This window comes from Garra rufa, chromosome 6 (genome assembly GCF_049309525.1).
Source record: "Garra rufa chromosome 6, GarRuf1.0, whole genome shotgun sequence".
NCBI classification, from domain to species: Eukaryota; Metazoa; Chordata; class Actinopteri; order Cypriniformes; family Cyprinidae; genus Garra; species Garra rufa.
In genome coordinates this window covers 55,956,880-56,020,068 of record NC_133366.1, presented here as the reverse complement: position 1 = coordinate 56,020,068, position 63,189 = coordinate 55,956,880, and the positions used below count along the sequence as shown (strand labels likewise).

At 35.5% G+C, this 63,189-nt stretch overlaps 2 protein-coding genes across 11 annotated transcripts; one reads left to right on the top strand and one right to left on the bottom strand.

The window, feature by feature from the left end:
- Window positions 1-9,562: 9,562 nt before the first annotated feature.
- myl1 (myosin, light chain 1, alkali; skeletal, fast) lies at window positions 9,563-16,402 on the top strand. Its single transcript, XM_073841952.1, has 6 exons — window positions 9,563-9,762; window positions 11,172-11,199; window positions 13,515-13,658; window positions 13,838-14,011; window positions 15,700-15,777; window positions 15,895-16,402. Exons 1-6 carry the CDS (start codon window positions 9,634-9,636, stop codon window positions 15,921-15,923), a joined length of 582 nt encoding a protein of 193 aa, XP_073698053.1. The 5' UTR covers window positions 9,563-9,633; the 3' UTR covers window positions 15,924-16,402.
- A 2,324-nt stretch (window positions 16,403-18,726) lies between these two features.
- On the bottom strand, window positions 18,727-58,642 carry LOC141337488 (microtubule-associated protein 2-like). 10 transcript variants are annotated; one of them, XM_073843318.1, is made up of 13 exons: window positions 58,570-58,642; window positions 48,713-51,439; window positions 48,300-48,500; window positions 47,696-47,833; window positions 46,355-46,413; window positions 41,859-42,044; window positions 40,648-40,792; window positions 38,507-38,563; window positions 35,404-35,723; window positions 24,743-24,835; window positions 22,220-22,301; window positions 20,390-20,501; window positions 18,727-20,293 (listed from the first exon to the last, which is right to left on the bottom strand). In XM_073843318.1, exons 2-13 carry the CDS (start codon window positions 51,429-51,431, stop codon window positions 20,068-20,070), a joined length of 4,338 nt encoding a protein of 1,445 aa, XP_073699419.1. In that variant the 5' UTR covers window positions 51,432-51,439; window positions 58,570-58,642; the 3' UTR covers window positions 18,727-20,067. The 10 variants fall into 10 exon arrangements, with proteins under 10 accessions (XP_073699419.1, XP_073699420.1, XP_073699421.1 ...); XM_073843319.1 differs by lacking the exon at window positions 58,570-58,642 and adding an exon at window positions 56,232-56,364; XM_073843320.1 differs by lacking the exon at window positions 58,570-58,642 and adding an exon at window positions 52,516-52,646 and having other exon boundaries at window positions 18,727-20,283; window positions 20,389-20,501.
- Between the last annotated feature and the right edge of the window lie 4,547 nt (window positions 58,643-63,189).

The window sequence follows — 63,189 nt, the reverse complement described above, 5'->3', positions numbered from 1 at the left end:
AGTGAACCTGACTGCAAACTAGACCACGGTACACTATGTGTGTGTAGCACAATCCATATGCATATAAGTGTAACTGATCCTACCAGATTCATTTGTTTTATATTAGTTTATGTATGTAATTTATGCACATTTTTTAACTCTTTAAAATTAGCCTAGAAAACAACAATTTCATATAAAGAGTAAGCAATATGTATGTAGTACCTGGTATTTAGAGCCTATCATTTACCTGTTCACAGGTTTTTGCAATAATACTGTAATTTATGTATGAGTTTGTGTATACATTTGTGTAATTATTGTGATCAATATTTAGAGGTATGTGCCTGTTGATAGTTTTATTTGTGGAATGCTTTTATATAGAACTTGCCTTTACAGATATTTTAGGCTGTAAACAGAAAATGGCATAGCATCTATTATAATGTATGGAAATATTATACACTTATGCAGTCAAAGGTTTTTGAACAGTAAGATTTTTTAAAGAAGTCTCTTCTGCTCACCAAGCCTGCATTTATTTGATCCAAAGTGCAGCAAAAATAGTAAAATTTTAATAGTACATTTAAAAATATTTTACCATTTACAATAACTGTGATTTCAATTATTAATTTTTAGCATCATTACTCCAGTCACATGATCCTTCAGAAATCATTCTAATATTGCTGCTCAAAAACATTTATGATGAAAACAGCTGAGTAGAATTTTTTTCAGATTTCTTTGATTTGTAACATTTTTTAATTGTATGTATCATCACTGTTGATCAATTTAAAGCATCCTTACTAAATAAAAGTATTAATTTCAATAATTTCTTCTTAAAAAATAATACTGACTCCAAGCTTTTGAATGGTATAGTGTATAATATGTTACAAAAGCTTTTTATTTCAGATAAATGCTCATCTTTGGATCTTTCTATTCGTCAAAGAATCCTGAAAAAATACTCAACTGTTTTAAATATTGACAATAATAATAATACATTTTTCTTGAACAGCAAATCAGCATATTAGAATAATTTCTAAAGGATCATGTGACACTGACGACTGGAGTAATGATGCTTAAATTTTTGTCTTTAATCACAGGAATAAATTACATTTTAAAATGTATTTAAATAGAAAACAGTTATTCTAAATGGTAAAAAATATATTTCAAATGTTACTGTTTTTGCTTTAAAACTGAAATAAAAAATAAAATAAATACATATTAATTAAAATTAATTAAATATTAGTAAAAAACTATAACTTTTTTTAAAACTTTAACTAAAATTAGAAGGAAAACGGAAAATAAAAAAAAATAAAAATATTTATTAAAACATATATATTTAAAAAAAAATAGTATTTTAAATATGCTAAAATAACACTGGTCTTTGCCACCATAATGTTGTAGTTACAGCCTTTACCAGCAGGGACATTGCAGTAGAAAACATCAAGCCAAACCCTGATCTATTGTTTCATATAGTCCACTGCCCTCTAGTTGTAATCCTACGAAAACTCATCTTTTTTTGAGATTGCTTGAGACAAATATAATGTGATGATTAAACTCAATCAGTATTTTTATTTTACTATTATTATAATGAGGAAACCCCCACAAGATAATTTAATTCAGCACTGTGCTTAAGTGTTATGTATCTTAAATGGCCATAAATTATGGGATCAAATCATCATGTTTACATTAACTAATTCTCCTGCAATATGATTCCTATGTCTACAGTATGTGAGAACCCTTAATGCAGAGAACATCCCTATCTTAACATAGCCCACAATACTTCTGTGCTCCTTTTCTATTCTAAGAGCCTGTTGTCATAATAAGACGGAAAATTGCCAAGTGATGCATAGCTTTCTATTACAGCTCAGCTCTAGATCCTCACACTCTGTGCCTGTCTTAACAAATATGGAGAGTTTCTCCTTCTGGATTTTGGCCGGGATCCCATTTGCTGTTTTCAAAGATCCCCAGCCATATACAAGGGTCTGAAAATAACCAAGGCCATGTTGGTCTCAATCTAAACGCTCATTAGGCGTGTCACTCCTTCTTAGATGACAACACAATAAAATGAATGACCATTTTTTTCAATAGCAAACAGCAACTTATTTGATGCATGGTAAGTTTATATTCATATTCACATAAAAAATAGTCATTTCAGAAGATTCAATTTCAGAAAATCTAATTAAATAATAAATACTAAATAAATACTATTTATTTATATAGATTTTTAGATATATAGGTGAGATTTGGGGCCTGACCATTGTAGTTTTATTTTCTTTCATGCTGAAGAGTTTATCCAAATCTCTGGATATCTAAAACAGCACAAGAACATTCTAGCAGCCTCCATGATATGCAAATGATTACTTTGTATTTAATTCCATCTCAGCACTTGAACCAGGAGTGATGGAGGAGCCTCTTTAATGACGTGTTTGTGACTTTAGCAATTCCAAGGAACTATAATAAGCATTATTTTACACTAAGGGCTGCTCAGGGACCCTCGCTGGTAGTTACAGCCACTTTCCAAGGCTGTGTGCTGCTTTGTTTAGCTTTACCCTTTATAATCTGTCTGAGACGGCTTTAAGGGATAGGCAGGTGACGCTGAATCTACCCCCTTAAGGAGTTTTGGCCCCCCCTCAGAGAGATCCCAAGAAAACTTCGCACCTCTTCAGGAAGGGCTATAAATAGGGCCCATCTGTCCAGGGGCTAAGTTACAATCCCATTCCTTATGGAATTAGTAAGGAGTCCAGGAGGGTGAATGGCACTGGTAGTTATGGGGGCTCACATCAGAACCATTGAGGTCTGAACTATGCAGAATCTGTGACCTCTAAATCAGAATGCTTCTGTTGCTCTGCCTTAAGGTTATCTGAAAATAACGTTGTTCAATTCCTGCTCTATTCTTAAGACAGCAGCACCACATTATGTTCACCAGAATGCAGTTTGTCCTTCAAGATCTGTTTAATTCTTGATTTATGAGGTATAAACACACTATTTCATACGTAGGATTTGAGAAAACGTCTATAAATGCATACTTGTATCTATGAATGGTCTTTAAAATATATTTAGTCATACATTATGAAGTATAGATATGTATAGCTAGATGCCCTATTAGCAGCTGTTTCTATAGGCCGCTATGCATAAGCCACCCGCCATATTAAAATGTCCGCAAACACTCGAGAGCAAGTTGACGGTGAATCTGCACTGCGACTTTAGTTATAGCCTATGCATGCGTGAATATCTATATCTACATCTTCAGTAGACTTCAAAAGATGAATTTGCTAAACTAACACAATGCAACAAGAAAGTTGTTAGCTAACGAGGCATTTAAAAGGTACTTTAGTTTAAAAACCTGTAATATTGAGTTAATACTTATTAAAAACACAAACCAACAAACCAAGCTCCCAAGCTCAGCTGTACTTCCTGTTCTAGACAGGAAACCGATTAATCGCGATTAATCGCATTCAAAATAAAAAATTTTATTCGGAAAGGCACAAATAGCGTGTTTTTTACAAATACTTATTTCGAACAAATACTTTAAAAAAATATTTGTATTCGGGAACAAGAAAAACCTTATATCAAAAAGCTGCGTTTCCTCATGAGACCGCAGTGCGTGCCCTCATGAGTGAGTGAGTGAGTGACATTCAAGAGTCGGGGGGTGGGGGGTAAAAGAGGTGACTGACACAGGCTGCTCCACACAGCAACAGAGAAGACTAGGCTGAGCGAAAAAAGACTTCACTGCATCACTATTTTTGCTGAATAGATTTTTGTACCTTAACTGGGTTCCGGAGGCAGTTTGTAACTTTCGGGAAGCGGCGTTTGATCGGGAGATTATTCTATTAGGGGCCGTTCATATGTAGGGTCTTTTGCGCGCTCAAGTTCGTTATTTCAAATGTAGACGCGTGGTATGCGCGCTCATAATGGAAGCGACGCACTAGTTTTTTCCAGGCGCATCCGCGCCGCATCGAAATAAAAACATTTCAGCTTTCCAGAATTCTGCGAGCGCACCGCGGGTCATGTGACAAGAACCAACGAATCAGCTTCAGCCATAGAGATGGCTGTGGCTCTGGGCTTTCCACGCGGTTTTAGGCGCGGCATGTGAACGGCCCGTTATATGGTACGTTTAAGTTACTCTGTCTTTTGCAGACAGCAAGATGTAGGCTATAGGATAGTTAACCTTAGCATAGATTCTAGTCACTCATTATGTTTATGCCTATTTTGAATTTTACTCGAACACAAATACAAATACTTTTCCCCCCTCAACAAATACAAATACAGATACAAATACCGGCTGCTTTGCACACCCCTAATACACACACACACACACACACACACACACACACACACACACACACACATGTTGGGTTTACATGTTTTATGGGGACATTCCATAGGCGTAATGGTTTTTATACTGTACAAACCGTACTTTCTATCGCCCTACACCTACCCTACACCTAAATCTAGCCCTCACAGGAGATTGTGCATACTTTTACTTCATCCAAAAAACTCATTGTGCATGATTTATAAGCCTGTTTCCTCATGGGGACCTGAGAAATGTCCCCACAAGGTCAAAATCTACTGGTATTCCTATCCTTGTGGGGACATTTGGTCCCCACAACGTGATGAATACCAGGTACACACACACATATTCATACAGTTGAAGTCAAAAGTTTACATACACCTTGCAGAATCTGCAAAATGTTAATTATTTTACCAAAATAAGAGGGATCATACTAAATGCATGTTTTTTTATATAGTACTGACCTGAATAAGATATTTCACATAAAAGTCATTTACATATAGTCCATAGGAGAAAATGATAGTTGAATTTATAAAAATGATCCCATTCAAAAGTTTACATATGCTTATTATTAATACTGTAATGTTACCTGAATGATCCACAAAGCACAAATTTTTTTTGTTTAGTAATAGTTGTTCATGAGTTCCTTGTTTGTCCTAAACTGCCCACTGTTCTTCAGAAAAATCCTTCAGGTTCCACAAATTCTTTGAATTTTCAGCATTTTTGTGTATTTGAACCCTTTCCAACAATGACTGTATGATTTTGAGATCCATCTTTTCAAACTGAGGACAACTAAGGAACTCTGATGCAACTATTACAGAAGGTTCAAACACTCATTGATGCTTCAGAAGAAAACACAATGCATTAAGAGCTGAGGGGTAAAAACTTTTGTAATTTAAAGATCAGGTTAAATGTAACTTATTTTGTCTTCTGGGGAACATGTATCTTCTGTAAGCTTCTGAAGGGCAGTACTAAATGAAAAATATGATATTTATGCAAAATAAGAAAAATGTACACATTTTCATTCTGTTCAAAAGTTCACACTCCTGGGTCTTAATGCATTGTTTTTCCTTCTGAAGCATCAGTGATCATTTGAACCTTCTGTAATAGTTGCATATGAGTCTCTCAGTTGTCCATATTGTGAAAAGTTGGATTTCAAAATCATACAGTCATTTTTGGAAAGGGTTCAAATACACAAAAATTCTTAAAAAACAAAGAAAATGTACACACTTATATTACGTAAACAAACTTTTGTATGTGATTAATCATTACACAGCACTATATACTGACAGCTGTTTGCCAGTACTTCAAGAGTCGCTTAGACAAAGAAAAAAAAATAGAATAAAAACCTAGGTAAAGAGAGACAATTAAAAAGGAGCATACATTCATAATGTAGTTTTTTACAGATGAGTTGCAGTTATATAGATACACAGATTATACATTCTTCTTTCTCTCTTGGCTTGCTCCCTTCAATCAGGGGTCGCCGCAGCTGAGTAATCCGCACCGCCAATTTACACAGATAACACATTAATATGTTTGTTTTTACATATTTATTTATTTATAATTATTTACTGCATTTAGATATTGCACATAAATTCCCATAAATTACATGTCTCTGAAATATTGTCATGTGAAGAGTTTATGAGTCCGTCTCTCAAACAGTGGCAGCCTATGGGAAGAAGCATATTAGTTAAAAACAACTAGAGGAGCTCTTCTTGAAAACTGACCCATATCTGTGTCTCTTAATGTTATAAGACACCTATGACTAATGCCTCAAATAGTTTTCAATATATTTAGACACAGGAAAGATACTCCGTACTAATCAGTTTCACTTTAAGTGTCATATATGACTTAAACTTAAGCTAGGATCAAAAATGACCCCATAAAGTGTTAACTTTAACCAAAAATCTTACCCAGCATGTCATTTAGCAGCTACAAATCGTGCACTATTGAAAAAAAAAAAAACACAGTACTTTCCTCAGCCACACATGGAGAAGTGTTTCACAGAAGACCTTTTCACCTCTCCTTGGAGTGTCTCACGGCTGGCACGTCTTCACTGTTGCATTCTTGAAAAGATGCTAAATTAATCCGGAGATGTGCGTCACTTTGACATGACACCCTGCAGGCTTTTAAGTGTATGATGGGCGTAAGCTCGCTTACCTCATTAGCATAGCTTGTGAAGTTTGAGGAGAGTCTGATGGGGATGTTTTCATACCTGAGGTGGAGTAGCATGTTTATGATGCAAGAGTTTTATATTGATGCTTCACCGATGTTTGGTAAGCTCTATCTCGTGATGCTTTGGAAAGCAGGATATTCTTGTGCAAATCACATGATACACCTTCACTGAAAAAATATGATTGCATGATGTAAATGGGCACAGGTGTTCATACTATTGATTTTCCACAATCTGATTTCTTCTTACTATGATTCAGTTCATGTTTGAACCACATGAATGGCTTTTGTTATACATTGAAACATTTACACATTAAAGTGACAGTCCACCCAAAAAGAACATTGTTTCCCACTGACTTCCATTATATTTCTGACTATACAATAGATTTTTGTCAAAACAAACAGTTTCAGTTCCCATTGTATTTTCTGACCATACAGTGGAAGTCAATGGGAATTGAAAGTGTTCATTCTTCAAAATATCTTCTTTAGTGTTTCACAGAAGAAAGTCATACAGGTTTGGAATGAAGGCCAAAAATCTTTGGTACACCAAATCTGACACACTAGAGAAGTATGTGTCAGGAAAACTTAATGACTCCCCCCATCCCATCAACCATACCAAATAACTAAGTATGCTAAAAGTAAATTAGCTGCTAAAATCATTAAGAGCTGGAGAGGGGGTTGTTGGTTCTGGTGGGCAGGTGGATGGGGGCAGGTTTTCAGAGAAGGTGCTTCTAGATGGCAGGGGTGAGCCCTGGTGACAGCTGGGGCACTACAACTGAAAAGGGGTCAGAGAAAGCAGGTCCAAGGGGAAAGCAGGGGGGTTGAGAAGGGTGAATGAATATCTCCAGTCTCTACGTCACTGGCCCACCTCTGGGGTGGGGAAAGGTCCTGCAAGACATATTTAGATGCGAGAGAGAGGGGAAAACTTACTCTATGTGCTCCGTGGAGTAACAGGCATCAACAGCTGAGGCCTCCTTAAGACTTTCAGGCTCTATTAACTCCCTTGATGTCAAGGCTGAGATGAACAAAGATGTTTACTCACTCATTGTCACTATCAGCTTTCATTCACTTCACAGTTTGATTTCTCTCTGCCTCTCTGTATCATTTCTCAAACTGTCTGCACTTCGCTCATACACTTCCATATTTATAATGATGACAAGCACTGATGAATTTGGATGCTGGAAGAGTTCCCCTCTTCGAGAAACATCTCTCTCTCTGCTCGGATGACCCATAACTGAAAACCCCTGGGCATCGAGTCTGATGAAGTTTGCATTCAGGGCATGGGAATTTTTTTTTAAACTTCCATTTTATTTTATTTTTACCTTTTATTTAAAAAATCTAATAAATAAAAATTACATTTTAAAATATATTAAAATAGAAAACTATTGAATATTTCAAAATGTACTTTGTGTCAATAAAAGCAGGCTTGATGAGCAGAAGAGACTTCTTTAAAAAACATTTAAAATCTTACTGTTCAAAAACTTTTGACTGGCAGTGTATTTCCTATATTTTTGCTTCAACAAAGTAGCCACCTTTCATTCACACTCATCTTAGTTGAGCACTGATGTTTTGCAGACAACGTCCTTGTTTGGTTTTTGCCATGTCACCGTAACTGAAGTGACAACATACCGCTTACTTTCATTTATTTTGGAGAAAGTGGTCACATTCTAGCCACCTGTCCTGGTATTTATAGCCATCAGCTGGTGCCATTCCCCATTCTTTAAAACATTATTGTTAGGATGTCAGCATTTAGTCTGTAAAAATGTAATGTTGCCATTATTATTTTTAGTGTAGACCAAGTATTACTCAAGCTACATGACAAATGATTATACCATTCAAAAGCTTGGAGTCTATATTAATAAGTTTATTTAACAATTATGTTTTAAATTGATCAAAAGTGATGATAAACAAATTTACAGTGTTACAAAAGATTTCTATTTCAGATAAATGCTGTTCTTCTGAACTTTATATTCATCAAAGAAACCTGAAAAAACTACTCAGCTGTTTTCAACATAATAATAATAAATCAGAATATAAGAATAATTTCTAAAGGATCATGTAACTGGAGTAATGATGTTAGAAATTCAGCTTTTAAATCACAGGAATAAATGACATTTTTAAATATATTCAAGTAGAGAACTGGTCTTTTAAATAGTAAAAATATTTCAAAATTATTTTGTTTTTGCTGTATCAAATAAATGCAGGCTTTAAAACATTAATACCTTTGACTGGTAGTGTAGGCTAAAAAGATACTGTACTGTATATATTGGAAGTGGAGCTGTGCTTCATACATCTATACACCCCTGGCAGCAGACAATGAACCTTTTTTCATAGCATAATTCTGCATCTTAATGAATGTGTTGGCTTTGCAAAATTTCAGTCAGATGATGATTATAAAGAAAACTTGCTTTTATGGTAGGTTTTATGTGAACGCAATTTTATCTACCTCAATTGGTAGATTACAGTCTTATCTGTAAACTATATACACATAATAAATGTGACCCTGGACCACAAAACCACTCAAAAGGGTCATTTTTTTAAATTGTGATTTATACATTATCTGAAAGCTGAATAAATGAGCTTTCCACTGATGTATGGTTTGTTATATTTGAATATATGAAAATCATATGCATATTACATACAATCAATGCATATTACTAATCAAAAATTAAGTTTTGATATATTTACGGTATGAAATTTACAAAATATATTCATGGAATTTTTACTTTACTTAATATTCTAATGATTTTAGGCATAAGAGATCATTTTGACCCATACAATGTATTTTTTGCTATTGGTAAATATACCCGTGCTACTTAAGTGTACTTTTGTGGTCTAGGGTTGCAAAATTTCACAAATTTTCACAATAGTCTCTAAGGAAACGGCGTATGCGTCACTCCGCACGTGAATTACAAATATTACAGTCAATACCTTGAAGAAAGGTCTCCTCCTCTAGCTGAAATGAAATCTACGACTCTTGACTCGCCCCGCGCTTCGCCCCCTTCTCCATTTGGGGCGCGCAAGCCCTCCCTCCAGTGACCAACGACCCAATCCGCTTGTGTATCAGTCTGACATCAACTCTGAAGTAAATTATACGAGTATATAAACATCTACACTTACCTTGAGAATGCTGAGTATCCTCCAAGCTGTGGTCCACTCCCTGTGTTGACATCCTTCCCGGCGAACAAATAGACTAAAAAATGGCACCCAAGAAGGACGCTAAGAAGCCCGAGCCTCCCAAGAAAGCAGAGCCCGCACCTGCACCTGCTCCCGCGCCTGCACCCGAGGCCCCACCTAAACCCGCCGCAGTAGATCTGTCCGGTGTGAAGGTAAAGACCAATCCTTTTTCCTCAGACTTTAAAGTTAACTTAATTTTTTTTCGTTTAGCTGAAATGAAAGTTTTTGCAGTGTTTAACTAAATTACTAATTAGATTTTATTTATTTATTTATTATTATTATTAAATGGGTAGTTCAGTCCTGAATGCTGATTGGTTAATAGCATGATTCCAACTTTGCACCAGAATAATGCTCTGTTATTATTTACATGTCAGGTATTACATGAATTGGCTTTTAATTAAGCAAAAAGTCAATTATATTTGTATTTTATTTATGAAAATACCTGCATTAAGATACACTTTATAATTGCTTTCATAAATGCATGTAATTTAGATTGAAATGGAGCTATCATAAAAGTTTGAGCCATATATGGACCACAAAACCAGTCTTAAGTAGCATGGGTATATTTTGGCAATTGCAAAAAATACATTGTATTTTTACAAAATTATTGATTTATCATTTATGCCAAAAATCATTAGGATATTAAGTAAAGACCGTGTTCCATGACAATATTCTGTAAATTTCCTACCATAAATATATAAAAACTAATTTTTGATTAGTAATATGCATTGCTAAGAAGTTCATTTTAACAACTTTAAAGGCGATTTTTTTCAATATTTAGATTTTTTTGCACCCTCCAGATTTTCAAATAGTTGTATCTCAACCAAATATTGTCCTGTCCTAACAAGCTTATTTATTCAGCTTTCAGATGATGTGTACATCTCAATTTAAAAAAATGACCCTTATAACTGGTTTTGTGGTCCAGGGTCACATATTAGTACATAACCTACTTATCTGTGAAGCATATTTGTTATTTATACATTATACGCAGTAGCCTAAGGTTTTTCTGTGCCTGATGACTGCAGAAAATATCTATTATTGGCGGATGATTCAGTACCACGGATAGTTCAGTTCAGTTTTTTTCCGCGTAACTACAATCAAACGTAACACCCCCTTTCTGATTGGCCCAGATAGCCAAAAGTGAAGTAGGTTCACATGGCCAAACATGGAGCTCCTTACTGTTCTGTAAGCAGCTGAGGGACTAAATTAAGCATGCCAAGATGTGGGGCTCTTACTCTTTGGTTTTCTATTAAAGCAGCTGTTTGTGAATGACTCACCTGTCATAACACTGTGATGGATTTTCTCAGGTCTTAAAAATCATTCAGCCCATGCACTGGTCTGCCTGATATATGTAGTGGAAAATGAATTTGCATCACTGATTTTTATTTTACAAAAGTGATATTTGCCATTTTCAATATATTATTTGTCTTACATAACTACACTATATATAAAGCAGATTCAAATGGAGCTGTCGTGATCCATATATTTGAATTTACGTAACATACTGATCTGTATGTATGACTTATGAGATAGAATAAACAGTACCTCTGTTTTCCCGCAGGTCGATTTCAGCCAGGACCAGCTGGAAGGTGAGATTATTTTTTATAGATCCTGTGACCCTTGATTATAAATATGTGTGAGTTTAAAAGGGGAATAGAATAGAGAAAATTAGTGCTAATTATAATCTACCTTTAGGCAGGAATTTAATGACACCTTCCTTTTTGAATATTAATTCAAAAGTTTAAAACATTTGAAGTTTGTCACCTGTGTTAAATTCCCAAAGTGTTCTGGGATTTACTTCCATTGTGAAATAAAGGTCAAGCAATTTCAATGCGACTTGACAGCTAATTTGCACCATTGTCCAGGCCTGCGTCTTACGTGGAAGAATGTGGAGGTTGCTCAGTGAGGGGCAGCTTTCAGCAGCCTGGGTGTGAGTTACACTGCAGTCAGCATTCTGCCCTCACATGGTACTGCCTTTATATGGAGGGAGTTATATTCTTGGGAGAGCGTATCAATTCCAAGACGACTCTTTGAATGTCTCCCCTCGCTCCTGTCACGTCTTTGGTGGCAGCTGGCTTTGTGCAGAAATCAGATGAAGCCATTAATCTTTTAGCAGATCATCTTCCAGTGAGCCAATAGACACATGACTTCCATAGAAATAGTGAGCGCTGATTAGTATTCAGTCTGCTCATTTTTGGTTTCAATTTCGAAAACGTAATGGCCTTGATAGGTAGTAACTAACAAGGGAACCTGGTATTTTGTAAACATGTTAGTTTGAGACATCCAAATAAAATGGTATACAAATTGAAAACACAATAAATATACATTTTGTTTTTTAAATGATTATAAACACTGAGCCCATAGTCTGACTTAAGTCAGACAGCTTTATCTTAATATGTGACCCTGGAACACAAAACCCTTTGTAAGTTGCACAGGTGTATTTGTAGCAATAGCCAACAATACATTGTATGAGAGATACAATACATTGTATAAAGATGTTCCATGAAAATATTGTAAATTTCCTACCATAAATATATCAAAACTTAATTTTTGATTAGTAATATGCATTGCTAAGAACTTCATTTGGATACATACATAAATTTATTTTAGCTAGGTTCCAAGATGTAACAATAAACTGAAAATAATACATTTATACCTAAAATAATAAATAACATTAAAAACTGAAATGAAAACGAATAGAACTATATAGACACAACAAAAGCTATTAAACACACAACAACATTACTAAAACTTTAGAAAACAGCAGAAAATAATTTAAAATATTAACAAAAACTATTCTATTTAATATTCAAATTCAATTCATATTGCTTCATTAAAAGTAATTTGTCAAAAAAGCTTAACTATACTGTAAGCCATTCAGTAGTTGATCCCCAACAGGGTTAACTAAAACTAAAACCATAAAAAAATATTTTAAATAAAATTAATTAACTGAAATGACTTAAACAACTGCCAACTGAAACAGTTAAATTATTTTAGCTAGGTTCCAAGAAAACAAATTTAAATATAATAATAGAAAATATAAAAATATATTTCCATGTACTTTAACTTGATTCGATAATAAACTGAAAAAATACATCTATAATGCAAATAATAAATATGAAAATAAACTGAAATAAAAATGTAAACTATATAGATATTTAAAAACAACAACATTACTAAAACTATCTAAAATTAAAAGCAGAAAATATAAGAATTAAATCTATTTCAAAATATTGAATATACTACAATGATACTACAATAACACTACATGTGTAAAACTGTGCAGAGAAGAATGTGCTAAAACTTTAGAATTATTAATACTATTTCAAACTAGAAAAACAATAAGTGCAGTAAACAGACAAATAAAAATATAATACGTAATAGCACTTTGCACTTTACTGTTTTTGTCCACACTGTAAAAAATCAAAAAACACAATTTGTTAATTAAACTTAAAATGTATTCGTTACCCTGCTGCCTTAACATTTTAAGTTGAATCAACTCAAATATCTGAAAATCTGAAAATATCTATAAAGTTGTCACTTAGTACAACTTAACATTTTAAGTTGACTAAACTTTTTTGAGTTGACTGAACTTAAAATTATAAGGCAGCCAGGTAACAAATTATTTTGAGTTGATTCAACAAATAGTTTTTTACAGGGCAGCTAAAACAACTGCATTATTAAAAGCCTTAGTTAAAAATGGGCAAATCCAATCTTAAAAAGTTGTAGAGCACAGTGCAATACAGTATAATTCCATCAACTAATGGTAGTGAGTTGTGGGCGGGATTATCGGTTTGCTCAACCAATGGCAGATAGGGATGTGTTCAGGAAACCTGTTTGAAACTAATATGCACGAAAATGACACATTTCATCTTTACCTAAAATAATCTCTCCACAATTCCAGATTACAGGGAGGCCTTCGGACTTTTCGACAGAGTCGGAGACAGCAAAGTAGCCTTCAACCAGATTGCAGATATCATGCGTGCTCTGGGACAGAACCCAACCAACAAAGAGGTTACAAAGATCCTGGGCAACCCTACCGCTGATGGTAAGTGGATTTTAATTAGCTACTCCCAAAGTAGTCAGCATTAGCTTTCACCATGACATATTTCAGATGCCTGTAATTGGTGGAAGATGGATTTGGTGACAGGTGCTTGCAGTGAATTGTTTCATCACTACATCTGCCCTCTATGACCCCTCCATTCACTTTTGACCCCGTGCTTACAGACATGGCAAACAAGAGAGTCGACTTTGAGGGTTTCCTGCCCATGCTGCAGTTTGTGGTCAACAGCCCAAACAAGGCAACATACGAGGACTACGTTGAGGGTCTGCGTGTATTCGACAAGGAGGGCAACGGAACAGTAATGGGTGCTGAGCTGCGTATCGTCTTGTCAACACTGGGTAAGTGGCCAAAATGAACAGGCTGATTGCATTAATACTGCACTTCCATATTAGTTTCTTTGTTGGAAGTGGATTCATTGGAAACAACACGCAACCTGCTCCATCTTTTTTTTTTCTCCAGTGGTTCTTTTTTACCCTTATTTGAATGTATATACACTGCCACTTAAAAGTTTGGGATCAGTAAAATGTTTTATGCTTTTAAAGGAGACTTTTCATTAAGGCTGTGTTTATTTGATTAAGAATACAGAAAAAACTGTAATATTGTAAAATGTTAATGCAATTTAAAAAAGTGGTTTTCTGTTTTAATATACTTTAAAATGTAATTCATTCCTGTGATGCAAAGCTGCATTTTCAGCATAATTTCTCCAGTCTTCAGTGCCACGTGATCCTTCAGAAATCATTCTAATATGCTGAAACCTCGTTCAAAGTTCGGGGTCGGTAATTTTTTTTTCTTTCTCTCTTTGAAAAAAGTAATACTTTTATTCAGCAAGGTGGTGTTGAATTTATAAAAAAAAGTGATAGTAAAGATTTCTATTTTGAATAAATGCTGTTCTTTTTAACTTTTTATTCATCAAAGAATCCTGAAAAAAGTATCACAGGTTCCAAAAAAAATGTTCCAACATTGAAAATAAAAATAATAAATCAGTATATTAGAATTTCTGATTTCTGAAGGATCATGTGACACTGAAGACTGGCTGTTGAAATTTAACTTTGCATCACAGAAATAAATTATATTTTCAAGTATATAAAAAAAACTGTTATTTTGAATTGTAATATTATTTCATAATATTACTGTTTTTTAACAAATACATGGAATTTGATGAGCATAAGAGACTTTAAAAAAAATCTTACTGATCCTAAACTTTTAAGCGGCAGTGAAAAAATGTTTTTGTCAAAAAAAAAAAACGTTTTTATGATATTAATGTTTCTACTCTGAAAAAAATGGTAGCATCTAAATTCCAAAATATGTAACATCACTGAACCTAGGTTGGTTAAATATTTTGGAATTTAGATACTACAATTTTTTCAGAGTGGTTGAGAAACATTAATATCATAAAAACATTTTGGGAAGATTACCTCTATAGATTTCAAACAGTTGTCACATTTTTTGACAGAATTAGGAGATTTATTCACAATTCGATCTGTATCTTTTAACATAGCTAATGTTTTCATGCTACAACTTTATTATTACTAAATTTGAAAGTAAAGACTTTGTTTATTCAAAAATATCATGGTCAAAAAAGTGAAAATTTTAGTTTTTTTATCATCTCGTTTCCCCACAAACAGCTCACTGATACTTTAAAATAAATCATAGATTTGGTCAAATAACCAATGCATTTTATGACATGCATCAGTCTGTTTAATGATTTCAAGTTAAAAACGGCCACATCCACTCTTTAATTTTTAAGATTTATTTTTGGTGTTTTGCCTTTGTTGTGATCGGGAAAGGTCCCCAATTCGGGACTCGAACCCGGGACACCCATAAACCCAATATCGTTATATGTCGACGCACTTGCCCACTAGGCTATTTGCGCTGACACATCCACTCTTTAAAAATTAGGTCTAGAGCGCAGTGTAATTGTATCAACCAATGGTGTGAGTTGTGGGCGGGATTATCTGTTTGATCAACCAATGGGAGAGAGGGACGTGTTCAAGAAACCAACTGATTTTCCCCTTTTTTCTTACAGGTGAGAAAATGAATGAAGCTGAGATCGATGCACTCATGCAAGGACAGGAGGATGAAAATGGCTGTGTGAACTATGAGGGTCAGTTGAAATCCTTTCTTTATCTCACTGAACATTGACGTGATTGAGCGATTTTGTTTGTTGTACTCTAAATCTAATCCTACTTGGACTTCTTTTCAATTTCTCCATTCTAAACAGCTTTCGTCAAACACATCATGTCTGTGTAAGAAGTCGGAGTTGTGAGGAAACTGAAGTGTTTCTCCAGATTCCATGATGTCAGGACATCCACACAATGTTTCCAAAAACCAACTCAGAAACGGATGAAAGGGACACGGGATGTTAGTCATAAACAATTGTTTAGTTATTTGTGTTTCCTATTTTTTTTTTCCACTTGACTCCTATTTCTTTTGTCAATTCTTGGAAGCCATTCATATTTTTTTTCCAGCCAATTTTCTTGGTGTTGTTCGAGCCGGGACAAGCCTCTCCGTAGTGGAACGGTTGTAAGGGGTGGGGGTGTGGGGGGCATCGTAGTTACACAAAATACAAAACACCCCCTTGACCCCTCACTGCCTGGATCGCAAAGTCAAAGGTGCTAAATATACTGCCATTAATGGACTGGCTGCAAAACCTCCTTCCCCTTTCCCCAGAGTCTTAATTTATTTTTTGCCTCTGTCAATTCTCAGAATAAACTTTTCACAAACTATCAGCCTTGTTGTGATTAATGTTCTCATACTCAGCACACAAGGCAGAAAAGGTAGGTAAGTGAAGTAGGTAGGTAAACACTACTGATCATTTAAGTAACTTAGCAGTAGAGGACTTTACTAGGGATATAAAGTTAACATGAAACTTTATTCACAACCCAGTTAACTTCCATTGCCTGTTTTGATTCAGAATGAAAGAGGATATTCAACAAGAAAATGTGACCCTGGACCACAAAACCAGTCATAAGGGTCAATTTTTTGAAATTGAGATTTATACATCATCTAATAGCTGAATAAATAAGCTTTATCGTTGATGTATTGTTTGTTAGGATAGGTCAATATTTGGCCAAGATACAACTAATTGAAATTCTGGAATCTGAGGGTGCAAAAAATCAACATATTGAGAAAATTGCTTTTAATGTTGTCCAAATGAAGTTCTTAGCAATGCATATTACTAATCAAAAATTAAGTTTTGATAGATTTACGGTAAGAAATCTACAAAATATCTATCATGGAACATGCTCTTTACTTGATATCCTAATGATTTTTGGCATAAAAGAAAAAAAATTGCCTCGACCTGCAATAAAAATGTAATATAAGCCAAAAAATTAAAAAAAAATTAAATGGTTTAAGGTTGATAAAAGCAAAGGCATTAAGACAGCTATAAATATTATTAAATATTAGATATTAGATATCATTTTTAATGTTATTTATTATTACTTTATTATTACTATTATAAGCATTATTTGTCTTATTATTATTACTGTAGTCATATTGGATGGGTTCCATAAAAACAAATGTAAATGTGACCTAAGACAACTGAAGTGGAGAGATTTTTTGACAATTAAAAAAAAAAATGCTTCCTTTTGTTTTAAAGAAACAGCTGACGAAAAGCTAAAATTAAGGTAACATTTTATAAACTTGACTAATAGATAGGGTTCCAAACGTTATTTCTAAGTAGGAGGTGGGAAAAGTTTTCACAAGTTTCAATTAAAAAACTTAAGTTTAGCAGCTGCCTTAAAATTTTAAGTTAAATCAACTTAAGTCATTTCAACTCACAAGTTAAATCTCATTTTTAGTGTAATAAGTTAAAATGACTTGTAGTTTTAAGCTAATTTAACTTAACATTTTAAGGCAGCTGCTAAACTACTGTATAGGTTTTTAAGTTTTAAGTTTTATGTGAAAACATTTTACAGTGTAATTCCGAGTTGTCTGGAACGCAGCATTAGGGTTTCTCACCACATCCTGATGCTAAAATTGACTGTAATTTTACCAAATACTAAGAAAAAGTCAGAATCCATCAATTACACAACTGAGTTCAAAACATGAGGCCTGCAAAAAATGCTTTAACAAATTATTAATAATGAAAAGCTGAAAAATGACAATTAAGTTTCTATGGTTAAAGGATTAGTTCACTTCCATTTATCCAAATGATCAAATTTCTGATTAATTACTCACCCCTGTGTCCTCCAAGATGTTGATGTCTTTCTTTCTTCAGTCCAAAAGAAATTAAGGTTTTTGAGGAAAACATTCCAGTATTTTTCTCCATATAGTGGACTTCAACAGTGGCCAACAGGTTGAATGTCCAAATTGCGGTTTCAATGCAGCTTCAAAGGGCTCTACATGATCCCAGCTGAGGAATAAGGGTCTTATCTAGCGAAACGATTGGTCATTTTCTAAAAAACTGCACCAGCTCTAAAATGCGCATCCGCAACTTCACATATTTCATAATCACGTTGAAAAAATCATGCTCGGTTAGTTCTGTGTACTTTGGTTCAAAAAACTCTCCTCCAACTTCAAAATTGTCCAAAATCATTGTTTTTTGTAAAGGGCATTTGACTTTCTTTGCACGTTCACTTTGTAAACACTGGGTCAGTACTTCCAGCTATGTCACGCATACATGTGTTTATAGTGCAAGACAAGCTTTTGTGGTTAAAAAGTATATAAATGTACATTTTCTTTAGAAAATGACAGATCGTTTAGCTAGATGAGACTCTTATTCCTCAGCTGAGATCGTGTAGAGCCCTTTGAAGCTGCACTGAAACTGCAATTTGGACCTTTGGCTCTCATTGAAGTCCACCATAAGGAGAAAAATCCTGGAATGTTTTCTTCAAAAACCTCAATTTCATTTTGACTGAAGAAAGCAGTACATGAACATCTTGGATGAAATGGGGGTGAGTTTTATACTTACCTTTTCTAAAATCACTAGCTTAGAATGTCCTATAATGTGGCTTACAAGTTTTTTAAACCTGTAAGGAGACAAAAATAGCACAATCATAAGTCATTAAACATTTCACAACACAAAGTTTAAAAAAAACAATAGATCCACTAAAGTTTTGTTGATTTTCTGTATTTTTATTGTCATAACTGTTAAGGGCATTTATAATCCGTATCATACCAACAGGAAAAAACTGCGTACATCTATGTGACCTTTTAAATACATTTACAGCAGCTGAGGGAATCGAGGGAAGGGTGGGTAAGGCTTAGAGGGGCCGAGAAAACACAGAAGCCTACGAATGACAGCTGATCTAGAGGAAAAGGGGCAGGGGAGAACCACAAATGACGAGAAAAAATATACTGGAGTACTGTGTTCAAACAGATGCAAGCGGAGTGAGTATCCTTCTTAATGTTTTGATTTGTTTCTTTTCCCACATCCTAAGAAAGAAAACTAAGCATCCAAGCAGGAATCAGCAAACAAACACAGGGCCTAACACACCAGATCTGCTCCCATCTCGACTCGTACTTTAAGACCTAAAGCGAATTCGAGCAGATCTTACATGATTCATGTATACCTGTAAGCCCTTGAATGTCTTTTAACCGTCATCGTTTAGTGTAAATCAAAGCACGAATCTGCTTAAACTGTGTTTAACCGACAAAGATCCACGGAAGCAACGGTTTCTTAACGACAGCGATAGCCGGGGTGCGGTCATCCGAAATAATGTACAAGCTAAACATCGTCGCTAGTATCTACAAAACATGATGTGTTCGTTTTATTCAATGTTTCAGCAAATAACTTACTAAAATCCCTCGAAATAGAAAATAGCCTCTTTTGTCTACTAGAATACATGCTCGTCATACTATCTAGGGTTGTTTTTTTTTAAATGCAATTTTACAGGTATAAGTTACCGAAGGAGTAATCATTTCTTTCTTTTTTTCTTTTATCGATTGAGCATGAGATGTTAAGACAAAGAGCTGGCATATTTATAAATATATTCCCTTATAGCGTATATCGTGTTTGATCGTACGTGACTCGCAGTTGAGATGTTTTAGAGTCCATGCACTGAATGGGCAACATAACACGTGCAGCATGAGATCGTCGCGCCACATTCCCCTTTATAAAACCAACTTTTACGCAACACAGCTGACGCTGACCCTAAACCAGCATTTGAGGCCACTGTCTGTACACAACCATAAAAAGTCACATGTAACATGGGTAATAAAAAGCACTGGTACCTCTCTAGCTAATTCATTATTCATTAAATTAAAAAAAAAACAAAAAAAAAAAACAGGTCAAATTTTTTTCCATTTCAGATAGTCACAACAGGGTTCTGCAAGATGAGGGAAGTGTGAATATGGAAAGTGAATCTGTAGTCTTCCATAAATACCAGAGGGAGGAAAGGTGAACCGTGACACCGCTGAAGGGGACTACTGGAGATACGTTTTGGAGGATTCACAAGCCTTGTTTGGCCAGGGCGGCGGTCACATCCTCGGCCAGCGTGGCCAGCTGTGGCGACTCGAGCATGTTGATGCTTCCGGACGAGGACATGTGGCTGTGCCGGTGAGGGGAGGTCCCGCCTGACAGCCTGAGTGCCTCGATCACAATCTCCGCTCCGTGATCCACGCGTGCTTTAGCCCCATCGCGGAACATCAGCTTATGGCTTTCGATCTTGGGAACCAGGAAACAGAAAGTTGCGATGGTCGATTAAGTCATCTTCGTGTTAGATGTTGAATGGGTAAGTAAGAAGATGCTTTAGTGCTTTTGTGCACTTACCTGTACATGTCCTCCTCCAGGCATATGGTGGGCATTATCCAGGGAGCCCACCTTTGCATGGGCTTTTTCTCTGAAGTCCAGCTTCACACTTTCTATGCGCACATTACCACCGCCTGAGACACAGAGAGAGTCATAAAACATTCACATTCAAATCAAATCAAAACATATGAACGGGACTTTTTAAGAATCTAAAGATTTACAGTAGTAAAACTTTTTTATTTTACAAAAAAGTATTTGAAAGATATTTTTATGCTCATTAAGGCGGCATTTATTTGATAAAAAATACTGTAAAAACAGTACAATTGTAAAATTCACTACCAGTCAAAAGTTTTTGGACAGTAAGTCTTTTAATTTTCTTTTCTGCTCACCAAGCCTGCATTTATTTGATCCAAAGTACAGCAAAAACAGTGAAATTTTAAAATATTTTTACTATTTAAAATAACTGTTTTCTATTTGAATATATTTTAAAATGAAATTTATTTCTCTGATTTGAAGCTGAATTTTTAGCATCATTACTCCAGTCACACGATCCTTCAGAAATCATTCTAATATTCCAATTTGCTGCTTAAAAAAACATTTATTATTATTATTATTATTATTATGTTCAAAAAAGTTGAGTAGAATTTTTTTTCAGGTTTCTTTGATGAATAGAAAGTTTAGAAGAACAGCATTTATCTGAAATAAAAATATTTTGTAACATTACACGTCTTTATTATCACTTTTCATTGTTTTAAAGCATCCTTGCTAAATAAAAATGTTAATTTTTATCATTTCTTTTTCCAAAAAGCTTTTGAATTGTATAGTGTATAATGTTACAAATGCTTTTTATTTTAGATAAATCAAAAAATCCTGAAAAAAAGTACTCAACTGTTTTAAATATTGATAATATTAATAATATTAAAAAATGTTTATTGAACAGCAAATCAGCATATTAAAATAATTTCCGAAGGATCATGTGACACTGAAGAGTAATAATAATTTATAATAATAATTTAAATTTGATCACAGGAATAAATTACATTTTAAAATATATTCAAATAGAAAGCAGATATTTTAAATAGTAAAAATATTTCACAATATTACTGCATTTGCTGTATTTTGGATCAAATAAAAGCAGGCTTGGTGAGCAGAAGAGACTTTTTTAAAAAACATTAAAAATCTTACTCTTCAAAAACTTTTGACTAGTTGTTAATTTACAGTAATTGTTTTCTGTTTTAATATTTTAAAACGCAATTTGTTCCTGAGCAAAGATGATTTTTAGCAGTGTTTAGTGTCACAGGATCCTTCAGTAATCATTTTAATATTATGATTTTGCGCTTAACATGATACTATTTTCAGAATAATCTGATGAATAGAAAGTTCCAAATAACAGCATTTATTTAAAATAGAAATCTATTATGGACCATTTTTATAAATGTAAAAGGCATCAATATAATGCTTTCAATCAATTTATTTCTTATAAAACAAAATCTATATGTTCTTCAAAATACAATGGCAAAGAAATTGCATTTAAAAATTTTACATTTGCATTTTAATTTAAAAATTTAAATCATGAAGCTATTTTGAATCATGTTCATTACTGAAAAGAGCTTGCCAGATTTTTATAGCAGAAAATTTTACCTTTTGTTGATGTACATAAAAGACTTTTCAAATGACTAAATCACTTGAAATGGGTTTGGCAAAGGATGACATTAAAAACTTAACCACAAGATGGCACTGTTGTATCATCCAATAGTCTAGCTCAGGCATCCATGCTTTAAAAGCAATCTGCATGACACTGCAAATTTCCAATCTGTGGTTAAAACTTCTAAAAACTGATTAGCATGCTCACCTGGCCTGTGGCGGATGTTGTCCAATGATCCGCACTTGGAGGTCACATGACTAAGATCAATCTTCTTAGTCTGAATATGAACCTGTGAGAAACACCAGAGGTTGAGAACAAAACATTAGCCTAAACATCAGCTGGATATTAAACGCAAGGTGTCGCCCAGTTTTTCTTCACATATAATGCTGCAATGTAAAAAAACAAAAGAACAGTTAAAAAGGCACAGAGACAGCTAAATGCATAAAATGGTTAACTGAGCTGCAAATCAAGCAGAAGTGATCCATATGCTGAAGATGCCACAACATTAAGAAACCGACCAACTGCAAAGAATATCACAAACACAGCATCAGATCACTGAATCAAATGGCAGACATTCAGCTGTTTAGAATTTCATGGCAAAGTTAACATTGCAGTGGGTAGATTCTGGTGTGCTCAAACTTCAGTTATTTCGGAATACTAAATAACTGCTCTTACTGAGGAGCTTGGTGAATATTGATCTTTCATTTCCAACGAATAAAAGTGATTTAGGCCACAACCTAAACTAAACAGGCAGCATAAATAATATTTTCTGCAAATCCAACCCATGACCTTGACCTTGCTGGCGTTCTGCTCTACACAGTGTGGTCATTATAGCTTTGCTGTTATGGTCACTCACAGTGACTGACTGACTGCTGCGAGGGGAAGAAAAAGCAAATGTGATTGAAGCACAGACATGATTCAGCACGTACCAGCTCTGACATTTCGAAAACACCAGTCAAGACATTTCTGTTGGCAATATGCACAGTCAGAAACAACGGAGAGACTACAACCCTGTCCCAAAACCTATTGAGCTGACTATGTAGCATCACAGCCCTTTGGGATTTTAAGGCATAATTATACTGCTGCCTTGGTCAAATTGTGAAGCAGTGTTGTATTTATCTTTTGCTGCGAAAGCAATCCCATAAATGCACTAGAACAAGCTTAGTGAAAAAAAAATCAGGATTATTAATATACATCATACAGTATTGAAAATTATTACTGAAGACTCAAATCTAATTTAAAATTGAATATTGTGACACTGAAGACCGGAGTAATTTCCATTGCAGGAATAAATTACATTTGAAAATACACTACCAGTCAAAAGTTTTTGAACAGTAAGATTTTGAATGTTTTTTAAAAAGTCTCTTCTGCTCACCAAGCCTGCATTTATTTGATCCAAAGTACAAAAACAGTTGAATTTTGAAATATTTTTACTATTTAAAATAATAGTTTTCTATTTGAATATATTTTAAAATGTAATTTATTTCTATGATTTCAAAACAGAATTTTTAGCATTATTACTCCAGTCACATGATCCTTCAAAAATCATTCTAATATTCTGAAAACAAAATTTACTCAACTGTTTCAAATATTGATAATAATACTAATAACAAAAATGTTTCTTGAACAGCATATTAGAATGATTTCTGAAGGATCATGTGACACTGAAGACTGGAGTAATTATGCTGAAAATGTTGCTTTGATCGCAGGAATAAATTACATTTTTTAAATATATTCAAATAGAAAACAGTTATTTTAAATAGTAAAAATATTTTACAATTTTACTGTTTTTGCTGTAATTTCTTTTATAAAATAAATGCAGGCTTGGTGAGCAGAAGAGACTTCTTACTGATCAAAATCAAAGGCCTTTGACTGGTATTGTATATTTAAATAGAGAACAGCTATTTTAAATTGTAGTAACATTTTACAATATTACTTTTAAACTGCTGTTTGTGCAGACAGCTCACTAGGATTTGGAAAAAAACTAAAAAGTATGTATAATAGTACAAATATTTCACAATATTACTGCTTTTGCTGTATTTTGGATCAAATAAATGCAGGCTTGGTGAGCAGATGAGACGTCTTTAAAAAACATTAAAAATCGTATTGTCCCAAAACTTTTGACTAGTTGTTAATTATTAAGACAGCAAAGCAGCTCACTAGGTTTTGGAACAAAACCTAAAAAGTATGTATAATAGGGAAGAACTTGAAACCTAAAGAAAACAAGAACGAGAAGCCATGAAGGTTGCTGCAACTACTCCATGATACAGTCTGTCAAGCAAAACTGTAAGTGCATAAAGTAAATACATAAATTAACACATTTATTTCTCAAAGAGAGAAATATTGAAAAGAAAGATTGATGATGCATCTTATTTGATATGACTTCTATACAACTGACACACAAGTGTTGATAGGTCAACATCAAACACCTGCATTACAATCTACAAATATATACATATGGGGTGTATATATTTTCACGAGATGAACAACAAGAAGGGACTTCAGTTTTGTATATTATACAGGTTTTCCATATTAAATCTGAAGTATGTGTGTCCTATCTGTAGCATTGAGCATCCAGTGCAGCAGAAATGAGTCTGGAACATTTCTAGGTTGGAAGTCTAGGACTCTCAGATCCAGGAAGGACAGACTAAAGGGTCAAAAACCGTGGAGGTCTACTGGCTTTGGGAAAGAAGGACAGATAGACATAGGGAGATAGGGAGCAGTACATACATTGCCTCCACGGGGCGAATGCTTCAGATTATCCTTGGATCCGCACTTTGACTGTACGTGACTGAAGTCCAGCTTCTTGTTTAAAATTTGAATCTAGAAAAATACAAAGATATGTGGCTCTTTTAATGAAGATGGAAACGCACGCACATACATGCACACGCACATACAGACAGCTGGTAGCCGTGCATTGGTGAGACAGATCAGTATTCAGAGGCGGTTAGATGACAACCTATAACACCACCAAAGATGGACCTGAGCCCTGTGTTGATGTGCTCAGCCAAAAAATGAACCAGGCAAAACCTAGTCGAATACCCGGACGAAGCAGCCAAGTTGAGCATAGGTAAACTTTATGCAAAAGTGCACTATAAGACAATATGCAGACTACCAATTTGCAGTGGAGAGGAAAGTCTGCCCGCCAGCAACCAACAGCGCAGAGACATTGTAATTTAATCACTGTCAGCATGAACACCCCTTAAGGGTTAAATTGCAACTGTATTCATTGTTGACACTGTTTCCAACAGTTAGACCCCCATATGCTACATCAACACAAATAAGAAAAGCTTTCACTTACTTTATGCTAATTAATGCTGAAAGTTTTTCCATTTAGTGGAAGCATCACTGAAGGGCTGAACACTGAGGTAATTTTAGCTAAGCATTACAAATTTAATTAACTGTAACATGTAAAACTCTCCCTCGTCCTAACGCCTGCAAATGTCAGCTTCACTTCTTGATGGGGTCCTGATTAGCAACATTTTCAAGAGTCCTCAAGAGATCACCCTATTAAGTGTGGATTTTGCGAGTCAATCTGCGAGGACTCACTAATTGGTGACAAAATAGTATAATAAAAGCAGCAATTTATTTATTTATATTTGAACATAACACTTTATGTAAATCAATACTAGTTAAATAAAATAATATATATATGTTGATATATGCTGAAAATGTATATATGCTGATATACAAAACTTGCAACATCATACCCAAAAATACTTCAGTTAAATACTCAGTTAAGGGTATGAATACTTATGCAATGTAGTTATTTCAGGTTTTTTATTTCTAATAAATTTAATAAATATGACAATTCTGTTTTTGCTTTGACATTAGGCTGTATGGGGAGTAAAGCAGTTTAACATAAGGCAGCAACAACAAAATGTGAAAAAAAATTAAGGGGTATGAATACTTTCGCACGGCACTGTGTAGATATGTGTGTTTGAATGTATATAAATTCATGACCACAAAAAATAAATAAATAAAAAATAGATCATTTTAAACAAGACAATATAATATGTACATTTAAGTAATTATTTAAATATGTAATATAACTTCATAATTGTGTAAATTCATGACCAGTATTATAGTATTAAAAGGAAAAAATAATATAATGTGTAAACACAAAATATAAAACATAATTTGTAATACGTATGTAAACATAAGTAAATATGTCAAATATTATATCAAATAATATGTAAATTCATGACTAGTCGATAAATAAAATAAAATTCTAATTATAGCAAATTTTTTTGTTCACAGAAAATCTGATATTAATTAAGAATGATGAAAATATACACTGCTGTTCAAAAATTCACTCATCTTCTGATCATCAAGGTTACAATTTTTTAAATCAAAAATACAGGGAAAAATAGTGAAAACGTGATACTTTTTTAGCATTGTTTGATAATTAAAAGGTTAAAAAGAACAGCATTTATTCAAAATAGAAATATTTTGTAACAACAGAAGTCTTTGCTATCACTTTTAATAAATTTAACACATTCTTACTGAATAAAAGTATTAAATTATTTGAAAAAAATAAATAAATAAATAAAAAACATTACTGACTCCAAACTTTTGAACAGTAGTGTATTACAAAAGATGTCTATTTTAAATTTTACTCAAACATTAAAAATCTTACTGGTCCTAAACATTTGAACAGCAGCGTACACAGCAGTCACCAGACGTCAACGTAACATCAGGTTGACATTGGATTTTGGTTACACAACCTAAAAACAACAAAATATCAACATCAGCTGATGTCAGTATTAGACATCAAATTAATGTTGACAAAAGACATTGAATTGACATTGAATTTTGGTCACCCAAAGTCGCAACTTAAATTTAACCAAATATTAACATCTTATGACATTGTGTGCCTGCTGGGTAGGTAAAATAATGGCATTCTTCAATTTAGCTGCATAGTGCAACAAAATACTGTAAATTGGGCCTTTTAATAGAAGAAGCCCCTCTTCAATAGAACAAGAAATACCTGAGAGGCCAAGAAAAATCATTTTTATGAATCAGCTGGTATGATTTATAGTCTATAAAGGCTAACTGTACTGCAGTCCATCACCCGGCCGAGTCAAACAATGACATCTGACTGCTGTAATCAATGTACAGTGACAGTTTCACACATCATCTGATGCACAATCCATTTAGTTGTTACTGCAGTGGAACAGACGCCTTTAACAGTGCACTCACTATCAAGCTGCTGTAGTAGCATGCTTTTAACTGGCCTCAGCTGTTTTCAAAGACTGTTAATTTATTAGGGAATAGGGATTTAGACCTGGGCTGGTTCAGGAAGCAGGTCAAAGTGAACAACTGTAGTCAATGTTACTGAAATCTCTTAAACACACACTCTTACACACATATCGGCCTACTGAGAGACTGCGAACCTGAATGAGGTACATTTAATATCGACGCAGAGGGGCTGATGGAGAACAAAGCACAGACGATGACCCTTCCAGGAGAGAGGCAGCTGCACTGGAGCCAGAGCGATCGTCTGTGTTTGGTCTTCAAAAATACATGAGTCATGAAAGATCACGAGTCTACATACACTCTTCAAGTCAAATGTGGTAGGTTAGAGTAATCAAAAGTGCCATGAAATATACATAGACACACACACACACACACACACACACACACACAAACACACACAGATGATGTTAAATAGGTCATATAATGAGGTAACCATGAACATAAACACATACTACAACATATAGAACTTCCACCATTTCAGCATTTATCGAAACTAAGCTGCAAAAAGGCTCATTCTGTTTTCAAAGTCTTAAAGGCTTAGCAACACAAACGGCAGCACAAAAAATTATTTTTTAAGGGATGGAAAGTTGCAAGTGAAATATTCAAATAGTCAAATTTATGACCAGAAAATAAAAAAATAAATGAAATAAAATAAAAACAATTTTTTAAAGTCTTAAAGGCAGAGCAGTACAAAAATGAAAAAAGTTGAAAGTGAAATATGGTCATGAAACTTTCACTAACAATTTAATTGGACTTTATGGACTTCATTTAATAGATCTCAATGGGAATGTCACTGTAAAGGACTCATTTATTGGTGACAAAATACTTTAGTCATAGTAACTTTTTTATCTTTACATTTTAAAACAATACAGTGTGTAAATGTATGGCCAGTAAAATAAAATAAAATAAAATAAAATAAAATAAAAAAATAAAATAAAATAAAATAAAATAAAATAAAATAAAATAAAATAAAATAAAATAAAATAAAATAAAATAAAATAAAATAAAATAAAATAAAATAAAATAAAATAAAATTTATATTAATATCTTGTAAAAAAAATGTAAAGTCCTAAAGGCAGAGCAGTAGAAAAATGAAAAAAGTTGGAAGTGAAATATGGTCATGAAAAACTAAATTTTGAAAGAAAAAAACCTTCACTAACAATTTAAATAGACTTTATGGAGTTCATTTAATATGATCTCAGTGGGAATGCTACTCTATAGGACTTACTTATGGTTGACAAAATAGTTTAGTCATAATAGCTTTTTTCTCTGTATATTTTAAAATAATACAGTGTGTAAATGCATGGCCAGTAAAATAAAATAAAATAAAATAAAATAAAATAAAATAAAATTTTGAAAATGTAAAAAAAAAAAATGTTGACTAACAACTTAAATGAACGTCAGTATGATTTCATTGGAAATGTCCCTCTACAAGACTCACTTATTGGTGAAAAAATTGTTTAGTCATAGTAACTTTTTTCTCTTTACATTTTAAAGTAATACAGTGTGTAAATGTATGACCAAAAAAATAAAATATAAATAAAACAAATTTTTTACAACAATAATAATATATAAATAAGATAATAAATAAAATATTTTTTTCAATAAATAAATATCGACAGGCATCCCGTGTTCGAATCCCGACTCGAGGACCTTTCCCGATCTCGCCCCGCATCTCTCTCCCACTTCGCTTCCTGTCATGTCTGATCTGTCCTATCATAATAAAGGCAAAAATGCCAAAAAATAAATCTTAAAAAAATATATCAATAATTAAATAATTCATACTAATTAAGTCTTAAGATTTAAAAATTGAGGTATGACATGATCTCAACAGAAATGTCAAAATGGTATATACTGTATGAAATAAATATCATCATTAATTACATTAATATTATTTAATATTGTTAATTATTTTTAAAATGATAAATTATTTCTGTAAAGTATATCTGTCAAGTAAAAACGTTTTAAATTTATTTGGAAGAGAACAAGCTAATATCTGCATAACAAAGCTCTAGAGTTGATGTAACTTTTAGATATTTTATTTATAATATTAATCTAATGAAATATCCTGACATTACTAAACATGCATATGCTTTCCGAGTTTTTCGATTTTCAAGTTTTCAGACTGTCCCTGTCCGCTTCAGTGGCCCTCAGTAGACATATTATGCCATTAAGGCACAAACAGGCACGGCACTCTTACCCAGTCTCACCCTTGGGCAAACACAGACTGGCAGTGGCCGCCACATGACCGGTCACTCAACCCTGAGAGACTGTGGCTTATGTCACTGTCTCTTAGACCTGTTTTGTGAGTGACTATGCTGGGGAGACACCCGCTGTCATCCAGGGGTGAGGGAGCATTTGGGCCCAGACAGATTCAGGCCAAGTCAGAGGTTATACAACACGCCCCTCCTCGGGGTGTCCTGAGTGCCCACCAAATGAACTCCGATGCCATTTTCACTAGATGACTCATCACTATAAAGTCTACAGGACTCAGGAGGACTTAAGAAAGTAGTGACAAACATACAAAGTGATGATGATTTACTTGTTGCTTTTCAGTATATTTTAGTCATCGCTTACAAGGGGTCACAATCTACATTTTGGTTAACATGTTAGTTAAGATTATGTAGTTTTAACCTTAGTAGTTAATTTGGAATAAAATAACATTAAACCAAGGTCTTATACACTGTATTAAGTTAATATCACCGTTAATTATTATTTAAAATGATTTAATTATTATTTAAAAAACTAAATTATGACTGTTCTGATGGGGGAGAAAAAAAACTCTAACATTATTAACATTGCTAACATATTACTAACATTAGGCCTGTTCATCTATTGTGACCTTTAGATTTAATTTACCTTTGGAATAAAATTAACTGTTCTTTACTAATTTACTTTTAACTTTTAAATTCAGCATACTATCAAAGTCTTATACACTATATTGAGTAAAACATAACTGTTCATTCTTTATATAAAATACTTTGATGTTAAAAAAAAAAAAAAACCTCCATTAACAGTATAAATAAACTTAATTGGGGAAAAAAGATTTTAAAAATAAGATAAAAAAAATAATAAGAAATGTTAGCGAATTAATTCTTAAAAAAACATTTTAAAAATATTTTTTAAACAACATAAATGTAAACATATAAATAAAAATGAAATGGAAATGTAAATAGACACTTTGCTATGGAAGCCCATTTCCACTGCTGAATTTAAAAATTTTAAAAAGGTAATTGCGAATTCCGACTTTTTTTCTCACAATTGCGAGTTTACATCTGACAATTCTGACTTTTTTCTCAGAAATGCATGACACAAACTTGCAATTCTGACTTTATCTTGCAGTTGCAAGGTATAAAGTCAGAATTGCAAGATACAAACTCACAATTCTGACTTTTTTCTCAAATGCGTGATATAAACTCACAATTATGACTTTTTATCTCAGAATTGCAGGTTTATATCTCACAATTTTGAATTTAACACACAATTGCGAGTTTATATCATGCAGTTCTGACTTTTTTCTCAGGAATGTGTGATACAAGCTTACAATTCTAACTTTTTTTCACAACTATAAGTTATAAAGTCAGAATTTTAAGATATAAACTCACAATTCTGACTTTATATCATGCAATTCTGAGAAAAAAGCCGGAATTGCGAGTTTATACCTCGCAATTCTGACTTCATTTTTAGGATTGCAAGTTTATATCTCGCAATTCTGACTTTTAATCTCGAAATTGCGAGTTTATATCTCACAATTCTGACTTTTTCGCTCAGGAATGTGTGATTCAAACTTACAATTCTAACTTTTTCTCACAACTACAAGTTATAAAGTCAGAATTGTAAGATAACACACAATTCTGACTTTATATCATGCAATTCGGAGAAAAAAAAAGTCTCAGTTCTGACTTCATTTTTTAGGTTTGCAAGTTTATATTGCGCAATTCTGCCTTTTAATCTCGAAATTGCGAGATTATATCTCACAATTTTGAGAAAAAAAGTCAGAATTGTGAGATAAAAAGTAGCAATAACATTTTTTCTTATTCATTGGCAGAAACAGGCTTCCATACTTTTATAGTCCAGTCATTTAATGATAGAAATAAATACTGTCCAACATTTTTCCTTAGTTACTACTGCTTAAAATCGAATTGTTTAATATTGAGCTCTGTTTTTACTTTAAAAGAGCAAGAAAGATGCTCCCCAATTAAAAAAAAAACATCAACAACACACTGTCTCTAAGACATACACGACAGACAAACTCAATTACTCCAATGTCATTTAATGTCCTTCCTCATAGTTTCTCACTGCAGTCTCCCACCGCAGTAACCTCACAATCTCCCACTCCTTTGGCTGATGAAATCCTTTTCTCTGCACTGCTGCACTCTGCCACAAGCAAGACATAAACATGTCACTCCAACACGCAGCCTACACTCTGGTCATTACTGCAAGCTTGCATGAAATGACCTAAAAACACAAGAGGTGTTTACATCACGAGCCTGTTCCCATCGTCCCTACTGAACTCTTCAACCCGGAAAGCAAACCTTCCGGTAAAGACCAGCATGTCCTAGACATAGGCGGACAACCACCCTGGTGCCTATCTGTATGGGCATTTATGTGTGTATACTCAAAGTTTCCACAACCTCAGAATGCAATCCAGTTGTTCTACAACCTACTATCCACATTATTTTTCCCGTAAGAGTACATGAAGATAAAATTAATAAATGTACCAAAATGTTTAGTTTAATACTGCAAAAACATATTAAGGGATAGTTTACCAAAAAATGAAAATTGTGTTATTAATTACAACGTTGCAGACCTGTAAGATCTTTGTTCATCTTCAGAAAACAAATTATGATATTTCTGATATCATAATTTGATATCAGAAATATCATAAATTTATCAATTTTATGGGTTTGGCTTCAGGTCTCATCCACGTCCAGCTATTTTTAACTGTACAAAACAGCTTGTTTTGCTCCTTGATATTGCAAAACTGGAGTGTCTTACCATATTATTTTAATGTATTGTCTTATGAGCACATTGGCTTGTAGTGTAAAAAAAAGTTTTTCGTTTACTTAATGTTGTTATTCTTCTCATTATTTCCCTATAGTGTCTACTGATCGGAGGTCTCACCCATAGGCTTACAGTGCCTTGCAAAATTATTCATACCCCTTAATTTTTTTCACATTTTGTTATGTTGCTGCCTTATGTTAAACTACTTTAAATTACTTTTTCCCCCACATCAATCTACACTCCCTACTCCATAATGGCAAAGCAAAAAATAGCTTTTTAACATTTTTGCAAATTTATTAAAAATAAAAAACTGAAAAGATCCCGTTGCATAAGTATTCATACCCTTTTCTGGGACACTCAAAATTTTGCTCAGGAGCATTCATATTGCTTCTTGATGTTACTACACTTCGAGTGGAGTTAAACTGTGGCAAATTCATTTGAATGAGTGTGATTTAGAAAGTCACACACCTCTCAGAAAAGGTCTAACAGCTGAAAATGCATATCAGAGCAAAAACCAAGTCCCGAGGTCAAGATAACTGCCTGTAGAGCTCAGTGACAGACTTGCGTTAAGGCAATGATCTAGGGAAGAGTTCAGAAAAAAATCTGCGGCACTGAAGGTTCACAGAAGCATTATCCATAATGGAAGACGATTGGAACAACTAGGACTCTAGAAAATGTCTGCCAGCCCCCATCCAAACTGACAGAGCTTGAGAGAAAAGGTGAGGCAAAGAATGGCAGACAATTGCCAAATGCAGATGTGCAAAGCTTGTCACATCATACCCAAAAAGATTTGAGGCTGTAAAGGTGCTTCAACTATGTACTGAGTTAAGGGTATGAATACTTATGCAATGTACTTATGTCAGTGTTTTATTTTTAATAAATTTGTAAAATTGGCAAATCTGGTTTTTGCTTTGTCATTATTATGGTGTATGGAGTGTAAATTTTACAAATTTATTAAAAAACCCAAGTCTGTCACTGAGCTCTACAGGCAGTTATATCTTGACCTCAGGACTTGGTTTTTGCTCTGATATGCATTTTCAGCTGTTAGACCTTTTCTGAGAGGTGTGTGCCTTTCTAAATCATACTCATTCAAATGAACTGGCCACAGTTTAACTCCACTCGAAGTGTAGTAGCATCTAGAAGCAATATGAATGCTCCTGAGCTAAATTTCGAGTGTCCCAAAAAAGGGTATGAATACTTATGCAACGGGATCTTTTCAGTTTTTTATTTTTAATAAATTTGCACAATGTTAAAAACCAATTTTTTTGCTTTGCCATTATGGGGTAGGGAGTGTAGATTGATGTGGGAAAAAAGTAATTTAAAGTAGTTTAACATAAGGCAGCAACATAACAAAATGTGAAAAAAATGAAAGGGTATGAATAATTTCGCAAGGCACTGTACTTCTACGTTGAAGAATAAGTTGGATACAATCCAAGAATTCTCAGGCATTTCCTTAAAGGAAGTAAAATACTAAACAGAAATCATATTACTTATTTTTTTAGTACTCAGGCAAAACTTAATGGCATTTAAAAGTGTTAAAAATGTATATTTTTTTATAAAAACATATTTTTAAACCACTGCTCAAAAGTTTGGGGTCAATATGATGCAATGTTTCTGAAAAAAGTCAATTTTTTTTACCAAGGCTGCATTTATGTAATCATAAATACACCAAAAACAATAATACAGTTAAATAACTTTACATTTTAAACTGTTTTCTATTTTAATATATTTAAAATATTTCTTCCAATATATATATTTCAAAATATTCATTAAAATCCAAACTATTTCCTTAGTTAATATTGCTTAAAATGTTATTGTTTCATTGTGTGTGTGTGTGTGTGTGTGTGTGTGTGTGTGTGTGTGTGTGTGTGTGTGTGTGTGTGTGTGTGTGTGTGTTTTACTGACACTTTTAATTTTTTAATAACTCAATTCATTAATTTATTCATTAATTATTATTATTTTTAAATCTTACTGACCCAAACTTTTGAATGTTAGTGTATATACAGTATTAATGTAAAACATTAATAATATAGCATTACATTAAAACATAATGTGATGATAAATGATACATTTACTATATATCATGACTATAACTTTAATGTACATTTATGACTGTCAATTTATCAATTAACTATTAAACAATAATGCGATAAAAAAAAAATCAATTGAATCTAATGTTTTTTATTGACTGACAGCCCTAATATTAATTTATAAGAAGTATATAAGAAGTATATATATATATATATATATATATATATATATATATATATATATATATATATATATATATAAAGACAGAAAGAAAGAAAGAAAGAAAGAAAGAAAGAAAGAAAGAAAACACTCAAATGAAATATTTTATGTTAAGAATGTTCTATTAAATGTGGCTATTTTAGATCTTTAATTAAATGGACCTTTCTCACATTTCTGGGTTTCTCAGCAGCAGTAGTCGTCATAGTTAGGTGAAATCTGACAGCAGTGAATGGGAGAGTACCACAAATATATTTTTGCATTCCCATTTGCTCAAATAGCAAAATAAAAACTACTTTCTATCAAGAGGAAAAATTGAGAGACTGATATCGACAGTCACAAGAAAAAGATGTCAAATTTAACATCCCTCCCATAGACGCGGCATAACAAACACCTTAGTATTAACTCGTTTTTTTGTACCTTCATGTAAAGGTGATATAATACAAAGTGTATAAATATAAAAAACTTATGATGCTAATGACCGTTGAAACGCATCATCATAGTATGGTGAAAAGGGTCCATACATGATAGGTAATATTTTAGAGCATGAGAATAAATGCCATGTCACAAGAATACATTACCTTCCAGTCAGGCAAGGAACAAGTCAATCTAAAACGAGAGAACTAGCCCAACAGCTCTTATGTGCAGCCATTAGTATGCACACAGTGAATTGATACATGCAGACACAAGGCAATAGTGATGAGTGCGAGACACAGTAAAGCACACTTGAAAGGACAGTGTGCCCACAGGGGACAGAATCGACCCTGAAGGAGCATAACAACAGCAAGAAAGACAGATGGGGAGGGAAAAAGAGAGTGGATAGTTGGCTATTAGCATCAGCTGAGGCGAAATTAAGATGAATTGTGAGCATTTGGACTTGCCTGGCCCCCCTTGGGCTGGTACTTGATGTTGTCAATAGAACCGATCTTGGATTTGACGTTCTTGAGGTCAGGCAGTGGCTGGTTAACGACGCGCAGCTGTTTGGGAGTAGTCGCCGGGGATTTTGGAGGTGTTCGGATGATGGCCACTTTCTTTTCCTGGGACAGCAGACTGAGAGATTTTGGGGTGCCCGGAGTGTGGGGGGTGCCCGGGGTACGGCAAGAGTAGCTGGGAGGGGTTCCAGGGGTGATGGCCGTGGACCCAGGCGTCCGGGGTGTGGAGGTGCCACTGCGGGCCGAGCGGGACCGAGCACTCTCTACGCCTTTAGTGGAAATAGAAATAAGCAGTTTAAATGCTAGGAATTAGGAAGTGCAACATCAGCAACAAATGTGAAGATGACTTGCTCATATTTTTGTCTAAAAGAGTCTAAAGTCCATTAGTCAAAATGTTCCTATTATGCATTTTTTTTTCACAAGTTATATTATCAGCATAATTTGAGAGAAAACAACAGCAAAACTGCATAATACATTGAGGATTTTGTGTTTTTTAGAAATTGTTTTTAATATATACTGATAAATTATAAAAAAATTTAATAAAAAAAATTATATATATACTATTATCTTTATTAAGCAAGGATGCTTGAAATTGATCAAAATCAGTGTTGTTTTTGACAACCATCTTAGATTTAGTCTTAGTCTTAGTCTTTTGGACTAAAATGCTTATTAGTTTTAGTCAAATTTTAGTCACTTCTATATGTGATAGTTTTAGTCCAATTTTAGTCGACGAAAAGTCATAAAGGTTTTAGTCTAGTTTTAGTCAAAAAAAGGGGCGAAAGTAGTCTTTTAACAAATTAATGTAGGTCAGTAAGTATTTTGCTGTTGGGTAGTGTCACTTATAAGTTGTGAAAATAGCAGATCTATAGTTCAACTCAATGTGAGCTTCCGGATCGACTATTTTCACCAATAATTACAATAATGAAGGAATGGTTTTAGACATAAAAGACATATATTTGAAATAATGTGCAAACTGCCGCCATCATGGTTAATTGTCTGTCTGTCTGAGTGACAATAATGTGACATGTTGAGCACGTTGTGCACTGCACGTCAGGTGGTGGGCGTAACCAAACAAGGATAGAATGCTAAAACGGCTTGCCATAGCCTACTAGTATGGCAAAGAGTATTTAATGCTAAAACGGCTTGCCATAGCGGCAAATACTTTTTAGGTTTTAATTGGCATGCACAATAAGCAGAAATGTTGTGCATTTTAAACGTCTGACGGACCACCCACTAACATTTTCATCTATTCTCGTGTCGTCAACGAAAACTCACACACGTCTCATCATGTTTTAGTCATCAACGAGCCATTTTTATCTCGTCATCGTCTCGTTATCGTCATGAAAAAAAGTTGCGTCAACGAAAGGATTTCATCATCGTCATCGTTGACGAAAACAACACTGATCAAAATTGACAGTAAAGGAATTAGGAAGCTAGGAATTTAAAAAGTTCAACATCAGCAAACATAAGTGAAGATGACTTGCTCTTATTTCTCACAGAAAACAAACAGTGGAGTCCAAAATCCATTAGTCAGAATGCTCCTATTACGTTTTTTTCTTCTTTTTTCCCCAAGTTACATTATCAGCATAATTTGAGAGAAAACAACAGCAACACTGCATAACACATTGAGAATTGTTTCCAGAAATTGTTTTTAATATCTACTGCTATATGTACAATTAGTTTTTTTATATATGTGACCCTGGACCACAAAACCAGTCATAAGGTTAAATTTTACAAAACTGAGATGTATGCATCAATAAATAAGCTTTCTACTGATGTATGGTTTGTTAGGATAGGACAATATTTGGCCGAGATGCATCGATTTGAAAATCTGGAATCTGAGGGTGCAAAAAAATCAAAATACTGAGAAAATCAAGTTCTCCAAATTAAGTTCTTAATGCATATTACAAATCAAAAATTACATTTTGATATATTTATAGTAGGAATTTTACAAAAAAAATCTTCATGGAATATGATCTTTACTTAATTTCCAAATGAGTTTTGGCATAAAAGAAAAATCTATAATTTTGACCCATACAATGTATTTTTGGCTATTCCTACAAATATACCCCAGCGACTTAAGACTGGTTTTGTGGTCCAGGGTCACATATATTATTAAGCAAGGATGCTTGAAATTGATCAAAATTGACAGTAAAGACATTTATAAAGTTACAAAAAATAAATAAATAAAATGAAAAATCTACTTAACTTATATTAAAGAACACTGAAAAAAGCATCAATGTTTCCACAAGAATATTAAGCAGCACAACTGTCTATATTATTAATAATAAGAAATGTTTCTTGAGTACTAAATAAGCATATTAGAATGATTTCTCAAAGATCATGTGATATTTTAAAATATTTCCTAATATTACTGTTTTATTGTATTTTTGATCAAATAAACCAGGAGAGCTTCTTTCAAAAAACATTTAAAAAGTACCCCAAGACCCCAATATAATATATAAAAAGCAAATATTATAGTCCTAATATCTTATGCATATGCATAATATCTAATATCTTATGCAATGTTGCTTTTCGAGTGCATCTTGTTTTAAAGATTTTAGAATCTTTTTACTGGAAAAAAAGTAGACTAGTCAGAATGTAATTTAAAAGTCATTTTTTGCCATTTTTCTGACTTTTGGTCACCACTGTAAATGATGATGATAATATGATCATTTTATTGATTTTTAAAGGTCAAAATGTATACAGACATTTTTAATGGAACTGGAAATGGCAAAAACACAAAAAGGAAAAGTGTTTATACTCACATGCATGTGTACATAAAAGTGCAAAACATAAAAGTAAAAAAAAAAACTTATGTATAACAGTGCCTTTTAAAATGATTCACCCTTTTTGGATTAGTTAGTTCAGATTTTACAGTAAATAGATGAGTGATGATTGTGGTTCAAATGCTGTAACAAAATGCACAGTCAAGGTGAATAACTTTTAATGGCACTGTATTTTTTATGGTGACTGTATCCTTGCACAGGACAGCAGGTATGAAATACCAACAACAAACAGAGTGAAAACATTAGGGACTGATACTCTATACCTGTCATACTATGAGACCTGCCTGTCCTGTGCTGTGCTTTGACTTCAGTACGGAACGCTACAGGAGCAGGAGAAGAGACGGGGTGAGTATATAGTGATAATAAGTTAAAGAAAGTTCGTAGATACCGAGGCAGAGGTTGAATGTGCTCTAAAATAGATCCGAATGCATCCAAGCAGCTTTAAAGGATTAGTTCACTTTCAGAATAAAAATGTCCCAATAATTTACCCACCCCATGTCATTTAAGATGTTCATGTTTTTATTCTTCAGCTGAAAAGAAGTTAAGGTTTTTGAGGAAAACATTTCAGGATTTTTCTCCATATAGTGGACTTCAATGGTGGCCAACAGGTTGAAGGTTGAATGCTTGTCTTCTACTAGCTTGACCTCACGCATTACGTAATCACCTTGGAAAGGTCACGTGTGACGTAGGCAGAAGAACCGGAAGATGAAGAACTAATCACTCTGTGATTACGTAATCCACAAAGTCATGGACGCACATTGCAGAGCTAATTCAAGATGAGCATTTGTGGTTAAAAAGTATAGAAATGTTTTTTTTTTTAAATGACAGATCGTTTCGCTAGATAAGACTCAGCTGGGATTGTGTAGAGGCCTTTGAATCTGCATTGAACCTGTTTTTTGGACCTTCCACTCGCTGATCCCCATTGAAGTCCACTATATGGAGAAATATCCTGGAATGTTTTCCTCAAAAATCTTAGTTTTTTTAACTGAAAAAGAAAGACATGAACATCTTGGATGACATGGGGGTGAGTAAATTATCAAGAAATTTGTTTTCTGGAAGTTCACTTCCAGAACAAAAATTTACAGACAATGTACTCACCCCCTTGCCATCCAAAATGTTTCTGTCTTTCTTTCTTTAGTCGTAAAGAATTTATGTTTCTTGAGGGAAACATTTCAGGAATTATCCTCATATAGTGGACTTTAATGGTGCCCCCAAGTTTGATCTTCCAAAATGTAGTTTAAATGCAGCTTTAAAGGGCTCTAAGTGATCCCAGCTGATGAAGTAGGGTCTTATCTAGAGAAACGATCTGAAATTGACAACTTCTATACTTTTTAACTTCAAACACTCGTCTTGTCTATTCATGCGAACTCTGTGTAATCCGGATCAATACAGTTAGGGTAGGTCGAAAAACTCCTTGTTTTCTTCTCCAACTTCAAAGTTATCCAACATCGCTGTTTTACCTTTTTTGTAAAGGGCGTTTTATCTTCTCCGCATGTTCACTTTGTAAACACTGGGTCGGTACTTCTACAGTGATGTAGGACGATTTTAAAGTTGGAGAAGAAAATGAGATGGGAAATTTTCTACATACTCTAACTGTATTGATCCGGATGACACAGAGTTCGCATGCGCATCGCAGAGAATAGACAAGACCAGCGTTTGAGGTTATAAAGTATATAAATGATCAATTTGTTTAGAAAATGACTGATCATTTCGCTAGATAAGACTCTACTTCTTAGGCTGGGATCAAGCCCTGTGAAGCTGCATTTAAACTGCATTTTGGAAGTTCAAACTCGAAGGGACCATTGAAGTCCACTATACAGAGAATATTCCTTAAATGTTTTCCACAAAAAACAATTTCTTATCGACTGATCAAAAGAAAGACATGAAAATCTTGGATGACAAGGGGGTGAGTAAATTATTTGTAATTTTTTTGTTCTGGAAGTGAACTTCTCCTTTAAGAAAATACTTCAGGCATCTCATAAAAAGAGTTTAGATTAGTGCTTCTTTCATCAGTTTTTGCAGCGCATACTGGCTTTTTGTCAAAGAATATTTAAATAAAAAGCATGAAATACTGATAAAATGACTTGTATTCATTTAATTGTAGTAAGTCGTGTATATAATCAAAATCAGTGATAAAGTCTGATCATTGCCAAATATTATTTGATTATGTGGTTGTACTTTACTTGTATTTAAAAAATGCATATTGCTTATCTGCTGGTTATTTTTAATTTTACAAGCCACAATACTTCAGTATTTCCTTGATTAAAAGCAAAAAAACAATAGCTTTTCCGTGGTAATTTGTCTCATACTTCTGATTCAATTCACTATTTTAATTTCTATCTAGAGATAGAACCAATAAAAAATATACATAGCGATTTTGCAGGTACAAGAGAATGCCTCTTACACGTGGGCCTGCGTGGTGCTGTGGACCCAGAGCTGGTAATGGAGGTGGAGCTCTCCTCATGATCAGCCATGTGTGGACGGCGGGTTAGTATGGATGCTGGCCGTGGAAGGGACGACCTCTTCTCTGGGCTACGAGAACCACCATCCTGAGGACAGAGTCATTAATCCTGTTAGAATCATGATGAACATAATGGGATAGTTCACCCTAAAATTTAAATTTACTCCCCTCATGTCATTATTTGGAATTCAGCATTATTTCTTTTAAGAAAAATCTCTCTTTATAATTCATAACCAGTGTTGGGGAAAGTTTCTTTTAAAAGTAATGCATTACATAATTGAGTTTCTCCCTAAAAAAGTAACTAATTACGGAAAGTAATGTGTTATGTTACTTTTGCGTTACTTTTTAAGTCTGGGCAGGGCTTGCTTGTTTGTTTTTCATATAAAAAGTTATATTTTTGGTAAATGTAAAAGCCTTTTCACGCCTAAAGCTTCAGGCTTAGAGATAAGTAAATTCACGCCTGTACAGTAGACCGCAGAGTCAACTCTTTAGCAATAAAAAAGGAGAAACAAATTTTAGATTATATTGAGTAATTTTTGCTTATTAGTATGGATGAAATGGATCATTGAAGGTCAGCAGCAAAGACGGTGGTTAATAAAATGGGATTATTTAATTATTGCATATTCTGGGTTGAATTTTTTACTGTTTTTATTCATTTTGAGAAATACTGAATCTGTTTTTTTGTGAGTGAGATGAATTAATGCATGTTCACATTTATTCTAGAACTAAAGTAACATCTTAATCCTGATTTCTCTCAACATGGGGGCAGGAGAGCTTTCAATCAATAAATGGGTGAAAAAGTAACTGGTGTTACTTATTTGAAAAAGTGAGATATTTTCTTTGTCAATTAAAAAGTAATGCGTTACTTTACTAGTTATTTGGAAAAAGTAATCTTATTACATAACTTGTGTTACTTGTAATGTGTTAACCCCAACACTGTTCATAACATTTCCCCTTCTGTATTCTTCAGAAGAAAGTCATGAGATTTGCAACAACATGAGGTGAGAAAATCATTATTTTTCACTTTTAGGTTAACAAATTTTAGGATAGCTTGCTTTTTGGAAAGCATAGTGCAAAGCATGCTTTCTGGATTAGCTAGTACAGGTACTGTGCAGAAGCAAATAGATTTTTCAACCATCTCGCTCCTTGCTTACCTTTACAGCATAGGAATTTTGCGAAACTTGTGGGCCCGCTGAAGAAGGGCGGGGCTCATAAAGATCTGCCTCCACCAACAGACTCCTTTTATTGGAGGAGCTGGCAGAGTTCGGCCGGGCTGGCAGCAAAGCCTCGGCCCGAATTTTAGAGGTGGGGATCTTTGTTAGTGTTGTGGGATTGGAGGTCTATGATGAGAGGAACACGGACAGATGAGCCATTCATGCACAGAGAAAATGAAACCAAAAACATGAGCAGATGATATGATTTAACCAAATGAAATGAGCCACATCTGACCACACATTTGGGGATACAAGGGTATGGCGTTTAAATAGACTCAAAAGTCGCGCGCACGAAAACCACAAGCACGTGAATGAAGCAAGCGCGCAAAACAGACCCACGAGAGTAAAATAACAACGAAATCTCGTTTTTTCGTTTTGTGAACAAATGAAAAAACGAATAAATGAGCCGTTTTCTTATTTCTGCTTATTTCGTTTCAAATTGAAAATGAAATGAATAAAACGTACACGGACCCCCCTGCTGCCTAGCGCGCGCAACTGCACATGAGCGCTCGCGCGACTACTCAACACGCGCTCGCTCGCTCGAATCGGCTTTTGACACTTTGAGAGACTTTTGTCTTCCCACCTGTAGTCATTTGTTTAATCAGTTTCACTCTTGTTTAAACATGTAGCAGGACTTTGTCTTTGTGTTTCCAGTGCAATATATTCAATATATGATATTGTATTGTACAATTTCGAAGGTACTTATTTTGTTTACTGCCTAATGCATGTAGGTAAAATAATCAGTTAATAATAATATAATAATAATAATAATATAATATAATAATAATAATATAATCCTCAGTTAATAATAAGATAATACAGTATATAGATTATTTAGGCAACTCAATTTTTATATTTTTAAAACAGCTGCCATGCAATAAAACAATAAAACAAATCTTCAAAGAGAGCAAACAACCCCACCCTGATCTACCCCCCTCTCTTCACCCCTCACTCTCACACCTCTCCCCCTAAAAGCTTTTGCTGAAAATCAGTAAGATCATCCACATGTTATATCTTGTGAATATATTGTTTTTCTCCTTCATGTTTGGTATCATTCTAATGGTCTCTGTGCGATTGGTAAAATGGTCTCAATTTCACAGCAGTCACTTATATTTTTAGAAAAGATTGAAAACTTTTATAGAATTGGGTTTGCTGCTAAGGGGTGTGTTCTCCCCTTAGGGGCAGATGGGAACCTCCAACCAGGCATGACTCTGGGTCTTTTGTGTTTTAACAACTGATTGAAAGATTTGTTTGTTTGGTCTGGAGTATTTAAGGCAAAGGGTGAAACAGCATTTTGGGATTTTTGTAGCCAAAACCCCCGCACTGTAGGTATGCAAGAGTCTCTGGAGCTAAACCTCCAGGTCTCTCTCATGCTGCAGTGTCACTCTGATAGTCAGGTATGCATTTTCCATTCTTAGATACATCCTTGGGTCATTGAGGTTATGTATTTATCTAAATTGAAATTGAATTGGATTCTCAATGTTTAATTGTGTAATTGTCATGATACATTGTTTACCTGACAAATAAAATGTTATATTTGAGTTTTCTGGAATTTCTCAGAATCATTATTTCTAGTAGATTAAATTGTCTGGTATTTCCACAATTCTGCGTTCAGGGCAGATCATACCGATGTACCAGTGGATGGACCATGGGGAACACCATTAGGGCTTCCGATTTCTGACTGCCACTGGCTTAACACGTTGTAGTTCTAGTGATTATAGAAAAAGGGCACTCTAAAGTATGGGACTACAGGGTGTAGCTCACTTAAGAGGCTTTATAATCACCCCTCATCCTCTGAGTAAGTCCAGATCTGACGAGGTTGTGCCGTGAGTTCACTAGTCGGCCGAGTGAATTTCTAAGCGATACCAGGTCATTAATGAACAAATAATTGAAAGGATGAGATTTCCAGAATTATCAAATTTCTAAATTAATACACAATCAATATTTGTGATCACCTTTGATTAGAAATACAGTTTAAATTTAATGATCATTTACAATTGGAGTCAGATTAAGACGGAGCTAGATCAAAATTGAAACTAAATCTTGAAGCGCTGAAAAAAGACCGAACATGCATTAAACCTTCGACCAGGTCGCTGGAATCTGCCTTTGGGCCAGTGAATGGATCCTTTCAATGTAATTGTCAATCTTTTACAAAAGCAGATCAGTGTAAGTATAGGTAAGGATGAGAACAATCCTCACTGTCTCTTGTTGCAGGCCGGGAAAGGGTGCTTTGCAGCAGTGAGACGACCTTTCTTGCTGCCTCCTTATGGTATTAAGGACAATAATGCTTGCCATTGTGTTTTACCTCATTTTTCTCCAACATCTTGGGGATTCTTTGACGAAAATGCTGTAAGGGGGAGGGGAGCCGGCAGATTTTTATTTATTTTTATTTTTTTTATTCAAACAGATGAAATATACAATCATCTTCAGGAGAACATTAACAATGTAAAGAAGATAGAGTAAGAAGTAAGAAGAGGAGAAATAAAATACAGTAAGGGGGTATGTTGCTTAGAATAAGAAAAAAAACATATATAATAATTAAAAATAATAATAATGTAAGAGCAATGAAGGAAAGCTATCTAAACCTAATCAGAGTAAGACAAAAAGTGGGAAGTGGGAAGACAAAAGTCATTGCCCCGCCCTCAAAGTGTCAAAAGTCAACGCGAGCGAGCGAGCGCTCAAGTGCAGTTGCGCGTGCTAGGCAGCAGGGGCTTGCGCCAGTATTCATTTCCGCTCCTAAATACTGTTCTGCGCTCTCGCGGTGTACAAATGCGTGCTCGCGGGTGCACAGATGAGCTCTCGCATTGTTATTTTCCTCTCGTGGGTCTGTTTTGCGCGCGACTTTTGAGTCTATTTAAACGCCATACAAGGGCATATACCAAAATGTAGAACCACTCAGAAATTAAAAATGAACAAGCACAAAAAGAAGAAAACATGTCTAGTTTGTCTAAATGTACTATTAGTACATGCTTGAGGGGCCACTTGTATGTATCACTATGGGGTTAAAGGAAATAAGGTAAAAAAAAAATCATGCAAACTTGTAAAACAAACACAAAACAGATATGAGATGGGATGTACAGGCAATACAAAGAATGGAAACCAGGGAGGCATCTGAGGCACAAAGAGGCTATATACAGTTGAGGTCAAAAGTTTACGTACACTATTTTACCAAAATAAAAGGGATCATACAAAATGCATGTTATTTTTTATTTAGTACTGACCTGACTAAGATATTTCACATGAAAGATGTTTACACATAGTCCACAAGAGTAATAGCTGAATTTATAAACACACTGAGGACAACTGAGGGACTCATATGCAACTATTACAGAAGGTTCAAACGCTCACTGATGCCCCTGAAGGAAACCAATGAATTAAGGGGGTGAAAACTTTTTGAATTTGAAGATCATGGTAAATTTACTTTATTTTGTCATCTAGGAAACATGTAAGTATCTTCTGTAGCTTCTGAAGGGCAGTACTAAATGAAAAAAAAAAAGCGTATTATATTTAGGCTAAATAAGAAAAATGTAAACATTCTGTTCAAAAGTTTTCACCCTCTGGCTCTTAATGCATTGTGTTTCCTTCTGAAGCATCAGTGAGCATTTGAACCTTCTGTAATAGTTGCATATGAGTCCCTCAGTTGTCCTCAGTGTGAAAATATGGATCTCAAAATCATACAGTCATTGTTGAAAAGGGTTCAAATACACAAACATGCTGAGAAACCAAAGATATTGTGGGACCTGAAGGATTTTTCTAAAGAATAGTGGGCAGTTGAACTGTTTAGGACAAACAAGTGACCAATGAACAACTACCACTAAACAAACAAACAAACAAACAAAAAACACAGCTGTGGATTACACAGTATAATATAGTATTAAGAATCAAGCGTATGTAAACTTTTGAATGAGGACATTTTATAAATTCAGCTATTATTTTCTTTTGTTGACTATATGTAAGCATCTTTAATATCTTATTCAGGTCAGTACTAAATAAAAAAATAATATGCATTTTGTATGATCCCTCTTATTTTGTTAAAATAATTAACATTTTGCAGATTCTGCAAGGTGTATGAAAACTTTTGACCTCAACTGTATGTATATACTGAATTCATCTGAATTCATCATTGGTACCACCAAAAATTATGCCGTAACAAATGTCAAAATAAAAAAGAAGACCTCTGGTATGTTTGTGTGTTATAGTAAATTGAATTGATCTTTGTGAAATGTTTTGCAGTTGATAAAAAAAAAAAAAATTACAATAAAATAAAAACCAAGCCACGACGTGTCTTTTATTATTAATAATTGCTGTTATTTCTGAGTACTTGAGCTGATCTCTAGTATATAGACTTGATTATCTACTGACAACCTATTGATAACTTAGTTTTACACTTGGGATCATCATATTTGTATACAATTTAAAACTAATGGGATGCTTACAGATGCCCGGTCTCTGGAGTGCCTGGCCACACTGAAGGGCAGTCGACCGTCTGCAGACACTGCAAAGAGAAAGAGAAAAGAGAAGCTGAGAATGATAAAGAGAAGAAATTGTGACCATTACCGTGACCATTGATTTAAAAGCTCTCCAATGAAAACAAAACAAACTGAACATTACACACAAGCAAATACACCACAAATGTAACCTTGTATACAAAAGCAGCCACATTCTTTTACACTTATTTTGCAAAACTGAAGTATGCAATGTGACAAGTATGACTCTTCGAACAGACAGTCCTGTCTCAAACTCATGCCATTTGTTGAGTTAATGTTGCTGTGTGAGTTCATCAGTTGTTTCAACTAACAAAGCAATGTTCTAAAAGCACTACAGTGTTTAACTTTTCAAGCAATTAAATATAAAAAAACTTCAGTTTTCAAGACTTAACCACCATTGGGTTATTTTTTTTTTAAATGCTCAAGCCAAGGTACTTCTAATTGAGCTATTTAGGATCAAAAATGAAACTGACTATTACCCACAGCTAAATATTTTGTAGCTACTGGAAGAAAAGCTGTGGTCTGAAACTACTTGGCACAGAATAACAGAGAATTTGAAAATGAACTGTATTACATAAAAGGCTGTTCAGTAAAGTCTAATTAGGGCATTGAAGCAGTGTATCAGATGTCTACCACAAAGTCAAGCACAATTCCCAGAAATCTAACAGTGGAACTTCATTATGGCACAGTAAGTTCCTTTCCTTCAGATTTCTTTTAACTGAGCACCCAGAACTCACTCAAACCACCAGTTGCCTGGCAACCAGAGCAATTGGTCCCTGGATGTTGTATACAACAGAATAGAAATGTTACAAAAGGAGAGGAAATAGTGATTACTCTATGCTGCACCTCATAAATTGTCTAACACATTTAAGTCAAAAGGACGTCGTTTAAAATGAACCCACAGACAAACACACACACACACACACACACACACACACACACAAAGTGATCGGATGCACCACATTTTCACAATATTCAATAAGCAGTGCCACTTTGAAAAGAAAACCAAGTGTGAATAAGCATAGAAACTGAGAGAACACATGCAGACGTCAAAATAGAAAGGTCAAGCTATAAGAAAATGAAAACATTATAAACAAAAGAATTGAATAAAACACCAGTGAGCCTGATTACAAACACTGCATGAACACACCACTTGCGTAACCAATACAATTTGCTATATAAAATACATCAAAAGAAAAATGAATAAAATAAACAAGCATCACTCTTAAAACAACATGCCAATGCCCATGTTTGCCAGCCACATTGCAAACAGCTTGTGACAGAGATCACCTGTGGGTTTCCGCTTAACACACGCGTGATGTTGGGTAGGTCTAGGGTGCCTTACGGTAGCCTTTAAAACACTCTTCCGGGAAGGAGAACACGTCTGAATATCAGATTTTTTTGTGAGCTCAGCCTTCTTAATCACAGCTACAAGAGGGAGACAGAGAATCAAGGACAGGCACAATAACATTACAATTCAGGACGACAGGAGATACAGTCTCTCCCATTGTCAATGTTTTACTAAAATATTAAACTAAAATATTTACCAGAGATGTAAATTTTTTTTAAATATGATTGGTTGAAGCATGAGAATTGCATTTTTTTATTGAGAATTCAGAATAATGTAACTACTGTAAAATTGAATGCACACATTTGACCCTTTGTTGTCTCAAAAAATCTCAAAATAATAATTAAAAATTAATACAAAGTTCCGATTTAATGCATGACATCTAACCAAAGTGGAAATAAGCATTAAGATTTAAACATTATTTGTTAAAAGCAAACATTTAACATTGTGAAAAAATGTGAAGACAATGAATGAATGAAAAAAAAAAAACAGAATATGCAAAGAAAAGAAACAAACAAAACACAATGTCACTTCCAGCAACAAAACCTTTTTTCTTCTTCATCTCATCCTTCTGGATGGGTAGCGGCTCCTTGCGAACAGGTTTGCGTTCAGGGGTGGTGATTCGTCCTTTGGTCCTGCCGCCTTTAGCCCTTGGTTTCGCTGGTTTCTCGGCGGGTGGTTTCTTGACAGGGCTCATCATTCTGGGTAGAGGCTCAATTTTCTCTGTGGCCATGCTCTTATCATCATCTACAGAGTACATGAGGTGAAACAGGCAAGCTAGTCTTATACCAGACTGTAAACATGCATTTCCTCAAAATCCAAAAATGAAAAAATCAAACTGTATTGCCGTCTAAGCCAACTAATATAAAGGAAATAAGATAGAAAACAAGTTAACTTAGACAATTCTGAAAGATTTTGTCATTTGCTGAGCAAATTTCATGCACAAAAGATATTGATACCTTGAGTATCCACCCAGGAGCTGTCTAAGATGGAGTCATCGATAGTGGTTTCATCTTTGTAGTCATCGTAGCTTTGAGTTGGGGCCTCACTCTCTGGTACTTCTATCTCTTTAGCTGGACATACAGGAGGCTCAACGGGCTCTGGAACATCTACGACTTCCTCCAAACTGGGAGCCTCTATTTCTACTTCCTGTGCCATTTCCACAGCCTCCTCCTCTTCTTCCTCCTCTTGGAGGAGCTGTGGATGTTCCTCCTCAGAGGGAGCTGAGAAGCGAACACTGTGTCCAGAGACTTCGCTCTCATCGATGGTCTGCACTACAGTAATAAAATCATCTTCCACTGTCACTACTGACTCAATCGCAGCTCTGGGCTCAACAGATTCTTCTGCAGCTTTAGCCCCTTCCAAAACTTCCTCGTCTTCAACTTCTTCTTTCTCAACCACTTTTTCCTCCTCTTTTTCAACCACAATCTCTTCTGGTTCAGGTTTATCTACCACCGGCTCTTCTTCCACATTAAGAGCTGGTGTTGGTTCTGGCATGACCTCGTCAGGCTCCTCAGCAAGCTCTACCTCTTCCTCTACTTCTTGAGTCACCGTGGCCTCAAGAGGAGCCTCGTCTGTCTTTGAAGGTGGTGGCTGAGGTTTCTCCTCAGGAACTTTCTCCTTGAGGGGTTGCACTGTGTCTTTCTGCTTTACCTCCTGCTCAGAAGGTCTCTCTTCTCTAAAATATTTCTCAAAAGACCCAACGGGAGATAATCTATTAGGATCGGTTTTAAGAGCCTCTTTCTCACCTGGTGATCTAGGTTTTTCAGAGTCACTAAGATGCATTTTCTCCTCATCAGTCGCACTTTCTACAGAAGATGCTGGGGATGGTCTGATGGGTCGAGCAATTCGATCCTTCGCAGCTCCAGTGAGCTGGTACACATCCTCTGCATCCACCTCTTCGTAAGCTTCCTGATGCACAAGGTCTGGTTTATTCTTCACCTTCTCCCTGAGTTCCTGGAGCTCCCTTTCCTCCTCTACACTCAAAGGTCGATCCTCCATCTCCAATTTGCGAATTTGCCTCTCATAGGCAGCGATTTCAGCTTCAGTTTCAGCTGCAAGTGTAGAACCTCCATCAAGCTCAGGCTTTGCTTCATCAAGAGTAACTGTCACCTTCGGCGTGATAAAGGTTTCAGGTTGTGTTTCTACCTGTCCTTTCTCACTTTCGGGTAAAGTTGGGCTCTTGGGTTCTTCCAAATGCTCAGTCTTCAAAAGATCAGACTCCTCTTGCTTAGTCTCCACAGAAGGTTTTACAGAAGGTGCACTCTCGGTTTCAAAGGAATCTTCATTCTTTGGCTTTTCTTCTTCTGGTTTTGCCTGTGGTGCAACAACCTCTGTTGCTTTCAGATCTTCAGTTTTTAAACACTCCTGTTGTGCAAATGCAACAAGACCAGTTTCCTTCTCCTCTGATATCACAGTGTTGAAGATTTGAGGAGATGCGTCCATTGGACTGTGCACATCTGCAGGCGATGGCATGGGACCAGAGTATTCACTAAAGACACAATATCCTTGCTCCTCCAACTGCATTTCTCTCTTTGTAGCCATCTGGCCATGATCATCTCTGAACAAATGTGCTAAAGAATCACTAACTAGAGAAGACATGTCCATTGGGACAGACTTTCTTCTCATAATCTCTTGGTCTGTGTTGTCAGATGTCAACCTTGATCGGGTACCTGCCAAGTCCAGCATTTCAGGCAAGTCTGGGGCCATGACGGTGCCGTTCTTGTAACAGCTCTTAGCTAGGACAGGGGATTCAGGAGACTCTGTCTGTGGACTTGTCTTTACATCAGTGACTGTTGTCTGGGGAGGTGAAGATGGTGGACTTGCAGCAGAGGCAGTTGTCTCCAGGATCAATGGTGGAAACTGAGGGAGCTTCTCTACTGAGGGAGTGGTGACAGGAAGGTAATCGGCAGATTCGTCAAGACTCCCACTAGTATGAGACATGATGTCGGTAGCTAATGGAGAGAAGTTTCTTGGACGTCCTTGGGCATCGCCATGATCCATTGCTCCAATGGTGATATTTAAAGAGTAACTTCGTTGCTCTAGTGCCAGTTTTCCAGGAGACAGTCTGCAGTCGTCTCTTCTGTCTACAGGTGAAGTGGTTTGTAGTGTGTCTGCGCTACTTTTCGGAAGATCCGGTTGGGCTTCCAAAGAGTGTGTTTGAGCCAAGGTGCTGTAGCTGATTTCAGGAAGTGGTAGGTTACCAACAGAGTCCTTTTGTTCTTCTGATTTCGTACTTAGCTCATAATACCCTTCTCCTTGAGACCCAGAGGCATCTGTCTTAATTGTAGTGGTCTCAAAATAAGCAGACATGCCAGATTTGTCCTTCATGTCCCCCTCCGTTGTTATTTCCAATTGTTGGTCTTGAATTTGCCCTGGTTTGACCTCATGGATATTGCTGGAGTCACACGTTTCGGTTGAAGGCTGTTTCACGGCACCACTTTGCTCATCAGGCTTTTCAGTTGGAGCCTCGCAAGGTTCTTTGGCATGAACCTGGTCACTTGGAGGCATTTCAAAATCCTCCATGGGGGATGTTCGAGCAAAGGGGCTTTCTGGCATATCTGTGTCTCTGGCAAGGCTCTGGTAAGATGGGAGTTCATCATCTAGATGCATTGCAGATTCAGTGAAGTCCATGCCAACGGGATCTGTCCTCTCACTGTCCGGTCGCTCTGCTTCCATCTTCACAGCTGAAAGCAAATCTCAAGTAGTCTGCATTGTATAGTATTATTAATAATTCAAAGTACAACATGTTTGCCAGGCCAACCACCACACAGACAGGCAAAGCTCTGGGTCAAATGAACTTCCACTTTCAAATAGCAGCAGCCGATGAGACACACATACCAATTCAGTGATGGAGTGATGGCATGGATATGACAGGACCAGCATGCAGACCCAGAACATTTAATGTTGCGAGGATGAGGTCCAGAAAATGGATGTAATATCCAAGGATGTGGTCCAAACACGATACTGACGTCATTACACCGGCAGCAAGATGGAATAGCTGATCTAAATACTTCTGTCAGAGATTATGGAAAATGCACAGTGATTTTCATTTTTATATAATCAAATATTACACATATACATGTGGCTATAATTGCCACTGAAATAACAGTGTATTCTAAATTGTTCTGCATTTTGCATAATAAAAAGAATAAAAAAAACACTTATGCAAACCATGTGAAATGACAATGCTTTGAAAATAATGAAATGAAAATGAAATACAATTTCAAACAAAAACAAATCAAAAAGCATAGCTTTTCAAATGCCTTTGAAAATGAAGCATAACGCAATATCACAATATCACAATATCACAAAAACTGAGGATTCTCATAGAATCCCACATGTAAAAACGCAGGTGTTTTGTTGGAGCATGCAGCAAAAATCACCCACAAACTGGCAATGTAGCTGGCAAATAAAAATTAACTGAGCAATGGATAATAATATATGGAAGCGGTCGACCTGGCAGCAGTAGCATCAATAGAAAAACAAGCGGTAAAGTTCAGAAAAAGCTTAATCAGATAGCTAGCAGATGGGAGCTGCTTTGGGAAAAGCTTTTAAGAAGAAAGACATTGACAGACAGACACACAGCTCTGGCCACAGAAGCTGGTCACCATCAAGCCTGTGTTGCCTTGCAGCATCAGCAGATAGAGGAGATATTTGAACCATCCACCCACATTCCCTTAGAAAGCTTTCACAATGCTTTCGCTTTGCTTTTTTGTGATGGGAGAGAGAAACATGCAGGTTGTGAGAAGGATGGACACACCTTCTGCAGGGCTTTCTTGCCCCCCTGCCTCCTCAGCTCTCCCATTAGGGGCCTCGTCGGCAGCAGTAGCTGCCTGTGTGTGAACCTCAGCCTGCAGGCCGGGCAAAGCCTGGGCCTCGCCTATGACCTCTCCCCGCTCTAGGAGCTCAGTTTCCTGCTCAGGCTCCTCCCCACTCCACTGCTCCTCCTCCTCCTCTTCCTCTAGAGCTGCTGCTGTTGCTGCGGCTTCTGAAGTCTCCTCCTCTTCCTCCTCCGCAGCTGAGAGACTCTCTATGGTCTCCTCTTCTTCATAGAGAGGGAGACAAGTGGAAACATCAAGACTATAGACAACACAGACTTGGGTTATTTGGGAATAAAAAGGTGGGACACTTTCAGCTCTATCAGTTATGAGGACATACCCAATGGAGTTTATGACTTTTGTAGAGTGTGGTGTTTTCTCTGACCTTGAGTATTTGAAGTGGTGGTAGATAAAGGTGAATAAGGAAGCTGCTCATGCACATCAAACAAGATTCTTATTCTTTCTCAATATTACAACAATGCAAACTAATGGAAATCCAAAACATACTGTTTTGGAATTTTATGTACTACCAATTTAAAGTGAAAATAACACGTAGGTAACTGAATTTTTCCTCACAATTACAAAGAACAGCTTGTCTGTTTTTGCAGTGTTCCAGACAGACTGTGCTTTGCTCTGTGACATGCATACGATGATTTGGTTTTGTTTGGAATAAATTTCATTAGATGAGCAAAAAAGAGACAAAATACTGGCCATATTGTGTCTAAAGGGAAACTTGTATATATAACCGCTACCTGCATCCAATAACATAATGCTGATATTCAATAGAAAACCAATCTTGCATCTGCGATAGTGCTTAAATCAGTTTTCAGACAATAAGCAATGGCACTTCCCTATAAACTCTAAAGAACCAGATTATTCATTTCCAAATACGTACCTCTCAGTTACATTATTATTGCTTATTTCAAAAGTTTATGACAAATACATTATATCAGCTCCTTCATTTGTTCAATTTTATTCTTGAACATGAAAATATGACTTGCACACAACACATTTGCACACAATGCTGTGTGTATCTCCATTGTTTCTCTTAACTGAGACTGAACGAAATGCACAACGGCATAATAAAGCCGGTCAGGGAGTTATTGAGATGTCAGAATGAATGTGAAACCGGAGATGCAGAATTCTTGTTCAGAACAAAGCTTATGATGTAGTTCATTCTCAGAACAAGAGAGAGAGAGACAGAGGGAGACAGAGAGAAAGAAAGATAAGGTACAGCAACAGTCTCTGCTGGGAGGCTAGATATGGAGACGCAGACCACACCAGGTCATATCTCAGCAGGATGCTGCAGTGGAACGAGGGATGAGGGAAGAGAGAGTATATGAGGGAGAGAAAAGGGGAAAGGAGGACAAATTGGCAGCAAAGTCAATGTCAAATGTTTTAAGGGATTTAATTATTCTAATTCCACTTAATGATCCAGTTAATGGATTATTTTAGTACTTTTAAGGAAGCAATACATCCTACTTTAAAAACTAAAAGTACTGATAAAATATTGATGAAAAACTTGAACTTAAAAATATTTGAAAGTAAATTAGAAATGTTGCCTGTGCAACTAATTGAATCAAATTTGAAGTACTAAAATTACTAAAATGAACTTGAAAAATTAAAGCTAAATAGAAATATTTTTTTTTAAAAAAAAGGATGTAACCAAACTCAAATTAATAAAATGGCTAATTCAAAATATGATTAAATAATATAATAGTATATAATAGGGCTGGGTAAAAAAGATTGATTTCTTGATTTTAATCGATTCTCATTTTACGTAACAATATCGATTCTTAAATTCGAAGATTTGATAAGTCTAGCCTGTTTTCAGTTAATAAATGGAACATTGTTGTTCACTTCCCATTCAACAAATCGCAATAAGCTGTGTGTTTTTTTACTTTTGATTTGAAACAAAGCCTCAGATGCCATTTCATGTGAAGTGACAGATTGCTGTAGCACCTCAGTTCAAAAGAAGCACCAGCGTGAAGCACATATGAACTGATCATCTCCGCTTTAATACCAGTTTCAGCATAAAATAAACACGAATAAACATCAGAAGGTATGTTAAAAGAAAGAATAGGCCTACAATTTACCGAAATCCATATCTTGTCTCATGTAATCACTCAGTCAGTGTTTCAACCATGCAAAGACAGTAATGTCACATTTACCTCTGAAAAAAACATATTCGGTGACTATAAACTCGTTAGTCGACTACAAAAATTAACTCTTGATAGGAGCATTTTGCTAAATGTATGCACCATATAACATATTCATTATAACTGTTACTGTTATTTAACATTTAAATCAGTTTTTATGACAGCCACCATTTAAATGCTTATATTTCAATAATGTAATTGTACATTTATAATTCTAAAAACTTCATTGAAGGTAATTTAAGCAATTTTACACAAATCCATTTAACCTTTAATATTATAGTAGTACCAGCTGACTCACGTGTTTATTTTACAGCATTAGTTGAAAGGTGTATTTTCTTTAAGAACATTTTGCATGTACTATACCTGATATATATCCGAAATAATTAAATTTGAATCGAATCAAAAGAAATTTGAAATTAAACCAAATCGCAAGCTTGTGAATCAGAATTAAGTCATTTGTGTCAAAACCCAGCCCTAGTATATAAATAACACTAAAATTACACTGCTTTAACTACATTGTCATATTCTCATATATAACACATTGTGTTTTTCACTTATTCATTAAAAAAGCCTGCTTCAGTCATTCAGTTCAATCAATACTTGGACTGCAACACAGAGTGTGTTGTCAGTTTACAGTCTTATTTTGCACAGAGTTTTTCTCATCACATTCAATTCAGATTGCAATCTCACAGCTTAGCTAAAATGAAGCATTGAAGATGTTTAGAAACCAACAAAAAAAATGAACATTTGGTTCCAGTATTTATTGAGTTCTTGATCCCCAACCCTAGTTAAATTGGAAATACAACCTACAGTGTAGAAATCATTTTGGTGCTGAAAGTGATTAACCTTTCTTCCCTGATGCAATAAGGTCAGAGATGCTTGTGTGTGTGTGGGCCACCATGTGAAGAGCTGAAAGTCTTTCTGTGATCTACAGCATGTGTACATCAGCAGGTTGGAGAAATGTAAGGGGCCTGTTGAGATGCATGGGTACGTTTTGGGCCTGATGAGGGACAATCAAAAAATACAAATGGATAGACAGGCTAACATACGGGCAGACAGATGCAGAGACAAGAAGACGGCAAACAGGCAAAGGAGAAAATGTGCACAGCATGCACAAATGTCCTGCTGATGCTGCAAGTCATTTGGATTTCATTTTCAGTGTCAGTGCTCTTCCTTCTTAAGCTGAGCACTACATAGCAGCGGGGACTTTGCTCGTGCCTTTTAACTGCATGGCACAAAAGTTGCGCAAAATCCAAATGACTTGCAATGAACAAGGTACAAAAACAGATACCACCCCCACAAGACACGCTTCGGTCAGAGTGAGCACGACACAACAGAGACAAAAGACAGGAAGAGGCGGACCAGAGAGAGAGCGAGAGTGAGAGAGAAAGAGAGAGAGAGGTGTTGATGCAGAGCTGAAGAAGAAGTGGAAGGAAAGAGAGAGAAAAAGAAGGAGGAGGGGAAGACAGAATGGCAGAGAGGAACCATGCGAGGTTCACCTTCGATCTGTCTAAACGCGGCGGCCTGCCCTGGGGGGCGAGAGCCAGAGCGCGTCCACTCTGGGCTGAATAAAGGGTGCTCATAGTATTCCTCGTCAGAGTGGTAGGGGTCATCCTCAGGCACAGACACTGAGATGGAGGGGGCGAGGAACTTGCACCTCTCGCGAGAATTTTGGAAGCGGCGGAGAGGACCTGCTTCCTCCTCATCCCCTACATCTACAAATAGACACAAGGAAAAGAACTGCAGGGAAATCTGGACAAAGAGACAGAGACAAAGAGACAGAGAGGAAAAGCTAGAAAGGGTGGAGCAAGTAAGGGAGGAAAAAAGAAACAGGTGTGAGAGAGAGAGAGAGAGAGAGAGAGAGAGAGAGAGAGAGAGAGAGAAAGGAGGTGAATCAGAATATACTAAAAGTGAGAATTGAGGGGAGGAGATAAAGAGAGAGCCAGAGAGAGAGAGAATAAAGAGCTAAAAAAATTCAGGTGGAGAGAAATAAATCAAGATAGGAGTATGTGTACGAAAAAGAGAAAGACACACACAACACAAACACACAGTGTCGAGAAACACAAAGTGTGACTGTAGCGGTGCTATGCCATAACCAGAGTCTGAACATCCTGAATGATATTTTAGAGATTGTCTAAAAGTAAAAAAGATCTAAAGCAGATGAAACTGCATTAGCATTAGGTTTCTGTTTAAAGTCAACATGAATTTCACTTGAAACATTACATAACTAGTAAAATAATAACAGGGATGCACAATGAGTAAAAATATGTCTGATACCAATAAGTCAATAATTATTTTCCTCGGATGATTGGTCAATATAAAAATCCCATATTATATTGAATATAAAAACACACACATATAAAAAAAGAAATAAAATAAATAGTAATCATTTAAAATAATTCTGTTAAATAAATCTAATGATGTATGCACCATCTGAAAGCTGAATAAATAATGTTTGATGTATGGTTTGTTGGGATTGGACAATATTTGGCCGAGATACAACTATTTGAAAATCTGGAATCTAAGGGTGCAAAAAAAATCTAAATATTGAGAAAATCGCCTTTAAAGATGTCCAATCAACGTTCTTAGCAATGCATATTACTAATCAAAAATTAAGCTTTGATATATTTACGGTAGGCAATTTACAAAATTGATTTTTGGCAAAAAATAAAAATCTATAATTTTGACCCATACAATGTATTTTTGGCTATTGCTACAAATATACCCATGCTAATGGTTTTGAGGTAAAAATAGGTGGAAATGAGCATATAATTAAATTGTCAATTATGACCATTATACATACACAATATGAACCCATACCCATATATAACAAAAAAAAACAAACAAACAGTAATATCAGACTAAAACTGATGGTGATAATATATTCATCCCTGATTAAGACTATTCAGCCGCAAAGGAAAGTTGTTGAAAAGTGGGGAAAGTTTTCTAAAAATTTGATTTCATGTTGACTTTAAGTATGCGCTTAATGACTGTGTTTGGCGAAGCTCCTCCTGAAGGCTGTTAGTGATTGTGTTAATGACGTTAATGATTAGTTTAGTAGCTTCAGAGAGTGATCTGAGTATGGCATCGACCTACCACAGGCAGTACAGACAAACACAGTCAAAATGACGAACGAGCACAAGCCCACAACATCGACAGCACCTACGACACAACATGCAAAACTACAGACAGGGACGCACAGAGGAACTGAGAGAGGTTCGGAGCAATCAACAGATCTGGTTTTGGAGAGAGGATGAGCAGGCAACCTGAATGCCACACCGTTTCAGCCACAGCCTGGAAACGTCAGCTGCAGGTGAGACAGCGCAGCATTCAGTTCAAGGTTTAAGGCTTTCATGCAGGGCGGAGTCAAGATCCATGGTTGGGCGAGGAATAAGGAGTGGTTGAGTTTGATTGGTTAGGAGGACTGGAAAAAGGGGCTGAGTAATTATTGGCATAAGTTTTCGATCAAGATAAGCTCCCGGAGTTAGCAATGATGAAGATGAGGCCATGTTTAAGAGCTGGAGATGCTGGATGAGGAAGAGGAGGTCGACTTGAATGATGTCAAAAAAGGAGGCAAAGTTGATCCTGCAAACACAACTCCATCAATCTTTGGACCAGCCCCACAGATCAGCGGAGCGTGGGCGTCTGAAGGGCACTGTGAGAGGGGTGAAATCAGCCTGGAAGGGGTGGGACTAGCAGGCGTCCCCAAATAGAACACCCTCATTCAAGCCAGGGTCAGAGGGTGACCGGAATACTCATGGGAAAAAAGGTGTTCAAGTTCTTTCAGTGTGTTTCTCACCTCACCTCTCTCCATACACACATGAAGCATGACCCTACCTTGATCCAAAGGCCCAAAATGCTCTGCTGCTGGGGACGGAGGAGGTGAGGGCGGCAGGTTTGCGGAGTCCTCCACTGCAAACAATCAGAAGAAAACAAGAAGAGATCAAGAAGGTGTTCAAGATCAGATCAACACATTTACAGTTTGGGCGTCCCATTGTGGTTCTGTGAACTGCCTACGGAGGAAGAGTTTTAAAGCTTTATAAGATGTTTAAAGTAAAGTTCTAAGGTTCTTCAAATTCTAAGACTATGTTGCTTCTATCCTAAAGATGTCAGACGAAGCTGGACACGGAGTACGTACTAATAAATACATATTACTGCACTTTCCAACAGAAATGAACACTAGAATGGTAAAACAGTGAGCACTTGTAATCATTTTCATACATAGTTATGATTACAGTTCCATATGTTTCGCTTTCCGGTGTTGATCCTCGCCAGATTATTACCCTCCTAGTATTGGCAGGTTTAGGGTTAGGATTAGGATTAGGATTAGGCAATCATGTAGCGATTTTAATGAGAGGGGGTAATAATTTGGCAGGAGGTCGAAAATGGACATAACAAGCTTTCTCGGTAGCTCAGCCGGCACGGAATTGGATACGAATCCTTGGATACAAATTCCATGAAAAACATGACAAACGATAAAAAAAGCTGAAAGATGAGAGATTGAAAAACAGGCTAAAATGGCATGCTTGCAATTGCGCTTTTATGTCAAGTTCTCTTTTGTTCATACTATCGGGTAGGTTTAGGTGTAGGGATGTTGTCGCAAATTTAAAAACACAAATTAATTTTATTTTAACCATGCAGCAAACGTTTTAAAATATTTTTATACATTTCTGAAAAAAAAAAGACCTTTTAAATCGCGACTTAAATGAGCCACTCAGTGGACATTTCTGTTGGAATACTGCAGTGAAATGTACTTATTGGTACATGTTTCGCGTATCACGAATAAGTTCCCAGAGGTACGTTTTCGTCATGAGATTAGGTTGAGCTATACTGATTATAACTAAACTAAACTAAACCGGACAATAATACTACAAAAAGTCAGGAAAAATACATTTATCTAATTAAAACTATTTTTTACCAAGTATTTATATGTGCCATTTCACGAGTTCGCCCTTACATCTAATCTGCTTGTGCATGTAGAAAGCATATTTTGGCGTGCTGTCCTGGGGGAGGGCTCCGGGCCCAGAATACAGGCCGAACCCAGAGAACTCCCCCTATCCCTAGTATGGGATAAAAACAGATTAGAAGTGGGGAATTGGGGTGGAGGAGGGATGCCAAGAAACTATCACAGGACGGAGGTAAGAAGGCGGTCTGTTTATATACGTGTTGTGCTGGTTAGGATGATTGGGTAAACGAATTACACCTGTGCCAAATTGGTTGATTATCTGATCGTGCTCCTCCCGAACCTTGTTAATAAAACATCATGTATTTTCATGCTTGCTAGAGTATCACAGACTGAACAAAATACTGACAACAAACTCTATAAAAAATCTATTGTGAGTCAAGTCTACAAAAAGATTTATAAAGGAATAAAATTGTATCTTAAAATGAAATTAGCTTGTATTTCAAATAGGTCACATCCTATTTTGAGCTTTTTGACTATAGACCAATTTGCAGCTGCGCAATTTGCCTTTAAAGCATACATTTTTATAAACCTATAACATTTTACATAACACTACCTATTTACAATTCTGACTTTTTTCCTCACAAATGCAAGTTTATGTCTCCTACTTCGAACTTTATAACTTGATTTTACTCAAAATAGCGAGTTTGTCAATTCTGAGGAAAAAAAGCCAGGAGTGTGGGACATAAACTCTCAGAGGGGAAAAGAGAGAATAACAAGTTGATTTTTCTTATCAGAATTTTTATCAGAATGAAATATAATCCTGGAATTGCGAGAATAAAGTCAGCATTTTGAAATACAAACTTAAATTGACCTTTTATTACTTGAAAACTGTCATTTTCTGCCACCACCCTGCTGAAGGTTGGTGTTAGGCTGGTTGGCTGGTTTTAGCTGGTCATTGCTGGTCAGCAGGCTGGTTTTAGAGGGGTTTTGGCCACTTTCCCAGCCTGGCCAGGCTGGTCTTAGCTGGTCAGGCTGAGAGACCACCAGCTAAAACCAGCCTGGTCAGGCTGGGAGACCAGCTAAAACCAGCTATTTCCAGCTTAAACCAGCTAAGACCAGCCTAGGCTGGTTTTAGCTGGGTTTTTTTTTCAGCAGGGCAGATAGGCTCTGCCCACAAAAAACATCATTACTGTTTGGAAACACCAAATTGGTCTACATACTACAATTCAAATGTTTGGGGTCTATTTTTTATTAATACTTTTAATCAATAAAGATGCATTAAATTGTTCAAAAACCAAAAGATTTCCATTAAAAAAAGGCTAAATGTCTCACAGTTGCCACAAAAATACTGTGCAGCACAACTGTTTTTACCTTTAATAATAATACAAAAATATATGTGGAGCACCAAATCAGCATATTAGAAGCATTTCTGAAGAAATGGCCCCAAACTTTTGAACAGTATAGTACATAGCAGTAAGCAAGGAAACTCATTAAATAGTAACTATAGTAAAGAACAGACTGGTAATAATGATTAGAAGTAGAGGAACGAAGATGCGAAGAAAATGCAAGCCAGCTCTGATGTGACATTTCTTAATCTTATATGCAAAATTTCTGTAAACGCCGACACAAGAAAAATAAATCCCGTGAAACCCAGTGGCCATGTTTTAACATAGAATAATAGGATCATGAATGGATAAAATTGTATCTTAAAATGCATTTAGCTTGTATTAGCTTATAAGAGACTCCAAGGGGCAAGCAGTTTAATAACAATAGATTAGAATGTAAAAATCCCCCCACCCCCAAAGTTATAAATGTGGTTGTGTGTGAGAGAGAGTTATTTCTAAGGATATGCTGAGCAGAGAGGAGTCTGGGCTCAGGATTGGTATGCCGAATGCTTTGCCGTCTCTAATCCTTTGAGCTCTTCTGACAGACCGACTCAACATCAAGCGTGTTAGTGCGAGAAATCATTATCTAATTTTGCTGACTAATTCCTGCACAGCAAGTGGAAACTTGGAGCTATAGATTTTATTTCATTTTTCTTTTTCTTTTGAAGTCTGCCAATGAAGCATCTGAACATTTTGGACTGAATTTGTAATGGAAAAAAGAATACCTGCAAATGTATGTTCACGTGTGTCATTATATGTACTATTTGTATTATTTTAGCTTTGTGAACATCTATGCATTATCACATACAGTTCTGCAATAAGCACACAACCTAATGTCACCAGCATACTGCACGGTCCTCGTAAAGTCACTGTCAAAACACTGAAACTGACATACGGTAGCAACACATGCTCACAAATGAACTTTCAAAACCATGAAAGCTCACATAAAACCACATCACAAAAGACATGCAGCACGACCACAGAAACCAGGAGAAAAAAAGTCCACCACTTTTACCACAATACAGGTACCAGGCAGCCATAAAAGACAGAGAGGGCTAAAGGTTCACCCTATTGCTGACCCTCTCTGCCCTGTGTTGGCAAACACACACACACACACACAGATAGCCAGGGGCGGGTGGGTACAGAAATCAAGCAGAGAGGAGCTGGGACAAGCCAGCTGTCAGGGCAGATACAGATCTGGCCATTAAAAATGCGTCTATTTTCACGCGGCAGCCTGCAATTCGGCACGCGAGGCCACGCGTCCTGCCGCAGCGGCTTTTTTAGATTTTTTTACAACGTGGTTGCACTTCATACAATATCCACCAGGTGGCGCAAGGAACAACATTCTGTAGCCAAACCCTGCACAAAGAGGGATATTTGGACAGTATTTACGTCTGTAATTCATTCTGTATGTAACGGCAAAGTATTTATAATTTCGTTTCTTAAGGTAATTAAGGTAATTTAGAAAAAAAAAGTTTGGAGCATTTTTGTTCGTTAAACGTAAGCTTTTTGTTTCTTAAAGACCAAGCGGCAGACAGTGAGTTGACCTACTCTGTGTTTCAATTTGCCTTCTCAAATCACGAATTGGCTAAAATAAAATCCATTGATGTAAAATAAAATATATAAATAATAATAGATATAAATATGCGCTATTAGGTGCATATCCAATCGTTTACACAAGAGTGCAAAACACATTTTTAGGACATGAAGGCTCAAGCTCGATCAGTTACATTTTTTTCAGTGGAAAATATTTAACCGTTATTTTTTGTCAGACATGATAAATAAATATGTAGAAAGACTTAAATTACTACTCAACGAAAAAAACAAATAGAAAACAAAAACTGTTTTTATTATGTAGCTATATGCATTTCTCTCTAAAGGCGCGCGTCCAACGAGGAGATGAGGAGGACTGTTAACTGCAGCATCACTGACTCAGAAAACAGTAGTTTATAAATAAATAATTGAAATATCTCCTTACTATTAGACAGTCATGGTATTTACTTTTGCCAGTGTTTTGTGGTAGCTATGCTTTAAACACGGAACCCTTCCAAGCTGTGCTGAACGTGCGCTTAATGCTGCTGACAGCGCTGAATATTTTTTTTTTAAATCACCACTGAATGTCTAAAATATAGTTTTAGGCCGCATTTGACGGGCTAAAATGCAGGG

What these genes read in the sequence shown, in the direction of transcription:
- myl1 (XM_073841952.1), top strand. Translation starts at nt 9,634, where the DNA reads ATGGCACCCAAGAAGGACGCTAAGAAGCCCGAGCCTCCCAAGAAAGCA. An exon ending in GGGCAACCCTACCGCTGATG is followed by an intron (nt 13,659 to 13,837) that starts GTAAGTGGATTT and finishes CCGTGCTTACAG; the next exon opens with ACATGGCAAACAAGAGAGTC. An exon ending in TGGCTGTGTGAACTATGAGG is followed by an intron (nt 15,778 to 15,894) that starts GTCAGTTGAAAT and finishes CATTCTAAACAG; the next exon opens with CTTTCGTCAAACACATCATG.
- LOC141337488 (XM_073843318.1), bottom strand. Translation starts at nt 51,431, where the DNA reads ATGGAAGCAGAGCGACCGGACAGTGAGAGGACAGATCCCGTTGGCATG. An exon ending in ACTCCAGAGACCGGGCATCT is followed by an intron (nt 42,045 to 46,354) that starts GTAAGCATCCCA and finishes CTCTCATCATAG; the next exon opens with ACCTCCAATCCCACAACACT. An exon ending in AAAATTCCTATGCTGTAAAG is followed by an intron (nt 40,793 to 41,858) that starts GTAAGCAAGGAG and finishes CTCTGTCCTCAG; the next exon opens with GATGGTGGTTCTCGTAGCCC.